Below are 72089 nucleotides of genomic sequence, written 5' to 3' on the forward strand. Positions count from 1 at the left end.
TTGTCACCAAGCATGTAGCTGCATTTAAAAAAAGCTTACAGCACCGGGTATTCCCAGGCGGTCTCCCATCCAAGCACTGACACGGCCCGACCCTGCATTACTATGGGTCTCTGAAACAATCTGACTTTTACCACACTGTGAGCAGGGTTTAATCCGATTTTCAGCACTCTTTCCCCCGCAGAAACTAGTTTAAATCACCGTGGTCACCATGGTGGGGATTTAGGAATGTACCTGTGTGTGGTGCGGAGCTTCCCTGCACTTTAAATCCATTGATTTGCCCTGTTTTTGTTGTATTTTTTACTATTAATGCACTGTGCTCCCTGGGACGACGTGCCCTCCTGTGGGGACACATGAGAACTGCACTCAAATCACTTTGTGCTTTTTAAACAGTTTAACATATTTATTTTCACATTTAAAAACTGCTTTCTGCCCTGGAAATCATTTCTAATCATTATTACCGTTATGGAGGGGCTGCAGGAACACTTTCCCCGCCTTGCAAACATTTATTCCTGGTTAAAATAATCAATTTGTTCCGCCTGCTTTCCGTCAGCACCTCTGCGGCTGTCGGATTAACACAGATGAATGCACTTTTAACACTCACGCAGCCAGAATTCCTGCTCTTTTCCTGGGTTACAAAGTGAGGTGACGCAGCCTGTCCTCTGAGTCTCCCCGCCTCTCAGAGACTTATTTCTGGGTAAAAAAAAAGCCATGTGCTCCACCCCCTGGATCTCTGCATGTGTGTGTGCCTGTGAGTCTGTGGCTACTGTCCACATGCCCGCATTATGAGACACTATTTTCGGATACATTTTCTCATTTTCACCACTTTTCATGTTTTTATTATGTATATTGTTATATTATTATTATTATTGTATATATGTATACTGTGTATACTGTTTTTGTAAAAATCATGTGATTATTAAATAAATAATAAAACATGAATATAACCTTGAAGGTTCCCAGGGGCAAATACAGTGCCAGGTGTCAGACTATTTAAAATATGTTTACCCAGGATTCAGACACCTTCCCTGGCTTGTAAAATGCGGTGATGCGCCCTGGACGTATCAGACTATTTTAAACAACTTTTCCCCGCCTTTCAAACACTTGTTCCTGGGTTATAGCCTGTCATTTTTGCACGATATCATTTAACATTGACCCTCTCCTGAAAATGGACATATTCTGTGCATTTCCAGGAGAGGTTACATGTTAAATTATATCCTGCAAAATGACAGGCTACAACTCTCTTCCATATGTTTAAAAATACTTTCCCGACTATTTTAAACAACTTTTCCCCGCCTTTCAAACACTTGTTTCTGGGTTATAGCCTGTCATTTTGCACAATATCATTTAACATGGAATCTCTCCTGGAAATGGACATATTCTGTGCATTTCCAGGAAATGTTCAATGTTAAATTATATCCAGCAAAATGACAGGCTACAACTCTCTTCCAGACGTTTAAAAACACTTTTCCCGACCATTTAAACATTATTTCTGGCTTGTAAAGTGCGGTGATGAGCCCTGACAGTATCAGACTATTTAAAGGGTTACCAGGAGCATGAGAATATCCTCCACAGAAGGGGTGGTGGTGCCGTGAATAAGGCCGAATATGGATGCCGATGTGTGGACGGTAAAGCACCGCAAAATCCACCCCCTTTAGGGTAACCAGGGGCATGAAGTTCTGTAGGGTGTGAACATCTGGGTTTAGTCCGTGGGGGAGTGCTTAAGTCCGGGAGTCCAGGGACTCACGGTGTGCAAGGTTATGGAGGTGCCCATGTCAGGGACACATGCTGGAGGTCTGTGGTCCGTCCTTTGGGGGTCTTGGAGGGGCCACAGAGAGGAGATTTCCCCGGTCTCTGTCCTGGATGAGTGAAATAAACAGAGTCTCCATTTCAGGGACACATGCTGGAGGTCTCTCTCCCGAGAGTGGACGTCCATTGCCTGTAAATAGGTCTAACATTAGATCTGTCACTTTGGCTAACCGCACCACTGTCGGTCGTCTCCCGAGAGTGGACGTCCATTGCCTGTAAATAGGGCTAACATTAGGTCTGTCACTTTGGCTAACCGCACCACTGTCTGTCGTCTCCCGAGAGTGGACATCCATTGCCCCTAAATAGGGCTAGCCCCAATCTAGCCCCCCTCTCTCGCTGTAGAAATGAATGGGTGCTGTGAAAACTACAATGCGCATGCTCAATCTTTTTCTATTCAATAGCCTCATCCCAATACCCCTCCTCGACTCCTCCTTTCCCTCACTCGCGTCCCTTCCTTGCATCTTAGCTCCGCCTCCGTAAGATGCGAGCGAGAGACACGAGGAGGTGACACGAGGACAGAGGAGTCCTCAGGTATTAATTGGGATGTCCTCGTTCATTCAAACATCACTCTTAGACGACGTCTGTTAATGATGACATGCGAACAGCTGTATCCCCTCTCATCGGGCTTAACTGAATAACCCCTTAGAACCGGCCCATTTCTGGTTAAATTATTATTTAAATGAATGAATCTTTCTCTTGTTAGTCAAGGAATTCAATGTATGATGGCTGGTCCTGCTTTTGTGTTCCGTTTTGGTGTGAAATGTAGCCTACATTTAAATACAAATATAATTATAGTAATATGAAGCCTTTTAGAAATGAATTGCACATAATAATTCCCGCGGAGCTGTGAGCACTTATACATTTATGTGACGCTTTTCCACTCATCTTCCAGTTGTCGGTTTTCCTCTGTTGAAATCGACCAGCTGTGAAGGTTGGGGCGGGGCTTTTATACGCGAGTTTTGAAAACACTTCCGCGTAGTCTGCTCGCGTTTTCGTCTCCTCCCGCACCCCTCCTCCCTCACCCCTCCTCGACTCCTCCGTGTGCATTTCAGCTATTGGGACGTCCTTCAAAATGGCGTGTCTTGATCGATTTCCGGGTCAAGTCCCGGAGGAGGGGAAGAGAGGAGTCAAGGAGGGGTATTGGGATGAGGCTAATTTGTGATTTGGTGAAATGATCACCAGTTGGGCAAAGTGCTGGCAACCCCACCAAAACGTCATCTTATATTTCAGAGCTGATTGGCTGTAATTGATTGTGCCGCAAAAAATTGTCAAATGTTCTGTCCATCATTCGATCTGAATATATGTGGTTGGGGATTGATACAAGTTAAAAGACACCCTCCCCGTGGGCACCACTTAACAGCCAATCAGAATGAGAATATGTTTCACATGCGATTTATTCAAAATGCGAGTGATTGGGTTGTTTAGGGGAAAATGTCGGAGAAGAGAAAGTTTGAGAGTGGCGCTCGGCAGTGGCATTTTTTGTCCTGGAGGCCAAGGGAAGCCAGGCTTCCCCTGTTTCTTCGGATGGTAGTTATAATTTTAATAAATAAATAAAAACACTCGGTTTAGTTTCGGTAATTCTTCTTTGCTGTGTGTTGCTGCCGGCCCGTCTCTCCCCCATTCTCATTAGGCGCATTCACACCGCAGTACTTTTCCCACAAAGATTCATGAGAACTTAGTTCATCAGAACTCTTTAGTTCTGATGAACTAAGTACAGATTGCGTTCACACCGGAATAAGTCCCTGGGGGTGGATTAGGCAAATAAAGCCGCTGACGTCACTTCTTCTTCTTCTGCGTTTGGTTTACTGGCAGGCCGCAAACAACTTCACGGCGTATACTGCCGCCCAAAATCCCCGGCCGGAAGTCCCCGGTTGTTGGGGACTGGCTTCAGTAGAAGCTGCTGGGACTCCCAGCAGCTTCTACTGAAGCCTTCAGAGTAAATCGCCAGAACGCCGACACCTCCTCATCTCCACCGCTCCCATGTTTTATTTTGTGTTGCCATAAGTTAGTCTCTCTGCGTTTCTACACTGGGCTAATGCTAATGCTAATAATGCTAATAAAATGGTGGCTTCACAACACTTTTTGAGTTTTACGCAATAGTATGAAGCTGCAGCGTCGGAGGCGGCAGATACAGACTAGAGAGAGGCGAAGTCCCTCCCCTTCCGGGAGCCTCCATGGGACCCCGGAAGCGGAAAATTATACATTGAAGTCAATGGAGAGAGAAAAGTTATCTTTTGATCCCGTTTGAATTGTGCCACGAATGACACATATGATGTTTGTCAATCTTAAACAATCATTTCCATGCAAAAAAAGTCACAGTTTGTCGTAAAAATGCTGAAATATAAGACTATGAATAATACGCAACTAGAAAGACTACAAATCCCAAATGCATTCTGGGTCGCGTAAGTGATGTCATAGGCGATAATGCTCCAAGACTGGTTGTGACTCGCAAAGCAAAGAGGAAGAAGAAGACTGATTTATTCCCTCCAATAAATATAAGAGATTGCTCCAATAAATTCACTTTTACAAGATGCCTGTGTGCTTTGTACGAGGTTGTAATCACAAAAGAGATCATACCACTTGCTCGTTCTATCGCTTCCCGTCTGATGAAAGGACCAGGAGTCGTTGGACCAAACATATCAGGTAATATACATGTTTTGCATGGAACATAGTCAAGTTAGCTACCTAGCTAGTAGCGAGCATGTTAGTTAGCATTATATTACATTACTTAGCCTTGTCATTTGTATTAGCCTTAACATGAAGTAAACCAAAATGTTAAACAGTAAGAGTAGTCATGATGGTAAGTATTTTGTGAAACATTTGAAGAGTAGCCTATCGCCCCCTCCACCAGGTGCTAAGGGGGCGGGAGGTAGGCTAACGCCACATTAGTATCAGCGATCTTTTCTACTTAATGCTATCTGCACAAATGGTTAACATTGACCATTAAAAGATCAGGCAGTTCAGGGAGAGTCGAAGGAAGGAAGGCAGGCAGCTTTGCATGACATTCTTCTGGACGTGTTTCATTGTGATGATAGTGAGAGTGAGTCAATCTGTTTGTTGGAAAGACAGTAGTTGAGTGATTACTGAGAGAAAATTATTAAAAGAGATAATTATTCAGTGTTGTTACTGACCTTTTTCTCTTTTATTTTCTTTACCTCACCTGTAACTGCTGAGACCCTGAGGAACATGCACACTGGTCTGACCTGCTCTGGTAACCTGATTTCCACTGTACGTAATAGTATTTGGTTATGGTATATTATTTATATACATCAAAGGCACAATGCACCCCTCAGAGACACACATGTATTGAGTGTGATATTTTGCATTGGTCATGTGAAATCATCTTTACACACTAGAAAACTGTAGGAGCGGCAACTTGTTTTGAAATTGAATTTTTAATATCCGATAATAAAGTTGATCTGTTTTCTTTATTCTTCTCTCTTCCCAGCTCCATCCATCACCATTCTCTGTTCCTGCCAGGTCCTGCTTGCTAATCAATGCTCATATTTTTTTTACACAATTACAAATAAAGTCAATGTATTGTATGACATGAAGTTGTGCTTCATTCTGAGTCAATAATAAATTCATTCTGCCTTCAGCTGCAAAATTATTGTGGACTGCACCGACATCCATGTAGCAGCCCCCCCCCCCAGTAAGATGAACCAAGCAAAGCTGACATACTCAACATACAGCTGTGCTCTTAAGTTTACATGAAGAATTTGTGAAATATTGGTAATAACAGGTTTAAATGATTATTAGTAATTAATTATATAATTTTCTCATCGTAGATGAGCAGACAGGGAGCAGATGAGAAAAGCAGAATATGCAGCTGCCATTTTCCACATGGAAAAGAGAAAGGGCCAAGTGTATTTGAGTGGACAAAAGAGAAATCCCAAATACGAAAAATAAAATTATACAATTTAGATATGTATACAAATAAATACATATCCTATATACAGTACACCATCATGTATAATGATGGTGTATGATGTAGAAGGAAGTGTGGTAGATAACAATTAAATATAGAGTTACATACAGATCCATGTTACAGCAAAAGATGGAATAACTAAGAAGCACACAGTATAATAATAATTACACGCAACAATTAAATAACTGCTCAGCATCTCCACCACAATCCCAATCTGCTGTGTCCTGTTTTCCTCCCCTCTGCATAACACCCCATCACACATACGAAACAACGCAGAGTCCGAGGGTGTTAAGAGTATGTTTATTTAAATGTCCTCCTCTCTACTGGCCAACACAGGGAGCATATGCTGGGTGTAGAATTGTTCCAGGAGGAGGAGATTTCCATGCCATGCAGGGTCTTTGGGGATGGGGATGATGATCCCCTCCTTCGTGGTCCACAGTAGCAGAGACTCCGGTCTGTGATTTGCAGCTGTTATATAATATACAATACATTTTTTTGAAAAACATTTGATCAAAAAATAAGGATTTGGTCAGGATCTAGAGTCAGTGTGTAGTTTATTAATTAATCAATGCTCTCTACATTAGGAAAACACATACCAGTGTACCAGAGGGAGTCACACACAGCTGTGCCTAGATAACCAAACAAATTGACAACAGGGATGCAAACTCATCAGGTATGAAAAAGGTGACAAGGATCCGAGCCCCCTGACCCCACAGAATATCGGCTTTAAAATTAGGAATAACAGAGGATTTTAGCAGTCAGAACAACTAAAGCAGCAGTGTTAATATTAACAGAAACGCCATAGAGTCACATCTAATAGAAATATATAAAAAGCATTTATTTTAATTGTGTAGCAGTCAGTTTATAATTTTGGCAGCACTGTTGAGCATTTTGAAAATGTATTTTCAGGCCTCTGTGCAAGGCTTAGTCTTTCTATCTTTATAGCCACTGGTGTAAAGTAACTAAGTTCATAAACTCAACAAGTACTATACTTGGGCACAATTTTGAGATACTTGTACTTTACTTAAGTATTTCAATGTTTTGCTACTTTGTACTTCTACTCCACTACAGTTCAGAGGTAAATGGTGTACTTTTACTCCACTACATGTATGTAATACCTTTAGTTACTTTACAGATGTGGATGAATGATGTGAAATATAATCAAGTGTTAAATCAGACTTTAGTTCGACCTGGAGTAAATCCAAAAGCTACCCTGCAGTATACAAAGTCATTCAGACTAGCTGCACCTTTACCAGCTTTGAGAACACTTTCATGATCAATCATTATAAAACGTATCATATTATTCTGAAATGGACCAATCTGCAAAATGACTACTTTTACTGTCGCTACTTTCACTATATTTTGATAATAATACTTTTCTACTTTTACTTGAGGAACATTTGGAATGCAGGACTTTTACTGTAACAGAGTATTCCTACACTCTGGTACTTCTACTTTTACTCAAGTACAAGAACTGAGTACTTCTAATTTTAATCAATTACAAGATATATACTTATACCACCTCTGTTTATAGCCTATGAAAAAAACGATTAGAAAACGAAGGCTAAAGCTAACGTTAGCAGATAGTGACAATGTATGCTAGTTAGCTAGCTCAACGATAATATTGCGACGGGAAAAAAAAACTTTTCAGTGCACATCACGCTCTGCCGCTCCGACAGGGAGCTCTATTGTGAACACCTGAACGGCCCGTTCTAACAGCTGTTCACCAGCGGTCCAGTCTGTGCCACAGGGACTCCGGACGCACAGTTAATATTAACGAACGCACCGTAGGTAATGTAGCTGCTGAAGCTAGACCATCATCGCCGAGCAGCAGAGGCTTATTATACATCATGAGCAGAGCCGACAGGCAGGAAGACTCGAGCACACAGCTCGCGCTTCATTATAATATATATATAAAAAAAGCTCGCGGCCGCACATAAATCCGGGTCCCAGACCCCCTCCCATACCCAAAAAATATTTTTATTGCAGATCTACAGGAATCACAAAAACGACCTATTTTGGATTCAAAACGGAGAATTTCGCCGAAAGGTGACAAGTTTGCATCCCTGGACAAGATAACCAAAATCCTTGAATCTACACACAGCAAATAAACTCAAATGACACAACGAGATGTAAAAAGGAGATCACACATATAGTCGATATAGAACTGGCCGCTTCAATCTGAAGAGCAACTAAAACAAAACACGGGAGTGTATCTTGTTCTTGTGAACACTAATGTTATCCACAGCATACACAGACACCACAAAGTTCTTAAGGAGAAAACTAGTTTCTAAAACAAAACACGTTAGTGTACCTTGTTAGCTAGCTGACATTAACCTTAAACATTGCACTCATATTACTCACTGAAACCTTGTAAAGCCGGTCCCGCATGCTGGCTCTTACAGAACCGCTCCCTTTCGTGTATGTACAGCTCTCAACATGCCCAGACTTGTAGTGATTTTCACCTCGTTTTATACTTTTTCGCCTCATTCTGAAAGAAACAGGTGAAATTTACTAACGTGACAGCCATCTTTGTGATGGTGACGCGTATTGTGCGAGACCAGAGACCTGTAGTTCACTGAGCGGTTTCACACAAAAAAAATTGTAACTTCACAGTTTTACGACACATTTTTATTTTTTTGACTTGCAAAATGTTCTTTTAATTTGACAAACATCATATGTGTCATTCGTGGCACAATTCAAACGGGATCGAAAGATGACTTTTCTCTCTACATTGACGTCAATGTATAATTTTCCGCTTCCGGGGTCCCATGGGTCGGAAGTAGATGGGCGGGACTTCGCCTCTCTAGTAGATACAGACAAGTAGATATAGACTTCTAGTTGTTTTGCAACATCGCCCCCTAGCGAATTGGATGCACGCAAAAGTACAACAAGCGAGTATTGAGTCTCATGTATTTTGTATGTAAAAAGATAGTCTTTTATATTTGTCTTATCAAATTTGACATACAACACATACATATATATATATATATTGTAGTAATAATGATATCACCTTTACATTTAGATGTATATTTTGTTAAAATAAAACAAAACTGTTAATTTATTTTTTGGGAGAAGGGGTGGGGTTAAATACTTGTAAACTTCTTCCCACGCCTTTTCCGATGTGTAATTAGGTAGATCATTTGTTCATATATAATTTGTAATTCAATAATACTTACTTTATCAATTTGATAATGCTTACGTTTCTACAGGATCATTCTACAGTATCATAATTATTTTGTTTCATTTCATTATTATTTTTTTTTTTTATTGTATTAAATCAAATGTGTCTTTGAAGAGGTGCTAGATTACTGAAAAACAACTGTTAATGTGTTTATGCACCAGGCTGCAAAAGATAAACAAGCAGTTTGACCGAGAGGCAATTCAGTGCAGAATACATTTTTATTTATTTGCACACTGAGGATTCTTCACTGGGGTGAGGCGGAGTCTGTTGTTCCCTCAGCCACCAGAAAACAGCTCCAGCTGCAGTACCCCGGGAAGCCCTTTTCTGAGAAGAAACCCTGAAGCCTTCCTCGCCGTCCACTTCCCCGGTAGCCTGTCCCTACGTCCTTATACAGGCTGTCACACTGGAAGCACCTGGAAATTTGGTACGCCTTCCTGTACTCCTGTTTGTGTCCCTCTGAGAACACATTCCAGTTGACGACACCTGAAGTAGAATGTCATAAGACAATTACAATTCAGACAGAAAAGAACAAAACCTTCCTTAATTTAGCTGACCTGACTCTTAAACAATCAACTTCATAATACTAGGATAGAAGCAGGCAGAAGTAAAAACACTTTATAAACTTACTGTAAAGCCAGTTAAAGTGGGCTTCCTTTTGGAATGACCCCTGGCTCACGATGTAGTTAAACCTCTCGCAGGTAAGGGCTAGCGTGCATATTGCAGGATCACCATCCTCGAGAACGACACGCATAAGGATCCTGCGAATTATGCCTTCAGGCAGCTGTAGATATAAAACACAGCTTAATACGAATACTCTTTTTATCTTCACCAAACCATTTGTTGTTCACCATCTCCGTTAGAATTTCTTCATCAAGCTCAATAGGGGAGGCATAGGATAAACAGTAGGTTATGGATTTTAAATGTGTACATTGATAGGCTTTAATTCCACTCCTCCATGCCAACTCCATGTTCACCTGGCACTCATTGTTTTCACAAGAGACATGCTGATTTTCTCCCCACACTTTATTCTGAACATGCAGAGGAATACTTGTTCCATGGAAGGCTTTGTGGACAGCATAGGCTCCATTTTCAGGATCTATGCATTCACGGTTATGTCCTTTCGTTCGGCTGAGTGCTTTCTTTCCATGTGCCTTTTCACATTTTTTTTATTTATGAGAACATGGCATAAGGGACATTTCTTCTTCAGTACTGGCTCTGCACGGACCCTTTGCATCTTTCCCCCTGGGATGATGGGGATTGCTGGATCTGTGATGATGGGGATTGCTGGATCTGTGATGATGGGGATTGCTTGATCTGTGATGATGGGGGTTATGGCAGAGTGCTTCGCCTTGCACAAAGCCAGGTGTTTTACAATGTTAGCTTTGCGCGCCAGCACTGATTGGCAGTACAAGCAGTGAAAATGATATCCTGGTCTGCAATTTAATCCACATCTGTAAATGGTATACCCTTAAACATAAGAACATAGAATTGTAGTATTATTATTTTGTGATCATATTATTTTAAAGTGTAAATTATGAATACCAAACATCTGAATCAAGTGACTGGTCACCACAAACAAATCATAGAAGGACTTATTTTGATTTATTGCTCAAATGGAACTGATCATAACATTCAAGCTGCTTTTAATGCAGACACATTGCAACTCCATTTGCATTTCACAAGAGAATGTTTGCTAACTTTACCTTCATGGAGAAGTGCTGAACGGTTGAGGTGGCTCTCTAAATGGGTTTGGACCTTGCCCAGTCTGGCTGGACGGAACAAATCTGAGGCACAGAATGGGCAGTGAAAGTCTTCACAACAGGTAATGCACCGTTGAAGGTCCGGCAAGGATCTCCAATCTTGGATTGTAATATGCGTCTTGAAAAGAGAGAGCCTTATTGGTCAAACTGAACATTTTGAAATAATTTCACAGACAGACATAAATTAGGCCTAATTGTTAGATTCTGACACGACAGATTCTAACCTACAGAATAGGCCGACATAATAACTGACTAAAACACCTCATGCAATATTACACAACATGTCAAAATGATGAGACTGTCTGATAAACAGTAAACAAGCAGTCAGCACAGTTAAGACTATTTACAATTAATTCAAATAGTAATACAATGACTATTAAAGAAGCATTTATACTGAAGACAGAACTTAGGCTACTGCTGATTTAATGTAGCGGACGCACAGATCATATTGACATGCTATTGTCATCCTTTGAAGTTTAATTAATTAGCTGACTATAATTAATGATCAGGGTTGGGAAGTTTACTTTTTTTAAATATAGTAGGTTACAGATGACTAATTACCCTGTTAAAATGTAATAAGTAATGTAATTTGACTATGTAACTATTTGGATTGAAATTGTAATGTTAATTATGGTTATTTTATGTTTTTTGTGAGTCACTTTGGATAAAAGCCTATGCCAAATAACATAACCATATGTTATAACCATAACATGGTTTCATTAAACAAATAAACAAAATGGCTAACAGTTGGTTTTGCAGCGAGTCATCATAGGCTAACAGATGACATTTAGCACGTGTTGCTTGTATGGCTGTCTAATTCAATACAACAGAATAGTTGTTAACTTTAATCAAACAACATGATTCACATTACTCACACTCTTACTGTAATTATTTATTAAATCAACAACCAGGATACCTAGTTGGGCTTGCCAAAATCACGCTAGTTTCATTAAACAAATAATCAAATTATATAAATCAAAAGGCTAATGAAGCTAACGGCCCGTCTACACTACAGGCATGAAAAAATCTTGGAGCTGGGCTTGTCTGAAGCTTGGCGATTTTTTGCGAGCAACCAATCACATGAATCTCCCGCCCCCGACATACAAAGCAATAGCAATGTTAAAACAAAGTAAACTGGATATAAACTCTCCAAACAGGCGAAAAAACGACCAGTTTCACCCACTGTCTCTGCCACCTCCCTCCATGCCTGGTTCCTCCGGTTTGTATCCCGGTAAATAGTTCCGGTCGTAAAGAACCGGGTGATTTGCTACCGTCATATCTCGTTTGGAATATGACGAAATGAACTGCGGTCTGGCTCTCCCAGCTTGCACGCGGTTTTATTGGCTGCGCTTGCACTGGCGGGATTTGCATAAACGGGATTTCATTGGCTGATGCCAAGCATCGAGCCTCAAAAGTTGAACATTGTTCAACTGTTGATGCCGATAGATGCTCGTGATGCTTGCAAAGCCATGCCATGCTCCCCACAATGCAGTTCGGCGAAGATTCAAAATCTTCTACGTCACCCCATTCAAGTGAATGGGCGAAGCGTTGAAAGCATTTTTTGATGCCTGTAGTGTAGACGTACCGTAATGCTTTTGCTAATGCTTTTGCCGAAAGCTATAGCTAACAAATAGTTGTTTTTGCAGCCGGTTAGAAGCTATCCTAAGCTAACAGATGTTTGCTTGTATTGCCTTAAGACTATCATAGTTAATGTTAGCTAATCACACTTCATTTCAAGACACCGGAATTGTCATTAATGTTAAACAAATAAAACTTTAAAAACACTTCACATTACTCACACTCTCTGCGTTGTCGTTCATGTGGAAGTGTCACGAAAAACTAGGGCGCTGTATCTACACCTCTGTATCTACCGGTCTGTATCTCCCGTCTCCGACGCTGCAGCTTCATGCTACTCGTTTTACGGGGCGTGGTTTGCAATCCGCTCAGCCAATCAGAAATATAGCTCTTTTCTCACAAGAGAGCCGCATGAGAGTCCCTGCTCTCTAGCAGGGACGGAAAAGGGGTTAAAAATGTTCTCATTAACTAATTTTAGTTCCGGCTCTTTTTGGTGTGAACGCGACATTTCGGAACTATATCGGAACTAAAGTGGGAAAAGTACTCCGGTGTGAACGCGGCTATTGAGTATTTTACAAAGAGTGAAACAGCGCCCCTCTAGATGTTATGGTGAAACAGTAGATTGCACTCACTGTTGCGAGAGAAGGCAAGCATAAATTGGCTTCCCTTGGTGAAAAAAAATTGAGGGATTGACCAATCAGGCAAGGCTCACGTCATGCCCCTGCCAACCTGTGATTAGTCAGGGCCATGCCAAGGGAAGCCAGAGGCGGCTGGCTTCCCTTGCCTCACAATCCAATCAAATAGCATCAATTTAGTGGTGCAGTGACGCGTCCTAAAACCTGGAAGTAAGCTGCGCTCGGGTTCCCTCGACAAAAAAGCAATGGGATTTCTCCATAGGATTTTGGAAAATAGCTGGAAATAAGGTCTGTGGAAAACGACAAACAAGCAAAAAAAAAACAAAAAAAACAAAACAAAAAACAAAGCAGCGGGTGTTGGAAAAGTTCGGAGAAGACATGGAAAAGGACTTTTGGGCGGCACCAAAGTTGTTCTGGAAAACTGTCCGACACCTCAGGAGGGGGAAGCAGGGAACCATCCAAGTTGTGTACAGTAAGGATGGGACGTTGTTGACCTCAACTGATGGAGTGTTAGGGCGTTGGAAGGAACACTTTGAGGAACTCCTGAACCAGACAACTCCGCCCTCTATGTTAGAGGCAGAGCTGGAGTATGACGGGGGATCGACACCAATCTCCCGGGGGGAGGTCACTGAGGTAGTCAAACAACTCCACAGTGGCAAAGCCCTGGGGGTGGATGAGATCCGACCAGAAATGCTGAAGGCTCTGGGTGTTGAGGGACTGTCATGGTTGACACGTCTCATCAACGTTGCACGGAAGTCGGAAACAGTACCGAAGGAGTGGCAGACCGGGGTGGTGGTTCCCCTTTTTGAAAAGGGGGATCAGAGGGTGTGTGCCAATTACAGAGGCATCACACTACTCAGCCTCCCCGGGAAAGTTTACTCTAAGGTACTCGAAAGGAGGTTCAGGCCGATTGTCGAACCTCAGATTGAGGAGGAACAATGCGGATTCCGTCCTGGTCGTGGAACGACGGATCAGCTTTTTACTCTCGCAAGGATCCTGGAGGGGGCCTGGGAGTACGCTCATCCAGTCTACATGTGTTTTGTAGACTTGGAGAAGGCGCATGACCGGGTTCCCAGGGAGTCACTGTGGGAGGTGCTGCGGGATGGGGTGAGGGGGTCTCTACTCAGGACCATCCAATCTCTGTACTCCCAAAGCGAGAGCTGTGTCCGGATCCTCAGCAGTAAGTCGGACCCATTTCAGGTGAGGGTTGGCCTCCGCCAGGGCTGCGCTTTGTCACCAATCTTGTCTGTAATATACATGGATCGGATTTCGAGGCGTAGTCGTGGGGGAGGGGGTCTGCAGTTCGGTGGAATAAGGATTGGCTGGGATGAGGATCAGCACCTCCAAATCTGAGGCCATGGTTCTCAGCAGGAAACCGATGGACTGTCCACTCCAAGTAGGGAATGAGTTTTTACCCCAAGTGAAGGAGTTCAAGTATCTCGGGGTCTTGTTCTCGAGTGAGGGAACAATGGAGCGTGAGATGGGTCGGAGAATCGGAGCAGCGGGAGCGGTACTACAGTCGCTTTACCGCACCGTTATGACGAAAAGGGAGCTGAGCCAGAAGGCAAAGCTCTCTGTCTACCGCGCCATTTTCGTTCCTACCCTCACCTATGGTCATGAAGGATGGGTCATGACAGAAAGAACGAGATCGCGGGTACAAGTGGCCGAGATGGGTTTTCTCCGCAGGGTGGCTGGCGTCTCCCTTAGGGATAAGGTGAGAAGTTCGGTCATCCGGGAGGGACTCGGAGTTGAACCGCTCCTCCTTCGCGTCAAAAGGAGACAGTTGAGGTGGTTCGGGCACCTAGTTAGGATGCCACCTGGGCGCCTCCCTAGGGAGGTGTTCCAGGCACGTCCAGCTGGGAAGAGATCAAGGGGTAGACCTAGGACCAGGTGGAGGGATTATATCTCTTCGCTGGCCTGGGAGCACCTTGGGATCCCCCAGTCAGAGCTGGTTGATGTGGCCAGGGAAAATAAAGTTTGGGGCTTTCTGCTGGAACTGCTACCTCCGCGACCCGACCACGGATAAGCGGGAGAAGATGGATGGATGGAAAACGAACCTGTTAGATAAATGCACGTTTTGTTCAGCCGGATAATATCCACATATCTACCCTACTTTTATGATTTTCTAATCATAAATCTAATCGATAGATAGCGTCACTGCACCACTCTCACCGCCGTTAGAAAGTAGAAAGCCACTGAAGCAAGTACAATTATGGAGGGTGGAGATTTGGAGTATTTAATCAAAAATATTTGTACTAAACTTCCGCTACAGCAGCAACAAAAAATTAAATCTGATGACAGGCCAATGCCCAAACTGGAGCTGTGTACAGAGAAGAAAAAGGAGCGAATCTGACATAAACGTTTGCTCTCCTGATTTAGTTTGTGAATGAATGCTTATTAGAGTTTCGACTGGAGAGTGCGTGCAGACCTGTCAGTTAGATAACAGGCGTGTGTAAGTCCTGCATCTGTATGATACAAATGTGTGTAAAATGATACCGGGCGCTGTAATCACTCATCTGGTTACGTTGTTACATTGACCACCACACACACACCCCCATTGAGGCCATATGTTGCTGTTCATGGTGCTGAATTAGGTGTGTGTGTGTGTGTGTGTGTGTGTGTGTGTGTGTGTGTGTGTGTGTGTGTGTGTGTGTGTGTGTGTGTGTGTGTGTGTGTGTGTGTGTGTGTGTGTGTGTGTGTGTGTGTGTGTGTGTGTGTGTTATTCACAGAGCTTGCAGAGGCTATAAATTACTTTGATTTGTTGTTTAAATAGGGGCCCTACAAAAGCCCCAGGGCCTGATGGCAGGTTAAGGCGGGCCTGCTCACATACCTCATTCACACCAACGGTGTTTAGGGCCGGTTCGGAGCTGGAGCTTGAAAAGCACCGGGTTTTCCTGTTCACACCGCAGCGGGGGCAGCCTCTTAGCTCCGGAATCCGGTTCGTTTCAAGCAGCAAAAAATTGTCCGGCTCGAGCAATCGCACCACATACTAGGGTTGCCAGAAACTGACCATGATCAAAATCGATTATTCGGCAGCCCTGGCGAATAATAATCGATTATTCGACTGACCAACAATAATACTATTACTATTATTAGCATTAGTCTATATTTTGGTTGAAACTAAGCCAGAAAAAAAAAAAAAACATAAATAATAATTAAAATATATATAAATAAAATCGATTTTAAAAAATAATATTCGATTATGGAGACTCTAACGAATATCAAATAATCTAATAATCACTGGCATCCCTACCACATACGTCACACTTACGTCGAGGAGGGGGCAGGGACAGATCAACTCCTGAACAACAACAAAAAGCCTGCGTTTTATCCAGTTTGTACACAACGATGGAGAAACTTAACAAGCAGCAGTGGTCCACTGAAGAGACCAGCTACCTACTGGGAATCTGGTCTTCTGAAGAGGTACAGAGGAAGCTGGAGCACAATCGGCCATTGTTGTCGGTGTCAGCTGTGAGGGGTTTCTGCGCGGTTTGGCTTTATGAAGCAGGCACGCAAGCGGTTACGTCATGACGCAAACGATGACGCAATTACACAGCACCAGTTGGACTCTGGGCAGTGTGAAAAGAGCTGGAGCTAAACCGAAGAACCGGTTCTGAACCTGAAAAGCTCTAGCACGGAGCTTGAACCGGAGTTACGTTGGTGTGAATGAGGTTACAGTGTTGCTCGGTGTTCTTCATTCACGGCTTCTCCGGCAGTATGTCATTTGACACTCTCCCCCCGCCGTGGAGGGAGTTTATAAACCTGGTTAAAAAGTAACCGGCCACCCTTACGGGACGCTCTGATAAGTAAAGCGAACACGCCAGCAAGACGACACTTCGCCTGGCCTCCTATTGGTTGAAGGATTTTGAAATGGTTGTTGCAGAGAAAAAACCCAAGCTCAGAGCATAAATCTGAGAGCAGACATTTGACGAGCGCATTCAGCGCACAGAAGAAGCCTGAGTGCGAGGAGAAGGTTTTAAACTGGAAAACAGGAAATATGTGCAAGCAGCGATATATCTGAGTGCAAGCGTACAGTTTGAGCAGAAGCAGAGCAAATCTAAGCGCAAGGACAGGGTTTGACTGAAAGAAATACAAAATCTGAACGTGAAATCAATAAATGACGCTCTCAAATTGAAAGAACACGCTCTTGAATAAAGATAGGGAATAACCTCCATACCCTTACTACATAATCATGGGTCAGAATAGATTTTTTTGTATGACATACTATGTTGTTTTTTTAGTGCATATAGGAGGATCTTTCTACCTGTGGACGGAGCCAATGTGTCTGTTGGCAGTCCATGCTAAACTACGATAACCAACGTTTATATTATGTAAGATTTTTATAAAATCTCTCCAAAGCACATTTAGAAATTCTGACTTGGAAAAGTTCATAGCAACTTTTGCTCCTGCTGGAACACTGGCGGCGCCAGGGTATGGCTGGGGTAGGCTACAGCGATACCAAGAAATGGCTTAGCCCCACCATAAAAAATTATGTTAAAGTAAGCAAAATAAAGTCTGCCAACTCGCGGAGTAAATTACACAGACAGCAGTTAGTAAGATTGAGTTCAGTAGCCACTTGTCTGGAAATACAGAAGACTACAAACCGTTTTGAAAACCTTTGTCACGTAGTGATCGTCTTCTCAATAGAACATCATTGATAATGTCTTCTGGTCAATCAGAATCACGATAACAGCGTGGTGTTGTTGCAGGAAGTCCCGACGCAGAATACTTTTGCTGTAGTACTTCTCTATACACATCGATACAACATTACGTGTTGATAGAAATCAACACGTAATGAAATAAGACCCCACGGTTTGATGATTCATTGAGTGCGGGCTGTCTTTCATTTTGACACACAGAACAATGGGGGCTATCCACCCTTATCCACAATGTAAAGTAATTCACACAGCGTCTTCCCTCTTCTCTGTCAGGAGCAGCAGGTTCAGCTTTCAGAACAAAGTAACGAAAAACTAAAATGGCATTCATTTTTTTTTTAAATGTGTAGTAATTTATTTATTTATTTTTCTTCTCAAGTGAGTACCAGAATGTGTATTTTATATGTATTTCAAAAAATCTCCTGGTCGCCCTTTTTATTTACTACAAGACAAATGGGCCTTTTTGTTCCATATTGATTGAGACAGGGAAATAATCTAAACCTCACGAGTGGCGTTTCACTGTCAAGGGGGGCGATATAGCGTGTATGTAATTACATTGCAAATACTGACTTGAGCCCCACCATTGTATGGGTCAATCCTACCATAGATTACCCAACAAAAATACTCTGGCGCCGCCACTGCCCTGGAACTTCAAGAAGTATTAAAAGCAGCACAATGCAGAGACAATATTCTTGGTGTTTCTCAATGTGTCCAGGACGCTTCCTTGGTAGGACGAAATGCTTCAGAAGCGACGCAAGAATCCTTCCTAGCCTTGGAAAACGAAGAATTGTGGAACAGGCTAGCAGGTGTGCGTCATATGCGAGGCCCCACCTTAAATGGAGCGCAATTTCAGCCAAAGATTTGGGAAATTGGTCCGTGTGCAAAGCATTGTGGGGATTTTAAGACCGCGGAGGATACACATGTGCAGCCTCGAAATTCCCCGCAACGAAGGTCGCCGGCCTCGGTAGAATTCCAAGGATCCTGGACATTGGAACAGTCCTTCGGCGGGACTCGATGACGTAGCATCCTTGAAATAGTGAAACTTCCTCGACATTGAGCAAAACAGTCTCTTTCAAGGAATCTTTCTAGGGACGGAGGTTTATAGAAGGAACTCACAATAGGAAAAACATTCGCCATTTGTTCAACCAACCCTCCTGTTATCCTTGGGGTCAATTTGACCCCATTCAATGTTTAACGTATCTAAAAAAAATGGTTCACATTATTTGTTTTGATTAGTATTTCATGACTTTTCCTAATTTAGTGAGGACTAATGGGTAAATATAAAATGAACATAAAGATCTTTTTTAAATGTCCTGTACGCACTTTGCACGCATCAGTGTTCCTTGGGATCAATTTGACCCCAGGCTGTTTTAGTAGTATCAAACATATAAAAATGTCAACATTTTACACATATTTGTGTTGATTGTGTAGGATGATATTGAGGTGACTATTACTTAAGCAATAGCTCACGACAGGCCGTAGTATATATCACGGCCTGAAGTGAGCTATTGCTTTTATAAAACGGTTACCAAGTGTGGCAATATGAAAGAAAATACACACTCTAATTTAAATAGTTTTTATTCGTAAATAATGATGTTCAAAATAAAATAGTCCCTCCGTTGCCTTCTGCACAAAACATAGTGCAAGGTGGTTGCTATGCAACAACACTAACAGCAAGCGAACATATTAGACAGAGAGCGTTGATCCATTATTTGGCTGTTTATTTACATTAATGTGTAAGTTGCTGTTTATTGTGCATCCACTGAAAAACTGTCCAGCATCAGGAGCATGGCTTACGTGTTCATTTGTATAGGTTGAGGTTGTTCGAGGCTGTTGCTTGGCGTGGCGAGAATATTGCTCCACTTTCTCCGGTCCCCGAGATTGGGCTTCCAGTAGCTCTGGAGAGAGCTCTCGCACCTGTGGCCACTAACGGTCATAATTTCTCTGCTTTGTTTCAAGACCTGCATCAGAAAGCTTTTGAATGGTGGTACTTTTCCAGTTGTTCTACCTGCTCTTCACGTAGCTCTGCATGTCGTAGTTTAGGTGCTTTTTTTTCTGGAGATATCACTGCTCAATCCACTCCTCATTCCTCAATACTATAGTAAGACCCCCCCGGAGGTCGAAGTTAATCTTAAATGTTTCCATTTTATGCTTTGTAAGTTTGTTTCGTAACGGAAGACATTTAAATATATTTATAAAACTGACAAGTCAAATCAAGTAATCTGATTGCTCGATAGCGTTTTTGCGGACCTCTTTGATTACAGATTTGAAAACATCGTTACTTACTTTAAAAGTAGCACAATTAATTATGTTAAACCTTCAAAAGTATCTAGATATCCCTGCCCTAATGCCAAAGGAACTGCACACTGAATATGTTTTGCCGTTTGATGTCTATGTCTGGAGCGCTGCGTCAAAAAGGAGGGCTTCTGCCCCGTTACTTCTCCGCTGCTTTCTTGTTCCAGTATGAAAAGCAGTTTGCTTTTCAGCTCAACGGTATACTGTTTTTCTCAGACGCGGAGGGATACTGACTTGTTGTGAAAAGTAATTTACAATTCTACCCGTGGTATAGACAAGTTTACGCGCCAAAACACGGGTAGCGCCATGACACTACACAAATGCACTTCATTTCCGCCGGAAGTCTTTTGCACAGCGTCTGTCGGTGTAAACCGATGTAAACAGTCAGACGGGCACTGGTGTAAACACAGCGATTTCGATGCTAACAGTGATGCTAGCTTGGGAACACGATTCTACTTCTTTGACAGGAGATGGCGTTACTCTCCCCCACCCGAATTCAGTGCAAAACTGGGAGGATAACATGACGACGTGGCCCAGCATAAAACCAAAATAAACTGCCTTATTTAGGTCATGCCCACAGGAGCCAACAGTTGTCTGTTGTTTACATAATGCACAATTTACATGATCTCTTTATGCTGTGCAATATATCATATGTGCCTGTACTGTTTGAGTGAAAATAAAGTTTGATGTAATTTAATTTCATTATTGCACTGTTATTGCATTATTGCATTTCATATGTTCCTTAGAGTGCTACAATTTCTTTTAACACAGTTCATCATTCATATTAAGCTCATACTGTACATAAATAACACTGAATTAATTAATTGTTGAGAGGAAACTAAAGAAATGGCTTCAACAAGAAAGATCACATGTTTAATCCTAACAGGTATTACAAATTAAAATATAAAAGCAGCCCACACAATTACATCACCATGAAAATATTCATATATAATATAAAAAAATACAATGCATGCAGTATTTGTTGTGTTTATCTGTATTTAATGAACAACATGGCTGGGTGCTGGGTGCTGGTTTGTGGTCGTAGCACTCTCTATCTAACCACTCGTTCAGGTGCTTTCTCGAGTGATTGCAACCAACTACCGCACACGTAGTTCCCGAACCACTTTTCTTCATGTTGTAATTGTTATATCCTCTTTGTCTCTGCGATATCAGTGCTTTGTCGGCACAACGGAGCTAGCTAGCAAAACAAACCCAGTCCGCCAAAACGGAAGTGCATTGCATCGAAGGGAGGAGTTCAGGATGTAGAGCGGAAACGGCTCAATAACTTGTGTATACGCTCAGTATATCACGGCTAAGAACCAATCAGATTGCTTGATTTGACTTGTCCGTTTTATAAATGCAAATGTATCATTGTAAAAAAAACTACCCTCTGCTTTAGTTATTGGTCCTTTAACAACATAAAAAAGATCTTACTTTCACATTTTATTTCATCAGTGAGATTTTATGGTGATTTATACATTTTTCGATAGTCACATTCTGGATATCTATAAGGGGTCTGTGGGGGGGAAGGTTGGGGTAACATTTTATTTAAATGGTTATTTAGGTTGTCAACTAAGATACTTAAAGCACCAGAGACATACATTTTGGTTAAAATTGGATTATGATAATCATTGTCTTGAGGTTTAAACTAATGGGGTCAAATTGACCCCAGAGGATACAGGGTGTAAAGTAAATCTGGCGATAACAGGAGGGTTACACTTTTCACTTTAAATATTTCAACGTTTCCCTCCTCAGGAGAGGTTTGTGTTGGCCGTGAACCAGACATGACTCACAGATCTGCTTCTAATAAAGGGAAGGAGGGAAGCTAGACAACTGTTTAAATAAGGAAGGCACTATTACAGTGCGTCTTCAGTCAGACTGTCTGTGTTCTGATTTAGATTAGTCATAGAGGTCTTTAGCATGTCCCTCCCTCCGGCTTCAGTAAAAAAAAACAGGCGCTTTGGTAATATTTGGATTTAATTCAGGATGCTTCAACCAAACGACATGTTTCTCGTCTTCTCTCACTTCAGATTTCTACTTTGGGAGATGATTAAATTACGTGTAAGCAAACAATTGATATCCATTTCTGGAGGAAAATAAAATACAACAAAGCAGAGTTTTTCTAACCCTTCAAGGAGTGTTTATCTGAATATGAGGGTATCTGCATGTATTCTGCTGAAACCAAATGAGGATAAAAGTTAGCATCTTGCTACATTTTAATACTGCTGATTTGAAAACTGAGATTATCCAGGAGAACTCGGCAGCCTTCCTGTTGTTAAATACTTGCACTTCTTGGGAAAACCCGAATCCAGTGAATCCATGGACAGTGATTTAAAGCATTTCCTGTTCCTTCCAGACACACTTCCCACATGCTGTGCATCTTAGAACTAGTGAACCTCAGTAGAAGTTAAAACACATTATAGTGGTAATAAACAGAGCGGGGCTGATTCGGAACTGATAAAACCTTTATTTCACTTTAAATTGTCTTTTACATGTTGTCCTGTTTATAACATGTAAGGTGAAACTAGAGCCGTTTTTTTTTTTTTTTAAAAAGACACAAATCTAGTATTACTTCAATAACCGGGGTGGGAGGCGTTGAACAGATTTTTGTGGTGTATTTTTTTTTTTTTGGAGGGTGTCCTTAAGCTAAGTCTAAATGTTCACAACCATGTGCGCGCTAAGCAATAAAACCGTCACAGAAGCAAACTTTTTGTTGTTTTTTTGGGTTATTTTTTTTCTCCTTTTTATTTTAAGCATAATACTGGTCAGTAAAAACAAAATGATTTGAGATACCAGATATACAGACAGGCTCGGTGCCACATTCACTACTGCATGGGATCATTTTTTCCTTAGAAAGCGTAGAATAACTGCCTTTTTGTTCAGCTAACGAGAAAAAGAGCGGCAGGGAGGAATTCTTTTACCTTTTAAACTTCAGTGCATGAAAACATTTGTCCCCAGCAAAAGAAAATAAAACATTGAGACACATGACTTTTCTACACCTAAAGAGTGGAATGTCGAGATGGTTAGTGACAAGGTTATTGTGACACTGAGTGGAGAAAATATAGATTTAAAGAACAAGATGGGCTTTTGCTTTTCCAAAATCCGATGTTTCTCAAAGTTTTAACCGCTTTTGAACACGTGCAGTATTTCGCCATTTAAACAAGAGAAACTTTAACAGTTAAATCAACACAATTGTTTAAGATCAGATCCAGAACATGTACCGTCAACTGCCGATTGAGCACTTTTCAGAGTTTAATCTAAAAAAAAGGCAACATGGACACATACGCATGCTTATGACTTCCCGCCTGAAGAGTTTAACCAATCCGACGACAGGCTCTCTCCACTCACAGATGATTGACTGATCGGCTGCCAGGACATGTGGCTCCTTAACAAACATACCTGCGTGAACTCAAACTGCGGCGAGGGAAACCCACGCTTCCTCATTTATTTAGTTTTTTAAAGAATCACATTGTTGGATTTGGTTACACCTTTGTCTCTTAATCAAACTTCCAACTCCGAGATTACATTTGTTTTGCCTGTTTATTCAAGCTCAAGAAAGCAGCTGTAATAATAAAAATGTATATTTATTTTAGCGCTTTTCCAAATTCTCAAAGTGCTTTACATTACATAATTAGACATGTAATACTGGGGGAATACCCAAAGGAGCAACACGGCCGCATGCTGACTGCAGCAGCGGCCGAGGTGGGGTTAAACTGGTGCTTCCCTGGTCTGATGATCGGCATACTCAACTACCGCGCCACAGCCCTCATTAACGCTAGACTACATTAATGTTTTTAGGCAGTTAGCTGATACTCTGATCTTGATACCTTTAGAAGAACAATCGCTAACTGCTGCTCATATTTAGGATTCTTAACTGTGCTAAGAGAAAACGCTGTTGCCTCATTCATTTTTATCGGAGGAACCGTTGCTCTGGATCGGGTTACAGCTTTCGTAGTTAGTAATCCAAGTAGCATTTAGTCATTCTGCTCCATATATCTGGATCAAATAACCCCAAAACTCACCTCTTTAAAAGCAAGGCTGAATACTTTAATTTTTCACGCAGCCTTTTCATATCCAACAACTATTCATATCTTGAATTGTAACTACATTTTAATAACTTTATTATATTGTTTGAGCTGGTTTTAAAATAGAATTATCTTGCCATTTTAATGATAGTTTTTTTTTAGGCAGTTCTGTAGCACTACATCTGAATGCTTTTAATGGTTTTGCAAAGCAACTTTTATTTGTCAGGCAGTTAGCTGATGCTCTTTATCTTATCCCTTTAGAGGAACAATGCCTAACTGTTATTTCTATTTCGGAAATGAGGAAGCAGGAATTGGTCGATCCACAGGCTGTTACCCTCCCACCCCCTCGATGGTCGCGGAACATTTACACGGTGATAAATGACAGCTTGCATCTCGTCGGCGGGATCAGACCATTCAGCAGCGAGTGGAACTGTGTCAGTAACGGATATAAGAAGAGTTTTGGGGTTGAAAAGGAGACATAAAAGTACCAAATAAAGTTCTGTGGTCAAGTGTCTAAAGCAAGCGGCAGCGGACTGAAGTGGCTTCACGTTAACGGACAACATCGACCAACCGCTCTCCAAAAGACAGATTTACTGTTACACTCGAAAAATGTTTTACAATTTTACAGTTCTCAAAAATCGGAAAAGAAGAGTTTGATTTGTTACACACAGAAAGAGGAAGAAAATAGGCAATCAAAAATTAACTCAGGGATCCACGGGAGCAGGCTTCTCCAACATCCAGGGAATGTTTTTTAATACGTTTTCAGATCAGTTTCCGAACAGAATATAAATGGGGTTAGAAATAATAAAAAATGCTTTACACAGCAGGTTCTGTTTTAGATGCGTCAGTGTCACAATACAGCCTTGTAGGGGGACCCTTCTGTATAAACCTCAGCAGAATGGCACTGCTGCTCAACACCCCCCCCCCCCCCACAGATGTTTTATCCCCAGGATCTGGTGGCAAAGGAGGAAAAACTAAGCATCACAGTGTTTGTTGAAAATAAACAGACAGTTTAATAATTTCTTTGTTTTGTTTAAAGTGGAATAAAACCAGCCATATGCTGGTAACACTAAGAAAAGCCAAAAGAGAAGGGACTACACGAGAGCGTTAACTCACTATAGGAGGGGGAGAAAGAGGGGGTCACTGCGTTAACTCAATAGATTGAGGGGGAAGGGGGGCAGGGTACGACTATATATGTGCATTAACTCACTGGGGGGGGGGGGGGGGGGGGGGGGGGGGGGGGGGGGGTGTATTTGAAATGTTAGAAAGGGGAAGAACGGAGGGAGGAAGATTAAACGAGGGAGGGGAGGAGGTGGGAGTCTAAGAGATTCATTTATTTCATCGTTTTTGGATAATAAAAAAAACATCCGTGCGTGCTATAAGGTTTACCATGAGTGATCGGGGGGGGGGGAGGATGGAGTACTTTGTCTTAGCCCACCACCCCTATTTTTTGGATTTAAATATATATCTGTCTTAAGGTCAGGTGCTATCATGCTGTTGGTTATACAGAAGGAGGTCGGGAGGCCGGGGCTGAAAGAGGGGGGGAATGAACGGGCTGTATGTGTACGAAGAGAGAAGAGAAGAAAGAGGGGGAGAGATAAAAGGAGGAGGAGAGTTGGGGGGGGTAACAGTGAAGTGCGCTCTAGTTCTCTCCATCCCCGGCGTCGGCGTCGTCTCCCTGGTTTTCTGATGTCCACAGCTGCAGGACAGAGGACACATTTGAGCCAATCAGAAAAAGACAGGTCATCATTTACTCAGACAATTAAGTTGTACTTTATCTTATTTTCAAAAAGATAGGACTCTTTATATCCCATGAGAAGACCAAAACCAAGTAGTGTGTGTGTGTCCATCATGTTATTCCTCTGTGCTGAAGACCTCAATTGTTGATCAAAACTTTTAAACCACATCACTGTTTCACCAGGTGACGTGCTCCCTAATACCAATGAACACACACAGGAATGTATTTAGGATTAAGTCAAATACTCACTAAAGCAAGCAATGTGGATTAAACCGCCGCTGAAAATAGTCTCCGACAAAAATGCACTATTTGTGCTGGAGCAGCGTCTGCTTTAAACTTAAGTGTCCAGCTGTTTGAAGAATTACTGAGCCCTTTTTAGGATGTGACTATATCCAGGGCTGCACATAACTGGTGCAAAAAAAGAGCACCGGATCATTTGAAAAAAGGCGCATTTGCGCACCAACATTGAGAGAGCGAGAGAAAAGAGAGAGATATTTAGAACTGGTAAGATAGCAGGGTTTCCCACACAGACTTTACTTGGCGGGCCGCCCAGGTACATTAACGGCTTCCAAAGAATTTGCGAGCCATTTAGGTATAATTGTTTTTAATCCGTCCGCGAGCATGACGGCATCTCTGATCCCTCGCTATCGCGTGAAGGGTCTGCTTTATGCGCTCCGTACAGTAACCCTGCTGCGTTCTCACTAGCGCACCTTCTGGTCTGGTTTATTTCATTTTAAGGATGAGCACCAAGAAACATCTCCAGATGCTCCTTTGAGAACCAGGGCAAAAAGGTTATGTGTACCCCTGACTATATATATCTATTAACATCTTCATTGGGAATCAGTGGACTTGGGGCTGAGTAGGAACATTGTAAAACAGTTTATTTACGTCTTATAAAGCAGGCTGTTCCTGTAATCTGTTCAAGAAACTGTGTTCATTATTAATATACCTATTAATTGCAGAGTCTGCTAAGTATTAGCACCAAAAACTTTACAATAACTGTTTTTAAGCACAAGTATGTTTACATGTACACCTACACTTCAAGAAATGATCAGCTTAAGATTTGTGTATAATTTGTGAATGTGAATTCATTTTAGAGAAACTAAACACTACTAAAAACTAGAGTGTGTATGAAAGAGGGAAAATGTGGGTTGGTATTGTAGAAAATAAAGGTTAGGTATACTCTATATCTGGTTACCGTGTTATATATGTGGATGTCCACATACTGAAACAGTTACAGGCCACACTGGCTCTTTCAACTACAGCTTTACTTTACTGGCTCTTTACTACTACAGCAGATGGTAAGAGGAATAAGCTTTAATGACAAATATGTATGAGTACTCCTCTCATTGTGTGTTTGGTTTGAACATGAGAAAATGCTTAACCGATATGTATTAATGTAATCAATAAATGTTTATAGTATGAGCTTATAGGGTGATTTGATGAAAAACACTGCAGGAAACTGAATCCACCCACAGCTTGATTGAACATTATTTGTACACAACATCCCCTGTATTCTATACTTTAGGATGCAGCCCCGTCTTCACTCAGTTAAACACATGTTGTGGGACTGTATTTTGTGTCAGAGTGTACTCACAGTGAGGTTGTCCCTTAGTAGCTGCATGATCAGCGTGCTGTCTTTGTACGAGTCCTCGTTCAAGGTGTCGAGCTCAGCGATCGCCTCGTCGAAGGCCTGCAGAGGAACAGAGGCGTTAGAAAAACATAATGCTCATTTCTTTATGTAGTCCATATGGCTGGTTTGATGCTAATGTACCTACAGGATTCGAGCCATTTGTTTCTTTATAGCTAGTCACACTTTTGTATGTTCATTAGATCAAAAATGAAGCTTAATGTGATTTAAATCCTCTAAACAAATGTACACAGGTTCAATTAGACAATTAGAGTACTGAGACAACAGAAGATGAGCATCTATCCTGGGAAAAGGTGGCACAGTATATTCACTTATTTTTCTGAAAAATGTGTATCAAAATTACATGATTAGGACTAACAATAGGCGCGTTCAGACCGGATTACTTTTCCTGTTTAGTTCCGTTATTGCCTGGAATGTTGCGTTCATACCAAAAAGAGAACTTAGTTCCGAGAACTTTTACCCCCATTTGTAGTGCCTGCTAGAGAGGTGGGACTATCCTGGGGAGAAAAAAATACCAATTTCGATTGGCTGGGCAAATTGAAACCACGCCCCGTAAAACTCTGAAAAGTTTTGTGAAGCCGCCATTTTATTTGCTGGCATTAGCATTATTAGCATTAGCCCCACGCACCAACGGAGAGAGAATAACTTATGGCAACAAAAAAAAAAAACATGGGAACGGTGGAGTGATGAGGTGTCGGCATTCTGGTGATTTACTCGGAAGGCTTCAGTCGAAGCTGCTGGGAGTCCCACTAAGTGCCGGCACTAAGTACGGCAAAGTACTTGGTGTGAAAGCGGCTAATGTAATCCCTTTATTAAAAAATTTAAAAAACTTTAAAACACAGGTATGTTTACTCCTATTAATGTTAACCAATAAAAGTGAAGTTTATTTTTCTTTACACCTTGTTGCCTTTTAAGATGTTTTTTTAATTACTAGCAATTCTTTGATTAAGTTGGATTTTTGTATACCTTTGACCATTTAGTAAAGTAAAAAGCAAAAAAGCAAAAACGTTGCACTCACTTTTCCATTTATCAGTTTAAGACATCAAATTGAAACAAAGGCACACAGACTCTTATAACTTTTCACATTAGTTACATATAAATAAGTCCTTAGAGTGAGCTCCGCCTGAGCATTTAAAGTAAACCCTTTTTAAATATTCTCTTTTTAGTGTGGGGCTTTTACAGTCTGACATGTCGGACTGCTTTTCTCAGTTGCTGGCGGAACATGGCTCCTCCTTTAATCAGGGTATATGCAGGAATCCTGAAGTCAAATTTAATAACTTTCAAGACCTTTTTTAAGACCCTTTCCATACATTTTAAGACCTCATTGCAACTTTGAGTTCTAACCGGTTACATTGGCGACACACTTTACCTCACATTTACTATATTGATTGTAAGATAGCAAAACTAAACAGAGTGCAGACAGACTACTGAAGCCTCCTCTCCATATGAACTTCAACCTCTCTGTGAAGGTCAGGTTTAATGCAGTATGCTGCTTTTTTTGCTTCTGTACACTGTGCTCTTTCATTCCAGTAAAACTCCTCAGAAACCATTAGAAACCAGTATTTGACCAATAAACAAAACAATGGACAAAACTATGAAATATATTAAACTTTGGTGAGCTTCAGCGGGGTAATGCCATATAGGATCTCCCTCACAAATACCATGGGGTATGCATGGGGCCGCCTTGAGGGGGTTTCCCGACATGTCGTTTCAGTAAATTAAAGGGTGTTTCATGTTGTCGTTGCTGTGGACCTTCTTAAAGTCCTTATCTTACATTAAAAACTTTTTTTGGCAGTTGATTTCTGGGGGGTGTATGCAACAGATAGTCAATGTATGTTTCTTTATTTCATACTGAATAATATGTAAAAAAAGGAAAAATATTAGGTCCAATAAAAAAACTTTGCTTCTGGAAGCAGGCCATTTCGTGACGTTACGTGTGGTTCCCGGCTGCCGCTGTCTGGCTCCCTGCTGCCGTCCGGATCGCACAAATCGCTCCCATTTCTCCCGTAAAACCTTCTCTTTCGGGAACAAATGAACGGTAAAACCATCCCGATTGGTGTTGCTACACCCGCCAACGACACACCTCTTCACCATGATCCGGAAAAAACAAGACAAACTCGGAGATAAACACTGATACACAAAGTTGACATGCGGCTATACCAGCAATGCTACACTGTGTGATGCTGGGACGGGCTGAACTCACCAGGATTCGCGGAACCACACGTGACGTCACGACACAGCACCAAGCAGCGGCAAGTTTGAATCCAGACTTTTCTGGATACCTCTGAATTTGACCCATTTTCCCGATATTAACAAGTGATTTACAGCAAATAGGAAACGATATTCGATCTATATCACGTGTTACTGGAATAAGACCCAACAAGTTAATGCATTTTGAAACAGTTCTATGATCTTTCAGCTACAGTAAATTACGCAAGATAAGGACTTTAATACCTTGGAAAATGCCGTTTAATACTTTTTAATTGCCTTAATTTTCGCTAAATTGATTTATCAACTTGTAATACTTTTTAAGACCCCGCGGACACCCTGTTAATGCTAGCTGTGCAGGAAGGCCCCCCCCACCTTCAGTACCACAAACATTAAACCCAGGGGTCTGAGGAGCACCCACCTGCTTGGCCAGAGCGCAGGCCTGCTCGGGCGAGTTGAGAATTTCGTAGTAGAACACGGAGAAGTTGAGGGCCAGGCCCAGCCGGATGGGGTGTGTGGGCTGCATGTCCTTCTTGCTGATGTCGAAGGCGTTCTGGTAGGCCTCCTGAGAGCTGTCCACCGTGTCTGCACAGAACACCACATCAGCTTCACTCTATGATCTCAAGTCATCACAACTGTCCCTACAAAACACTTTTCTGCAGGAGCATGAATGTAAACAATAGTATAAAAAAAAAGATGTCTTGGTCGATTTGGACAATTTTGGAGTATATTGGGGGTTATTGAGGATGCTGAATCCATTTCTGACCATTCCAGGATCAAAAATGGCAGTATTAACCAGAAAGTGTCCATATATATGTACTCTGTGGGCTGATTTGAACTACAATGAGAATTGTTGCGACCATTGGATATAGAGAGCACAAGATGACATTTATTATCTCTACTGTGGACCATTTTCAAATAAATAGGCAAACTGTCCAATCCAAATGATCCAGTCTCCTAAATCTTCCAAATCGACCCAAAATATATGAAAATCAGCCCACCGAGAGTATAAATATCGGCATTTTCTTTAAAATACCAATATACTACAGAAATAGACATATTATAGTAGCAGAAACATATATACACATAATCTATAGTGGTTTAAAAAAAAAAAAAGGTATCCTAATACCAAGATTACATTATATACTGGGCAACTATAGGAATATGTGCACCATTAGAGATTCTGCAATACTGATTTGAGCAGACATGGAAGAGGACAGAGACATATTAAAATCAGTATAATCTGTCCAGTTATTTGTCAGCTTTTTGAAAATAAAATAGGAGAAAGACCTACAGTAAAAGTACTTTATTTATTTTGTTAGGGTTTAAAATATAAAATAGTATAAATTAAATATTGCACTTCGTGAAGTCAGGTCAGTATTTATTTATATCTGAACCTGGAACAATTACAATTATTGTTCACCGGCACCATAAAGCTGCCATTTAGATTAGAGTATTTTATTAATAAAAATAAAATAAGGAAGGGATGGTTATTTTAAATCGGAATAACATTTTCTGCACCGCGATATACAGCGTAACCTTATATAAAATGACAAGTCCTGTAATTTCAGATTTTGAAGTACTTTAGGAACATGTTCCAAGTGAAGCATGTGGTTTGTATAAATGGAGCTCCTAGCTCTAGCTAATAAAAAAGCCACTTTACGGCGAGCAATAAAACGAGTTACCTTGGTTTGTTTATTAAAAAGGAAATATTTACTTTCAGCAACACAGCAACTGACTTTAGCCATAAAAAAGGACTGGCTTTAAAAAAATCCTCCTTTAACTGGTTTAAACTTTAACTGTAGCTCAAAGGAGTCTCCTAAATGATGATAAGTGCTCCGATAAAACATTGCTATGTTGCTGACAAAACTAAAGTAATAGAACAATGAGAAAGGCTTTTTATTAGTGTCAAACACTCACTCTTCTTTGAGTCCCCAGAGGCCACCTCTGACAGGTATCTGAAGTAGTCTCCTTTCATTTTGAGGTAGAACACCTTGCTCTCCGCCGTAGTTGCATTTGCAATGAGGAATTTTTCGAGCAGATCCTGAAACAGAAGAGAGGAGCAGAAGGGTTTATGAGCAGAAATATAAAGAACAGGGCAGCAGATTCTGTGTTTACACAGCAGAGTCACACAGAGCAGCCTGCCAGTGTACCAGTCAATGGGCAACTGGGTTACAGACGGTGTTACTAATACATGTCAGGCCCTTCCTACAGGTTTAACCATACACTGACACGTGCACTTTGCATCAGCCAATCGCCTCACAGAGAATGGGGGTCAGGTCAGATCCATGGATGTATAAAGAGAACAGAATACAAAGTTGGAGGCGGGACCCCGTTCATCCTTTGAGACGCTTGGTGGCACATGAAGCCAAAATGGCCTGACACGAGCAAAAACACCCTCAGATCACAGTGTGCGAAAAAGTACACGTCCCACCGTCCGGGACGTGTTATTTACAATACTGGACAAGTAGATCTTTCAATTGACTTGTCGGGCGGACAAGTGACGTTTTTCGCCCTGATTTATTGACAAATTATTGATAAATTCAGTTAACAAAAGGCAGAACTCATTCGCAAATTGTACTTGTCCACAATTGTTCGTTTATAAATGTTAGTTTCGGTTCTGCTTGTCGATTCCTAAGGAAATGCATCTCGCCGCTTTCTGTACAGTTAGACGGGGGCGGGGCGGGAAGTGTAGCACAGTGGCAGGGTTGGGAAGCAAAACTTGGTTCCGAGTAGGAACAAATTACAATTGTCCGTTCCCGGGATTGATAAGAGTTGTGAGGACAGGAGGCGAGGCCGAGCCCCGCGGACCGCAGCTCTCTCTCTCTATGCTCCGTATCAGCTGAGTGCTGCAGCTCAGCGTCTCTCTCTCTCTCTTTCTACACACAGCGGATTCACTGCCCGTTTAACAGCCTCATCTTTGTCCAACTTTCTTATGTTCTTTCTCTAACACGTAATGAAGGTTATTAAGCGTTTTAGCTCCTGTGTTGTTAATATTGACCGCCATTTCCTTTATGAAGTGAAGCAGCCTCCCTGTGTCCTCGCGCTGTACTCACATCCCCGGACCCCCATACTCGGAGGAGCACAGGGATGTCAGTGTTGTTTATGAAGCAGGGTATAGAAAGTACATTATTGAAATGAAAATAATATTTATTTACTTTTACAAACAGTGAGCAGCTGGGCAGCTGCAGCATGTGTATTGCAGGACATGTGTAAGCGTGCAAGCGTCTTTGAGTTGTAGAAAAGCGCTAGGCCTATAGGCTATAAATATTATTATTAGGCCTATGTGTTGGACATGTGTGGTTGGACTCTGTCTCATAGGAAGGTTGCAGCATGTGTGTTGCAGGACATGTGTTGGACACACAGACTGTGTGGTTGGACTCTGTCTCACAGGCAGGTTGCAGTGTAACATCAGAGGAGACTGGGCCAATTGTACATTCTCAAACTGCACCACTTAGAACTAACTAAACAATGCAGAGATTATTTTTATATAATTGTATTCAATAACCGTAAGAAATTAAACAGTATGAAGTGATTTGTAAATAGGAATACAGATTTGACTTAATGTTTTCATAAATATATTTTTCTCCCAGTTTGTCATGGGACTTATTTTTACCCTCTCAAAGAACCGGAATCGAGAACCGAAATTAACTGGAATCGAAAAGAAGAACCGGAATCGTTAAAATCCAAACGATACCCAACCCTATGTGTGATGCAGTAAAATCTTACCGCTCACTTACGTTAGCGGTGTCGTAAAAACCGTGGGAAAATGTAAAATACGATGGCAAAGAAGAAGATTCCAGTGGCCCCAATTTGTGTCCATTCCGGACAAGTGAAAAATGTATTCGGACAAGTAAATTGCCAAACTCACTTGTCCACAGACAAGTACTCTCTAAAAACTTTTTCTCACACTGGATCATCCGTGGACTTTGGTCCTATGAGCATGTGACTTGTGTTGTCCTTTAGCCCCACCTCCAACAACTCAAGAAAAATAATTCTGACCAAAAATTATTTAAACCAGGTCTTTTAACCCTCTGAGAACCACATAGGACATTTCCTTTTTTGTATATTTTTGACTTGTAAATTGTCATTTCTTTGCAGTATAATCAAGTTTTACACATCACAGAAATCAGCACAACCTCAGCTAATGATATATGTCACTCATCAGAGACTTATATACAATATAATAGGGGATATTTGCCCATAAAAAATAAAAAATAAAAAAAATGGAGCTTGAATTTTTTACTTATTTCATTCAAAATAACTGTTAACCAAAACATTGAAAGGATTGTTCAATACAGAAAATTGCTCACAATTATTAACTGATTAGAAGATTCTAACTTATTCTGTTCATTAGTTATGCCCATTCTTTTGGGCAGTGTCCGTGGGCGTTTTTTTTGCGAGGAATTGTCATTTTTTGTCCTGCCAATTTTGAAGACTACACATGATATATGTGACCTGCTCCATCGACATCAGTCGCATTGACCCAAAGACACATTTTGAGTTGTATACACTGTTGGAAAGAGGAGATTCCTAGCTTTCTAATGATATCAGGATTGTTTTTTTATTCCAAATATTAAGCGAAATATGTCACATTAAATAATGACTGTTACAGAGTCATCATTTTGAGAATAAGGCCTTCAAAGTTTCCTCTTCTCTGGAATCCATCATTCTGATTGATTATTAGCGGAGCAAATGATCAAAATACTACGCAGGGAAGATATTTTCGTTTGGATTACTGGTCTGGGGGAAGCTCGCGGGTGTGTGTGTGTTTGTGTATTTTAGCATTTGTGTGTATTGTGTTTGTTTCCTGGGGAAAACCCTCACGAGAAACACCGGCTGTTGTTATGCCTGCTGTGACGTTAAATTACTTCTTTCTCCGCTTGTAATTATGCCGTTACAAGCTTCAAAGTTGTATTTATAATCTGAATTTGTCGAAACGAGTTTAATATTCTGAAAGCCAAGACTTTGGTTATTTAAAATCAAACTAAACACCCTAACACCGAAAAACTATTTTTAACGCAAATTAGGGCTGCACGATATTGAAAAAAATCTGACATTGCGATTTTTTCCCCCCTGCGATATATATTGCGTTTTTTTTTTAAACTATATTTAACCGGATGAAGGATTTGTCCTTCTGTGCCTCGCTCATTTTTTTCCGGTGCTTTGATGGTTTGCAAACTAGCGGGGCGGGGCCTGCTGTGATCTGATCAAGAATGATTGTGATTGGTGGTTTGCTGTGCATGCAGAGCCTGCATGTCACTCACTCAAGTACCCCTGACATGAGAGCCGCACAAGTTTTCCCTTTGTAGCAAGCAGCAAAATAATTGTAACATGACATGTTCAAAGTACAACATATAATAAGTACCCTGCATCAAGATTGATGCAAAACAAGTGACATTTGACCTTTTTAGAGAGATTTAGCACAAAAAAAACACTTCTGGGGTCATTCGGGTGGATTTTCCGTATCTCTGGTCCCCCTTGGTCGATTTTGACGAATGAAATCTCTTTATAACCGCTAGAGCCAATGGAATCGAGGGGAAGTTCTACACACACCAACACAGGAAGAAATAAGGAGTGAGAGTGACGCGTAGCCAAAACCGGAAGCTGCATACCATTAGCAGCTAACTTTTTTTGCTCCGATTTTTACATAAAAATTGAATTATGGATTATAAATAATTGTTTCAAAGCCACAGATACATTATTAACCTATGGATTAACCGATTCAGCCGCGTTCCTCGTTTTAAATGCCATTGAACACGTCTTTTGATCAGATTGACAGCTACGGTGAGACGATCTCCCGTAAAAGCTCCGTAAAGGTACGTGTTGTGATGTCGTGTTTGAATCCCCTGTCGCGAGATCCAATCGCTTAGTGATGATACTATACTTAAATAATCTGTGTTGTCTCAGCTTTAATCGGATATATTGTATGTGCAGTTTCGATAAGTAATAAAGGTATCTTTATTTTTAATTCTGTGCTAAAGTGCGTCAGAATGTTTTTTTAATTAATAAAACTGCACGTCCCTGCGGTGTGAATATCGCGCATGCGCATATCGCGGTTATCGCCATGACACGATATATCGTTCAGCCCTAACGCAAATTCATTTTTATTTTTGAAATTAGCCGTTGCGACTTCCGACAGATTTCGATAGAGCGGGTCACATATATCATGGCAGTTCCTGTCCACAATCACAAATGGCATGCTGAACAAATTCGTCTGAATTTTCATCAACATCCTCCCCTTGAAAAATCAGCTCCAAAGCCTCTGCTGTAGTAAATGTCCTTGCCATACCTAAGTTTACTTTCAAAACACTAAAAGAACATATTCCAACTTTTATTTTTGTTTTTGCATGTGGAATTATACCGGCTCTCGTTTCAGTATACATAACAACGGAACTGACAGGCAACCCTCTGAATCCGACTGGCTTTGACTGCATCCACTCAGTGTCCAATTCAGAAACGTGACGCTTACACTCTTTACGTCACAAACAAAGATGGTGGATGAGAATAGATCTATAAAACGATAAGCAATGCGCCATAATCAAGGTGAGACTATCCGCATCCTTTAAAACTCTACGCACATTCGTTTCACCAAAATAAGTAAACGCCTCTCAACCAAAAACTTAAGAGTTGTTTATAGCCGTTTCTGTAGTTTAAGAGGAAAAACACGGCATGTCTCTGGCTGGAACAGCTGAGAAGTTATGACGCTTTGAACACAACGTGATATTTGGGATCGTTTACGGCCACGTGGGTCTCAGAACGCACTGGGTCCTTGGTTAACCTAAAAAAATGTAATTCTATGCTAATTTACAGACGTCTCTTTCCCAATGCAAATCAATGGGAAAATGTTTTTTTTGGTCCCAATGATATCACGGAGTAACATGGAAGTTGTAGTACTACTGTTTGGCCACTACGAACATATGCATCAATGTCCCACTTACTTCCTTGGGGTTTCACCCAACAGAAACACACCCGTTTGCTAATGAGCTCCCCATTGATATCAGGACAGCAGGAAGTCTACACATCTTGCTTTGCAGACCCACCTTTCCCCACTGCATGTTGGCAAAACAAATCTTTAAATAGTTTGGCTTATCATTTTTTTTGTTTATTTATGCTTTAAAACACTAATTGTAAGACGCTTTGTTAAAATTGCAGCTTAATGAAATGTATACAAAATCTTAGTATTTAATAGGCTGAAAACAGCATAACAAGAAAAAAAGCTACTCTACAAATAATTTCTACCCCATTACAAAAGCAGAACTCAAATATATTGGGGGAAGAAATCTCATTTTAGCTTTCGGTCCAATCATCTGGTAATAACAACCTTGATCAAGGTGACTGACATTTTTGTGTGGTGCAGATGAATCGGAGCGTCCTGCTGCTTTAAGGACAGCGTGTCTTCCCTCCCTTCATTCCTTCAGCACCACATCACTGCAGAGGCTTCCAGTTTGACCTTGAAGATATTATTAGAAGTTGGCACAGGCGCAAAAATGTGTCTGTTTTGACCTTGAGCAATTTCTGTGTGAGGGTTGCTGAGGAAGCTTCAATCTTTTTCAAAAGGCATAAACTGGTCAAAAACCACAGAGAACATATGTTTTCTACCAGCATCTTGAGCATAATGAACTATAAAAGCAGCTGAGGAATACCTTTAACACGGTCTAACCTCGCATCTTTCAGATCCTTTTACAGTATGTTAAGGCAACACTGACCATAAACACTAGGTAATTATTGTTTGGAGAAAATTCAGACAAATCATACTTTTGGTTATCATTAAATGTAGAGCTTTTAGTTTACAGAAAACTCTAGTGTTAAACTGGATGCAGGTAGGAGGTAACTGAATTGTTTAAAATCATCTTTTATTTGGACAAATATAGAATATGGAAGGGAACAGGTCTGCCTTGAAGGAAAATAGTTTTGTTCTAAATCTAAAAGAGGCCATCTGCTAGTTTTTTTGTTTCTGCAGAATTATAAATTGCTGGAGTGAATCTTAAAACCTGTTTCAGGGGTAGACATTAAGGGTAAAATGCCACTGGCCCTCCGGGCCGGTGGAATTGTATTATCACTGGCCCCACCATTGTAACCACTGGCCCGGAGCATTCGTCCAAAAAAAATCGACTTATAATTAAGAAAATGAACACATTTGTTGCAATAGTAATTTATGCACTAACTACATTACTAATTGTACTACAACATTTGAATCATCAGTTCTTCCTCATTTTCCTCAATTGTTCATATTTGGTTTATTAAAATAATGATATTGTGGTCATTGTTAAAAAATGTCTGCTATTATGAGTATTATTATTTGTATAATGCGCTTTCTGCCTTCCTGTCATCAGGAGTTAGAAATGTAATAGATTAGAACCTTCATTATCCTAAACTGCTGAGACATTTCCATATAGCCAATACCTTTATATTTTCTACTCTTCACTTACTTGTCAGCATAGGTCGGCATTGATGTACAGAGCCGACAGAAGACCTTAGCCGCGTTCACACCCGAGTACTTTTCCCACTTTAGTTCCGATATAGTTCCGAAATGTCGCGTTCACACCAAAAAGAGCTGAAACTAAAATTAGTTCATGAGAACCTTTTTACCCCCTTTTCCGTCCCTGCTAGAGGGACTCTGATGCGGCTCTCTTGTGAGAAAAGAGCTATATTTCTGATTGGCTGAGCGGATTGCAAACCACGCCCCGTAAAACAAAAAAAAAGTGTTGGGACCCACCATTTTATTATCCTCGCATTAGCATTAGCCCAGCGCAGAAACGCAGAGAGACTAACTTATGGCAACACAAAATAAAACATGGGAGCGGTGGAGATGAGGAGGTGTCGGCGTTCTGGCGATTTACTCGGAAGGCTTCAGTAGAAGCTGCTGGGAATCCCAGCAGCTTCTACTGAAGCCAGTCCCCAACAACCGGGGACTTCCGGCCGGGGATTTTGGGCGGCAGTATACGCCGTGAAGTTGTTTGCGGCCTGCCAGTAAGCGGCTTCATTTGCCTAATCCACCCCCAGGGATTTATTCCGGTGTGAACGCGATCTGTACTTAGTTCATCAGAACTAAAGAGTTCTGATGAACTAAGTTCTCATGAACCTTTGTGGGAAAAGTACTGCGTTGTGAAAGCGCCTCTTGTTTATATTGGCATCATATAGAGTGGTGCAGTGACGCGTCATAAAACCAGGAAGTAAGCTGCTGGTTCCCTCGACAAAAATCGATAGATTATAAAAAGGGTTTTAGGACGTCAACTCCATCGATCAAGCTGGCTGAAACGTTCTCTCCCTCTTCTTCTCATAATCCCTGTCACTCTCCTTTATCTCCTCCGGTGACTTTCTTTTATTTGAAGATTGTTTTTTTGCCCGGCGCTTGGCCGGTTACCGCTGGTATTAAAAACATTTTTGGCGAACGGTTAGCTGGCGCGATAGTCTGTAGTGACGGAGCGCGCTCCGGCTGCGCTCCGCAGCAAACAGCTGTTTGCTTTTCACCCAACAACGACAACCGACTCACAAAATGCTATGTTGTAGCGTTAATAAACGAAACAATTTAACTAAATTGCAAGTCAAAATACCAATGCCACAGAACAATTCTTTTTTTTAAAGCAATATTTTTAGTGGCCAGAGCGGGCAAGTGGAAAGTACGTTATGCTGGCCCAGGGTGTCTAAATAGTGCTTCCGGGCCAGCGGGCCATTTATAATGTCGAGCCCTGTGTTTAAATAAGTCATAATTTGAGCATACAAGGTTTTGGATTTATTTTTTCTCCATTGGATTCTCAAAATAATATCTGTTGCTTAACCTGTTAAGCCCTGAGCCTGTTTTTCAGGTCTCAGGCTCGAAAATGACATTCCCAGAACAAATGACCATCTCTTCCCTTCTAAAAAGGGTTAAATTAATCATCTTTTTTCTCAAAGTAATGCTAAACCTGTGAGTTGGATGTAGAAAAGGCAGAATCCATATATAGATGTTTTTCATATTTTAAAGAAAATTCAGATTGAACATAGTAAAAAACTGTAGATTATAGGTTCCGTCCAAAAATAATTTTTTACTTAGTGAAAACCACCCTTGGATGATGGTAAGGTAGACTAAAATCTTTAGGAATCCAAACTATAACATATAATAAGTGCCCTGTATCAAGATTGATGCAAAACAAGTGACATTTTACCTTTTTAGAGAGATTTAGCACAAAAAAACCCACTTCTGGGGTCCTTTGGGTGGATTTTCCATATCTCTGGCCCCACTTGGTCGATTTTGCTGATTGACATCTCTTTCTAACCGTCAGAGCCAATAGAATCGAGGGAAAGTTCCCCATACACACAGCTTACCAAATAAGGAGTGAGAGAGACGCGTATAAAAACCGGAAGCTGCCATACATTCTGGTGGCTACCAATTAGCAGCTAATTTTTCTTCTCCGATTTATGCATAAAATGGAATTATAGATTATCAATACTTTTTCAAAGTGACAGACACATTGGATTAACCTATGGATTAACCTTCAGCCGCATTTTTTCTCGTTTTAATGCCATTGAACACGACTTTTGATCAGAATAACAGCTAAGGTGAGCATATCTCCGTGTTTTGCTACCTAAAGCTACTCGTGTGTTGTCTGTATTCGTTTCGCTTGTCACGAGTTCTGATCACTCAGTGATGATACTTATATTTCTATAATCTGTGGAATCTCAGGATGTTATCCAAGCTTGTTTCTGCAGATCCAATAAGTATATTGATCAGTGTAGCTAGAGTTCTGTGCTAACGGCCTTAAGATTGTTTCGGTCGTAGCTAATTCAGAGGCTTGGCACTAGGTTTGTGGTTCAAAAAAAAAAAAAAAAAGCTCAGTTCGCCGAGTTTCTTCCCGTTACATGGATACAAAACATTCATAGTATATTGAATATTAAGATGCCCTCAGACGCTATTTCCTGCAGATGACACGTTTTTCCCCCCGGCATCGGGGGTGCTGTGTAGAAGAGGTTAAGAGATTGTTACATTTTGTTTAACGATATCAAAAGCATCAGTACATCCCGACGGGTTAACATCCAGCTGCTAATATAACAAATGATACGCTTTTCAGTGTTTCCCACAGATATGAAATGTACTTGTGGTGGTAGCCGGGCACGAGGGGGGTGGCTTTGTAACATGCAAAAAACAACAAATACGTGTGAACTTTAACAACATTAAAATTAACCTTTCTGTCGGTCGCTTGTTAGCAGACCCTTCACGCAATAGCAGAGCGAACAGGTACAGGAGGCGTAGAGCGAGGGATCATTGTCCACTAGTTAATCGATCGCAGATGGCGTCCTGTTCGCGGACGGATAAAAAACGAAAGTCTATGTGTGGGAAACCCTGCCTTTAGTTTAGCGTTGGTGACTTGGAGTCATGCGTGCGTGAGGTTGTTTGTTCATAGCCTCAAAAATCTAAAAGTGGAGAATATCCTGCTGAACTAAACATTTAAATATAAATATTTGTTGGCCAAAGACCTTATTTTCTGCAATATTGGTAAAATAAAAATTCCCTGTTAGCTTTTTGTTAAAGATTACAGGCAGATGCTAAATTTAAACATATTTCATCCCTCGACAACTTTCCAACAGCTGTTTAGGCCTGAGCTCAGAAAGGTCAGACTCACAGGTTCATTTAAGAAAACGTCTTCAGTCTCATGACAGACACTCACTGTTGGCTGCGCCACTTGTGCTTCCTTACCAGCTAAGCACTCTCCTCCCTCTGCACCAAGTAAAGGCAACAAATATACCCATATTCCACTTCATTTATTTTCCCTCCCCCTCGTTCCCTGCCTCCCCCTCATTCCCTGCCTCCCCCATCCCTCTCCGTACCAGCACGTCGTTGCAGATTTCTTGGAGTTCAGTCTCGATCTTCATACGGTATTCGCGAGCCATCTGCTGTTTCTTATCGTTCCCGTCCGTCTTCTGCTCGATGCTGGAGATGACCCGCCAGGATGAGCGGCGGGCCCCCACCTGATGGCAACAACAACCAAAACAACTTCACTAACGGACGACATCTGAGCTGCAACGATACATATTTAGTAAGAGAGTAACCACGATAATAGGGCACAATTGCTATGTACTTGACAAATAAATAACAGACATTATTTTAATTGTATTAGATATTTGAAAGAAATGTGGCTGTTTCCCTGTTATTGAAATGTATAAAGACTTAAATAAAAATTAATTTAAACATGTAAATTAAGATAATCCAATCTGACTCCATATACAAAGACTATTTTTCTCATTCTAGCATTATTATGTGATCATGATCTTGATGTGAGAGGAGTGTGCCTCATGAACTAAACATACTAACAAAGGGACTTGCACCATGCTCATGGTTACAGCTAGGATGTACATGCAACAAGAAAAAGTACACAGTAGTCCTCAATGCTGGCAAACGGACGGAAAAGATCAAGTAAAGCTCAACGATAAAATGAGCAGCAGTGCTGGAGAACCTGAGGCTCCGGTTACGTAATATCTGCTTTAGAGTTTGGAAAAGAAAAAAAAAAATCATGAAAAACGAAAAAGATAGAAGTGCAGCAAATGTTACACGTTATTTAAATAGAGGCTACATTTGAAGATATTAACTCCCTGTAAATGCTAAAAATACATCAGGGGAAGGAATATGTTTTGTAAGCTATAACGGCCCGTCCACACTACAGCTTCAAAAAAAGCTTGCCGGCGGGCGTGTCTGAAGCTCGACCAACAACCAATCACATGAATCTCCCGCCCCTGACACACAAGCAGCGGTTTGATTGGCTAGAGCTTGTACTGGCATATGATTTGATTGGCTGACGCTTCCACCGAAAGCTTCAGAAGCTTCAAAAGTTGAACATTGTTCAACTTTTGAAGCCTGAAATGCCAGGAAAGCTCCGCTCTGCTACCCACAATTCAGTTCGGCGAAAAGTGAGGCAACGTGACGTCACCCCATTCAAAGTGAATGGGCAGACGCGTTGGAAACCGTTTTTGAAGCTGTCGAAGCTGTAGTGTGGATGGGCCGTAATAGAAATAGGCAAGTCCTGTAGAAAGACTTACTAAACAGTAAGACTTTGCTTTATAAAAATAAATTTAAAAAAAGGCATTTAATCAAGTGATGAGTCAAGAAAAGCCACATCGTACAGTGATTGCCCCAAACCACAGCAGAGTTTTGAGAATGAATCTGCACTTTTTAAGACAGGACAGAGGCCGTGACTTCAGACGCAGCTGTTTCTAGATGCTTTGGGTGTTAAATCAATCTCCTGAAATGCCTCATAGGTGATTATTATTACAATAGAAAAACAATTATACATGTGATGGAGCTAATATAAATGGATTAGTTCTAATTCTTTCAACAAGTCTGCGTGGAGAGCGACTGAGTGAACTGCTGTATCACTTTGACTGCTGTCGGGTTTTCTGTCGGTTTTTTAGGCCACGAGCAGTCAATGGTCAATCTGATCTAATGGTCAATCTCCTCTAAACCCTGTATACTGCTCTGCTCCTGATTTATGCATACCACTTATAATAACAGTTATCTACTTTAACCCTTTAACTGGATACGCATGGTTGTTGGCTATAGGGAATCTGAATTTCTATTTCCATGGACTTAGTTTGCATTCATTTGTCTCAAACTAATTGTGTTTGAAACTCAAACAGCTAGTTTGATGATAACTAATTCAACCATGTGAAATTATTATTTTCCTAAAAGAGGATATTAATATTTGTTATTCTTTAGATTAGATTTAGGGAATAATTAACAGTTAAATAAGTTGATTTATGAAATAATTTCAGAAAATGTTATAAGCCCTGTGTAGCAAAACGCTTTTAGACAACCATTAGCTCAATATTGGGAATTAAACCAATCCATGAGCTGGCTGTTATAGTCTGAGCATGGATATTGGGGTAAAGAAAAAATAATTAGCGCCCTTAGAGGGATGCCATACCACGTTCTTGTAGGCGACAGACAGCAGGTTGCGCTCCTCGTTGCTGAGCTCTGGGACCTGCTCCGTCACCGCCTTCATGGCAGCCGCCATGTCGTCGTAGCGCTCGGCCTGCTCGGCCAGCTTGGCTTTCTGCACCAGGTCGTTCTTATCCATTTTTTAGGCTGCAGGGGGAAAGAGCAAAGGACAGAAAGATAGATTTAGCTTTTGGATTTCAGGCATTAAGGTTCTTATGTTACCAGCGGGAATATGCTAAATAAGGAAGAACGACCAAGAGGCAATGAGCGAAATGCAAGAGAAATACCTGGTGTGCCGTATCTGAGGGAACATCATACAGGTAGAACAAGGTGAAAAGGATTAAAGATTAAGGTTAGGGACACCACAAGTGTGGAATATTGGGCTTGAAGCTGAAAATGGTATGAAGATCCTTAAACATGAGGCAATACTTAGACAAAAGCTAATTACTCATCTACCACTGATACAATCCTAAGATCACTCACTGAATCGGTTACAAATAAAATGTTCCAGTGAAGGTCTAACTGGACTTGATAAAATGTCAAAAACCTTTTCAGTTCCAGCTCCCAGTTGTTTCATCCTCGAGGGCTTTGTGCTTGCCAGATGAATCTGAGGGTCTAAGTAGGCCACAGCCTCCATCTCCTTTTTATCTACGCATCTCACAATGAATCCTCCACTATGGGCTTTTAGCCTCCGCATTTGCATATCTCATTTATTGGAAGAACGTGTAAATCCCTTATTTCTACACTTACAACTGCTTGAGTACAAACTCAAATATGACGAGGTTAACATGTTAACACACCCACAGCTGATTCAGGATTTACCTTCACATCTGGACACGTTCCAGTTTTTAGACGCTTTGCGTAGTAACCACCCCTCCACTAGAGTGAAATTAACTCACCGCCCTATTGTGTTTAAGTATCTTTCGAGCTTAACTGACCTCTAACCCCCAAGGCAGGTGTTGAGTATTTTGCCTTCCTACACAGGGTAGGAAAGGTTTATTCTATGATAAATACAACAATAAAATATATTGTTTACAATTTGTTTAGTTTTTGGTATCTATTACATCTTAGTATCAAAGCTCTTCAAGTATTTGCATTTTTTTAGAGTAGGTTTTACTGGCAAACACAAAATCTTGTATTTCTTTCTTTTTTTTTACAGCATGGTTTTCAGTTTTGGAGTAATCTTAAACTGCCACGGATACCAAGTCCTAATTTTATGCAATATAATCCTCTGAAAGTGAAAAGAAAACCCAGGGAAATAAAAGCATTATTTTCAAGTAATATGAAAAAGAATGAGTAGCCTGTTGTCTGACTTCTTTGTTAAAATGTACAATCATGTGTGGGGAAACTGCAAAAGAGCATAAGATACAATGTTAACATAATTATCCATCATCAAATCCTTTTGTACAAGAATGAATGATTGATGCTAATTTTGTGACTACTAAATCTTAATTTGGGTAAAACAATTGTAAAAGGTATTCAACCCCTTTGAGTTATCATTAAGCAAAAGTATCATCTTCAAATTGTGTTAGGGTTGGGTGCTATAGAGGAAATGAAATATCAGCACATTGATTCAAGAATGCACTGTTGGGCAAAATGACTAAGTGGGAAGAGGCAAAAAAATAGAAGAGTGAAGTTCAGAAAATCATATTTGTTTACGGCAATGCTGCTTTTAAAACCAAGAAATGAAACTCCTAAAATATTATATTACGATTGAGGATTTCTAAAAGTTAAGAATATATCTAGTTTCATACTAGGATAGTGATATATTGCAAAGCCCTAGATTCTGTAATTGGAGATGTCCATAACATCTTTTCAAATGGGAACACTGCTATTTTCCTGCATATTGTTCTTTGCAAGAGGGCTGAATCTATTTTGTTTCAAGGGGACTGTGGGAACCAGACACTTTTAAGTCCTGCCACAAATTCTTGATTGGACCGAGGTATAATATAACCACTACAGGACATTTTTAGTTTTAAGGCTTTCCTTTATGGATTTGTGCTGTAAAAATAAATCACCTAAGTCACAGTTCTCTAAAAAGACAGTAGGGACCTTTACTATTGGAAATGGGTTTTATTGCATTCATATCAAGGTGTCTGCCTTCACACACAGCTTCCCCACAGCCTGGCAGGCCACCAGCAGGTGCCATACTGATGTGCAGGGCACGACCCAAGCACAATGCTCAAAAAGCTAAACTTTTCATGATCACTTTATAGATCCTTTGAAAAATTCGGAAGATCGACCACCATTTCTTGCAGACACCAAGTATAACAAAGATATTGTAAAAAATGTTTTTGCCAGAAGTAGCTTTTTCTTTAAACTATTAAAGCACCCATCAATATTGCACTCGTCTAAACCTGTCTCTAAGAACCGAGTTAGCGTCTTCTGCTAGTCCTCTCCTAACACGAAAAAAGTATTTTGTGGGAATATTCACAGCTGTGCCGTATACATTTCCATTTCTTACTGATCCTAAAAGAAAAAGGCTATTTGGGGATTTTTTTATAAATCACTTGATATTGTTTATTTGATATTTTTAGTAATATTTATGTTTTGGATAACAGTGATTATATTAGGCCTGTCAAGTGTACATTGTCAGGTTTACGTCAAAGGAACTAGATGGCACAGAGGCTTCCGTGGCGATTATTACGCTTTCCAAATAAAAATAGTTGTACTCATACAGCTTCTATTAGTTATCTTATGTTTAATTAATGGTGTTAAATAAGTGTGCATATTTTGTTCACTCCATGTCAAAATATTGCTCAGTCATTCTTTTTGCTCAAGCTTGTCAGCTACTTGTAATTATCAATAAATCACTCATTGGCCCCGAGCTATTTAAAAATCACTTGCCACTCTAAGGTTGAACAATATTTACTATTGCTCAATATTGTCAATCAGCACAGACTTAGTCATACTATTTATACAGTGGCATTCCTTTAATATGTCTGGTTGTAGCCAATGGGACATTTTGTAAACCAAGCAGGAATTATTTACTGACTATTTTTGTATAAACATTTCATCAATGTAATTATTTTTGGTATTCAATTTGTTTGATTAACTAAATAGATACATTCAACAAGAGTGCAGACTTTGCTACTGATTGAACCAGCAAGTAGGAAATGTTAAAAAAGAACAAAAAAGTGTTCACAAATTTGAACGTGCTGCCACTCTATTGCACTTCCTGTGGTGTGCAGGGTCATTATTAGACTCTCAGCTGGGAGCGTGCCAGTGGCACAGTGCTGATTCAAGGGGTGAATCGTAAAATCAATTTTCTGCTGATATTGAGCAGTCCCAGTTGTTCACCAAAAAACAAAATGGTGAGACCATAAGTGTATGGGACCATTATAAATTCAGATACCCATTTCCTCCAAGGAGGGACACTGATTAGGAAGAAACACCTAGATTGCTCTAAATCAAGGTTTTTTGTGTGGACATAAGGAGAATCGGATTTTGTATCTGCCAAATCCCCAGCCTAATCTTGACTAGGTGGTCTGGATCTGATAGTTTTATGAATTTTAATATAGCGGCTTTACGTTACTTTCGAGGGAATGAAAAATCTATTTGTTTGTCATTAAAATCACCCAGATAAAGCAATAGACAACACAGCATTTTTTAAAGCTCCACACCAGTTGAAATCATGGTTCAGTGGAAACATGTTTACAACAAATGTTTAAAATAAACTGTGCTAAATGGCTATGTTTTCTATAAATATTAATATACCAATCATTAAGACCTATTTAAGCTAAAATGCTAAACACTTGATAATTTGCTCACTTATCATGACAGAAATAATAATAATAAACCAAATGCATGGATATTAACTTTAGCTGAGAAAGGTGAGGCAAATTCAGCCTATGAGGTATTGGTGCAAAATGGTTCACTTGCTGCAGCAAAAATCAAACCAACATGTTAAGTATGTCGTTAAAAGTTACAACATGATATTCAAACAACCAGACAACATGGCGTTTTATTCTGTATGGAGTCATGGTCATGAAAACACTAATAATAATGGAAAGCATGTAGGATGCTTTAAAGATTAACAGGGCACAATTTGAATCACTTGACCTGTTCATGTTCTCTCTGGTCTTTTGGCAGTCTCAGGTTAACTTACTTAATTCCTATTAAAAAAAACGTCAGTGTACATGATTCCATATGTTGTCATTGATTTAATAAAAGTCTCCCAATAGTATAATGAAAGTGACAGAAATAAGCAAAGTGTTAATACCAGGGAAACAGAGGTTATTCAACAGTGTTGAATAGGAAGTGAAGCTTCAGGATGCTTCAGGCTGCATCCACCGTGATTTACTACACATCATGGTACTATAATAGTAAAACACTTAATAACATTTATCATATACAATCATAACTCAACAAAGTCTGTTAATGTGACATTGACTATATATATATATATATTCATTCATTAATAGAGTACCATTAATAATATTATACGTTATCCTGTTGTACACTGTATACATACACTACTGCTGCTATACATCACATCACCGTCGTTTGATCATGTTATACGTCCAACAATTCATTTTTTAGCTTCCAACTTTTATTTTATTCCTAATTTAGTATTATTTCCCTAATATGTTATATTTCTGCTATAGCCCATGTTGTAATTATGTCTATTGAATTGCCTTTACACCCGTATTTCCCCGCTGTGGATCAATACAGGTCCAGCCTTTAGTATGCGTTAGAGGCTAATCCGTTACATTTTAGCATCCTGAAGTTAGCATTTAGCATCGTGTATAATGCCGCGTATTGCAGTCAGAAGTAATGAAGGGTTAGTTGACAGACGCATCAATCCGCACAACTGTTAGAATGAATCCAAATTGGTCTCTTCGGTGAGCTAAAATCATCTGGCACGACACCAACATTATTCTCTGAATTACCACTGATGTTATACAGCCATCTAACGTGAGCTAACGGCTAAGGTTAACAGGCTTATGCGCAACGAAAAAAATAGGGTTCACCATCTTTAATAGACCCGAGATACACTGAACAGCCTAAAAACCAACCCCCCAGTTAACATTTTCCCAATAAGCATTTAAAGCCCTCAAGGGGGTGGATATTCTGGTTTGTAATAGCGTTTAGTCGGCCTGCCAACAGCTACGCCCTCCTTGTCGCATTCCCCTGCGGAATTTTAAGATGGAGAGATAGATTACCGCTAGCTGGCAACTAGCATGCTAACGGAACGTCACAGTACTGCCGCTGGCTTGAATCGTTAGCTTAGCTGACCCCGTTACATTATATGCCGACGCCAAGATATTAGCTTAAATAGCTGGATAGTTAAATACGTTATGTTCTACGTCGTCACCGCTTTAATCTGTCGACAAAATGATATCGAGTGAATTTAAAATGGTAGCCGCATTTGAGGGGGAAACTCCCGGGAAATAGGGAGGGTGTGTTAGCTTCACTACGCCATAACGGACCCGAGCTAGAGCCATCGTTATTAAATCACGCTGCTGTTCGAATAACGGGACCCGATGCGTCGATTCCCCGGGGTATAGACACATTACACTACAATACTCTTGTTAAACATCGTGTTCTGAACTCGCTGTACTTTAGCATTTGAAGCTAAAAATGCTTCTTTGACGACGGCCTGGACACGGCCGCCTCTAAGCTGTCAAAATGGCCAAACTTGGGTGCCGCTCGCTTCTCCCTCCCTACACGGTCACCGCGCACCATCATGCATGGCATCGACCGGAGTCTGGGCCTTTACAACTCTACAATTCCCATCACATTATGCAACACAAAGAGCTCTGGCAGCACAACACCAGGTGTTCTGTGTGTTATTTCTCGCTATTTTATCCAGTGGTCTCGGCCTAAATCCTCGCACCCAGCCCCTAACCACAATAGGCACCTTCCGCCGCAGGGGAATGGGGCCACCGCTGGGTCTGCTGCTCCCCTCTAAAAGAGTATCGTTACCCTGTACACAAAACAATAATCGAGTGATATGCAAGTGAACTCACATTTAGAGCGTGCAAGGAATCCCGATTTTATTTTCTAAACGATGGGAGTTTATCAAGCCGTCCTCCGCTCGCTGCTCAGGGTATTCAGGGCAGTACCACTTCCGCCTGCTCTGACACTTCCGCTTCCTCTAAACTCCACCCCTCCCCCCGCCAGTATCCATGGCAACCGAGCCAGGGGGTTTCCTGAGCATCTTTCAAGGGGCTTTGACGTCAGGAGGACCATGGCAACAGCTACAGGATGACGTGCGCCCCGGTCTCCGTGGCAACTGTCTCCATGAGGCCCGCTGCTGTACGTATCTGAGTTCACCATCGAGTCAGCTGACACAGCCTTGTGTGGGTTACACTGATTTCATTTTTCTTCATATATTCCAACAAGCAGTTATTTTTCTCCCACTGCACCACCTACTCAACCACTGCAAACCCTGCAATCAACCATTCATCTTTACATTTCTCTTTGTGATTTATACATGGTTGTAAGGTTCATTTATTCATCCTTTACAATAATGGTTGCACAATTATACGTAATTGGTTGCCCCTTCAAGCTACAAGCCTGTAAAACATATAGCCTATACAAATATTACAATTTTAATAGCCATCATGCTATAACTTTGCTTTAAGTCATTATTCTGAACTACACATTGATTGCACAATTTATGGCTGTGTTATATTGACACCATAATTGTTTAGATTGAGCCCACATCAGCCTTGCTTTCATTCTTGCATTGCTGCAACCGTGAATGATTCCCCAGGAAAATGAAGGCTCTATTTAATAATTCAATTACTATTTCTTCATTCGGAAAAATGTGTGAATTTTACAAGGTTCATTCATCTATCAAGGATTCAAGGAGTCAAGGCTTGCCTTGTATTGTCATGTGCACAGTGTAGATATGGCAATTAAAAACTTAAAGGTGGGGTATGTAATTTATTTCAGAAACACTTTTTGTTATATTCCATGGAATGCTCTTAACATCCCGATAGCAATGAATATACTAAATGCTTTGACAATAAATACATAAAACATTTCATCTGTGGAAGCCGTGGTACTGTAAAAAGCATGACCAATCATCTGAGCCGGCCCGGCTAAAATAACTGGATGGCCTACCTGCCTGTCAGCCTTCCATCTGTGCACAAACTTATCTCGTGCCCTCATTGGTCATGTGCGCGTTCGTGTGTGTTGGAGGAGGGGCTCTGTAAGGAAGTGGCAGATTTTTTCCCGTTGTGTATTTTCAAATTCTAGCGCACTCGAGCTGGTTTCTCCAAAATTACCTACCCCACCTTGAAGTCCCACACTCCTCCAACAGTGCAACAACATGAATCATTTTACAACTCAGGTTTGCACAATGAAATGTAATGGGTAGCCTATTCATGCTTCATGTATATCAAACATATAGTCTATTCAAATATTTAAATGATCATACCCATATCATAATTAAAAGCAATACAAATATAAAAAGACAGCACAATGTACATCCTTTCACACTACCCCATCATAAAACATATAGCCTGTACAAATATAGCCATATCATAATTAATGATGTCACAAATCATGTGTTGGGTAGACATTATATAAATACTTTTTGTTTAGGGTCTCGTCCTTTATTCTACAGCATTGGATAGCTTTTTTGGATTTGGATTTGATCAATTCTGTCTTATGACTGTAGTTGTATGATGCTGATTTCACCATGTAGGGGTGATCAAATAATCACATCATTATTGTTTATTGTTATTGGCATTCTAGTGGTTCAATGTCTCTCTGCCGTGGTTTGTTGTTTCTTTTTATACACGTTGTACCCACACTCATAAAAACGATTCAAGCCCTTCTTAGACTTGACACAATATACAAATGTTCGCTTTATTAAATATTTTTAATTAAGAAATAAACCTAAGTATAGTTCATTAGTGTAACACAAATTAGTTTAATCAATTCACTTATTAAATGTATTTAGGACAGATCAACTCAAAATGAATTGTTTTCATCTGGGGACCGCCCCTTTGCACATCCCCTTTGCGCATGCGCACATCCGTTCTGTCTTTTGCCTCCTTTTCTCTGACACTGACTGTGGAAACTGACTGGGGAAAGTCTATTCTTTGGTAAGTATTTTAGTAGTTTTTTAGTAGTCTCTAGTAGTTTAGAACGTACCCTGTTTCCAAGTAATGCCTTTTCATACAGTAATATCGACAAGAATATTTGAAACCACCGTGTTATATTTTTGCTCCGTTTTTAGTTGTAAACGGCAAGCTAGCTATGGCTAGCCAGATAACTGGTAGCTAGAAGCTAGCTTGCTACATGTGGGTAGCATTGAATACCTGCTGGATAATGGAGATCAGTGGATTGTATTATATTATATTTAATGTTATTTTCATTGAACACAGTACACCAAAATTGAGTTTATATCCAACCAAAAAAATGCAAAGAGTAATTAAAGTGCATGAGGTAAGCGCCGCCATTTTCTATCATAATGCTCAGGTCTGTTCATCTCTTCTGGCCTTAGTGCAGGCAGGCAGAGGAGGACTGTAGGAGTTGAGTTGAGTTTAGGCACTGGTCTTTTTTTTACTGCCAAATATTTAATCTAAATAATGAGATAATATAATGTGCTGAGTCTTTTATGGGTAACCTCACTCACAAGCAGGCACCCACAATTGTGCAGAAACGTAGGCCTAAGTTACTTATTTGATTCCATTTGACTTCTCAGAGTAGTTTTAATGCTGCATACTTTTTGCTCGTACTTGAGGTAAACCTTTAGAAAAAGAGTCATCACTTTGAATTTGTTAGATTTGGGTTATTCTCCCGCAGTCCCCTTATATCGTCTCCACACTCAACACAATAGCTAATGCTAAAGCTAACGCAGAACTCCCGTCAACTTGTAATAAAGCTAAAGAGACAGGAGCTAATTTATACAGAAGTATTTACAGCGTTGGCCTACAGTGCAGCGGGCTCCAGTAAGTGTGTCTCCTGTTCTGTGAAAAATGTTAATAACGGTCGCACACTGTTTAACGTGCTGCGGCAGAGCCCCCCCCCCCAATTTTTTTTCCGTCAGATACCATGTCCTGCTTAGGGACATTTCGACTGATTTGACCTTTCTGGTCAAACCGCTCTGTTGCACCCACATTAACTAAATTCTGTCCTGATTTGTCGACCCTGCTTCTGCTTTAGTGTGACAACATCAACACCAGGAGGGAGTGCATCCTGAGAAGCCTTGTAATATACCTAACTGAAGATCCAGACTCGTTCTTCAAGGAGTATCTGGTAAGTTTATACAATATTTTTCCCATGTAGCGTTGAACAGTGTTACCCTAATTTATTAATACCATGGCATGTATTTATAATGAGAACATCCGATGGCACACCACCATTCATACCCAAGGCTAGATGTCTATAATGTCAACTTCTCGCTTGTGTGTATTACTTAGGTATCTAACCTGTGTATCCTTGTGACTATTATTATTTTGTTGTTTTGTTTCCCATTGTAAAGGTCCTTGGGTCTCTTGAAAGGCGCTATACAAATTAAAATTATTATTATTATTATTATAAATAAATAAATGAAAAAATAAATACAGGAATAAATAAGGAAATAAATAAATACATATGGATATTAATGAAAAAATAAATGTATACATTAATTCAGGGATAAATAATAAATAAATGCTGAAATAAATACATTTAAGAATAAATAAATCTAGAAATAAGTAGGTAAATGCATAAATAAATAAATATGGCAATAAATAAACGTATCAATTAATACAGAAATGAATAAATACATGCTGAAATAAATAAATTCTCGAATAAATAAATATTGAAATACATATAGAAATAAGTAGGTGAATGGATTAATAAATACAGAAATACATGTTTAAATTATTACAGGAGTAAATAAATAAAATAATAAATAGATGCTGAAATAAATACATGAATAAAATAATAAATATAGAAATAAATAGGTAAATGTATGAATAAATAAGTAAAGGTTGATAAGCAAACAGGACATACATGGATAACTATCTTTATTAGATTTAATTTATTTCTATATTTTTGTACAACTATTTATTTCTGTATTTCAGGCTCTGTATGTTGATAAGGTTGGAGGTCCTTATCTCAGTTTAAAGCAGTATTGGTCAATTAGGCGAGCCAGACAGAAGCAAATCTGCTTCTCTAAACTGCAGTTGATGGTTTAAGAATGCTTATTTATATTTCATACACCGTTTTCTGTTTGTGGGGTTCAGCTTTTTACTTAACATACGTGTTTGTGTTGTTTTCAGGCCTCCGCCGCTGACGATGCAGAGAGGGACATTTCCAACACAGTCATGGGGATTTACACGATCCGAAGAAACGGGGATGGGGGGCCAGAGGACGTGAGAATTGTTATCGAAGGCATTAAAGTCATGGAAAACGTAGGGAGCGTCATTGTGGGACTCATCATGCTCTTGGGGATCATTTATGCCCTTGATCTCAGCTTCCCGGACAACCTGAAGTACACCTTTTAGTTTCTACAGAAGATCGTAATGAACTCGTATGGGCACAAGCTGAATGCAAAAATACAGCAGCTGAAAATCAAGCTGTTTGCATAAGAGGTGAACAAGTTTATTGTCAAGTTTCCTTAACAAATATTTAGCTTTTTTGTAATTGTAGGTTCAAAGCAAATGGCTACACTACACTTATTGAATTACCAAATATACTGTAGGGTTTGTGCAGTGCGCTCTTTTATATATCAAAACCACCCAATGATATTCCCTGTTTGGAGAGCAGTGCAAAGCATCCACCTTTTTATAGTTTTTTTTGTTGTTTGTGGCACTTGGAGATAGCTGGGTGTTCATTTTTCACCATTTTCGGCACTGTTACGGGAATGCTATTTGCACCACTTTAAAAATGTTCTTTAAAAAAAATATTTTTACATCTTGCTCTGTGTTTTCAAGTAGAGCTAATATTGAGATGTGTATATAAATATTGATGTTGAATTGAGGATTACTGTCACCTTCCTCATCCATGATTGGCATTATTATTATTTTTCTGAGTTGCTTTTTTCTCCTGCTCAGTCTGTTTATTGATATGTTTTATAAAAAAAGAAATGCAGACAGACAAATAAATCTGACAGAGAACTTTGACACTGTTTACACAAGTAAAGTGAGGATTGGCTATCCACCTCAAGGTGTAATTGTTATCTGAGAATTTTCAATAAAAATATCTCAACTAGGTTTTGTCTCATGAGTGTCTTAATGGGGGAGAAAGTGAAAAATAATTATATTTTTACATTATTTATTTACCAATTAATTATATTAGTTTGAGTTGGACAAATGTAAATTCATTTAATTTACTTAACGTAATAATTTTATTTCAGCTTTATTTGATAAAAATGAGTTGGACTAACTCAATTCAATTTTATTAAATGGATGTTTTTAGTTTCAGTTGGGGCTACGAATATTTATTGGATGGAAATCCTGCCCACAATTGAATCGAGTTCATCCAATGAGTTATTTTTTTGAATGCAGGGGGCAAACCCCAATTTTTTGGGAAATCAGACATGGAATGTTGTAAAAGGTTGTCCACCAGAAATGATATCTAGGACCTTCAAGGATCACAACCTGGGTGGACAACCCGGTCAACTAACTACTGGAAAGCTAGAGTGAGGATCCAAACAATGCAACCCCTATATGAAAAAAGTCAACAATTCTGGCTCGATCAGATGCCATCATTCCCTTTCTGATTGAATATCTCTGTGACAGTTCATGGTAAAGACAAACTGAGCCAACCTATTGAAAGAGCGGAACATAAGCTTTCAGATGATGCCTTGGTTAAGCATTTTATCAATAAGGCCACTAGATGAAACTGTGCCTTTTTTGTCTCTCCAAAGCGAAATCCATTTCAAGCAATGCACTTGTGGTCCTCTGGATTGTTTGCTGTGTTCAAAATGGGTAATAATTATAATAATAATAATAATAATACATTTGATTTATATAGCGCTTTTCCTGGTGCTCAAAGCGCTTAACAAGCAAGTAAAGAAGAAAAATAACAACAAAAGTAAAAAGTGCTAAGCTAGGTGGAATAAGGGTGAGGGGTTAGTGGATTAGGAGTTGAAGGCAAGAGTGAAAAGGTGAGTTTTGAGGGATTGTTTGAATGATGTGAGAGTTTTGGCAGATTGGAGTAAATATACTTAAAAGATTATTTCTATATAACATATTGAAGGGTTTACATTAATATACAGGAGGTTTACTGCCGATGCTAATTTGAATTGATTCAATGTTTACAGATTTGCCAGCAAGTGAGAGGATTTTAAGCTAGCTAGCTAGCTAGCTTAAAATAGCACTGTTACTGTAAACTACAATTCTTTAATAATTTGTAAATCAGTTTTACAGTGTTAACATTTAACAACCTATTAACCTGTTAAACCCCAAGCCTGTTTTTCAGGTCTCAGGCTCGAAAATGACATTCCCAGAACAAATGACCATATCTTCCCTTCTAAAAGGGGAAAATTAATTTAAAAAAATCTCAAAGTAATGATAAACCTGTGAGTTGGATGTAGAAAAGTCAAAATCAATATATATTTCTTTTATTTAAAAAAGAAAAATTCAGATTGAACATAGTAAAAAACTGTAAATTATAGTGTCCGTCCAAATATTATTTTTTACTTATATTGAAAACCAACCTTGAATGATGGGATGGTAGACTAAAAGGGTTAGGAATCCAGCAAAACAAGTGACATTTGACCTTTTTAGAGAGGTTTAGCAACAAAAAAAACTCCACCTCCGCTGTTTCTCTGGAACCTTCTTTGGTGAGAAGGCTGACTACTACCAAACCATGCATGCTCCCAGGATCCTCAGTGAGGCCATGTGGCGCTTGTACTGACAAGCATTTGAGGCATTTGCAGCAGACAGAGAAACACAACACTGGCAGTCATAAGTAGAACATGTTGTGAAGATGTTGTTTGAGAAAGACACCACTGCTAACAGATGTTAATCTCTGAATGAGCACCCAACTGCAGTTTTCTGGTCAATCTTTCTGGAGATTTCAGACATTTTCCACAGGTTCATCTACTACCAGCGGGAAGGTTACCGGGCAGGGATCTTGGTGAATCAGCATGGATGCTACCTTACCTCACTGCAGCAGGACACTATATGGGCAGTAGTCTTTGCCTCTGTATTTGGCTGAGATGAAGAAACTGCCAGAGACAGCCACAGAGGCACATGAAGCACTGATGGCAGGTGCATTTGTTGGAAGGAGAGCAGATGGAAACCACAATGGTGTCTCTCCTGACATGCTTCTGGAGCAGACATATAATGCAGATGCCAAGGAGGCAAGTGGTCTGGATGGCATTACACTCAATCGTGCTGCCAGGATGAAGTGGGTCTACACAAAACCACTCACTGCAGCTATCTCTGCAAAGCTCAAGTCTATGCTGCACCTCCATTCCTCCAGCCCTCACCAAGTCACTGCCCTTCTGCGCATGACCCAGATCATTGCCAGTGGTGAGAGAACTCAACATTGTTGACTTCATAGGCAACCACGAGTGCAGTGACCTTCCCCCATCCCTCTTCCAGGAAGATGGCAGAATGAGTACAGGGACCAAGGCGAGCCTTGTGAAAATCTTGAAAGAGAAAACCAAAGTAAGCAGCATCCATGATTTGCCCAAAGACTGCCTCAAGACAGCAGTGGTCGTAGATGCCATGTCCGCGATACGACACTGGTCTTTCCACACAGGTGAAGGATTTTGAGTGATCGCTGAGCGATACAGGCACCTGCTGCTGAATGATGTGCCTCCTGGCACTGAAATCATACACTTCTGTTGTGACAGATACATTACAACCAGCCTCAAGTCAGCTGAGCAGGAGCAGAGATATGCCAGATCCAAACCAGCGAAAGTGTATGAAGTCAGTGAGCAGTACACAGCTCTGGATCCAAAGGAGTCTTTTGCAGTGTCCGCTAACAAAGCAAACCTGCTGAGCTTCCTTTTTGAGAAGTGGTATGCGGATTAACAACTGGAACCTGGTCTTGGCCCAACTCCTCTCTACCTGGGTGGTGGATTCAAAGAAGAGACGAAGAGTGTGGTGCTCACAGCAGGGTCTGTTATGGATGTTCCTGCTCTTGAATCAACACAGCAGGAGGCTGACACTAGGATCTTCCTCCACACTCTCTACAGTGTCCAGAATGAGGAAGTTGACAGAGTTGTCATACATGCCAATGACACCAAAATCATTACCACATGCCTGTACTATGGTGCAACGCACCTCAGCGATCTAACAGAGCTGTGGGTGAGAACAGGCCAGAATGCATACCTGCCTAAACATAACATGGTTGTGGTGCTGGGACCTTCTCAGTGTTGTGCCATCCCCTTCATCCACAGTCTGAGTGGTAGAGTTACCACTAGTTATCCATATTTCACTGGCAAGAACGCATAGTTCAAGAGCAGCATGAATCTGGACATATTTGCTTGAGTTTGGTGAGAACCCTGCCGATGCCATAACAGATGACCTCCTCAACCAGGCACGAGACCTCACCATCACTGTGTATACATCCAAAGCTGATCACTTTGAGGGTTCTGATCTGGGCAAACTGAGAGCATACAAGTTCCTGAACAACAAATCAACGCTCCTAAAGCTACTACCCCCAACAGAGAATGCACTTCTGCTGCACCTGAAAATAGCTGCTCTGGCAACCATCATTGACAAGAACGCACACATCGCCAAGACAGAAATCCCCCCATGCACAGAATTTGGATGGTCTCTGGACAATGGACATGTAGTTCCGGTACCATCTACAAAGCCAGCTTGGCCTGTTTCAATGAACAAGACAATCTCATGTGGATGTCTCAAGGGCTGTCAGAAGAACTGTTCCTGTGCAAAGAATGCAGTTCCATGCTACATAGGGCAACTGGCAACCAAATGCAGAAGGATACACACTGCCACACTTAAGAGCAGTGACAGCAGCTGTAACTCAGAAAATGAATAGAAAGCAAAAAGCTTTCTGGGACACTACCATGAATACCACCATGTGTACATTGAAAATATTTGTACTGTATATTCAGTGTAGGTTACTTTTTCCCCCTTTCTTCTTAAAACATTCACATTTTTCTAGTTCTGGGCCATGTGAATGATTATTTTGTGTTCAACTTCTGATTATTGTGTCATATCTGTTGATTTGTAGTTAATAACTAAGAAAAGAGTATGTCACCAGGAATTTTGTTTATTTCATGATCAAATTAGGATATTTTTCACAAAAACAAAGACATTGATTTGACTTTAAGTTGAACTTAATGTCAACTTCCAGATAAGTTGAACTCAGTTTTCCCTGTCCTATAACACAGAAAACCTTCAATTAAAGGGTTTTGCAAAGAAAGTGCCAGCCATTTTGAATTTCGATGCCTGTAGCTTTCCAGTCTGTAAACTGAAAAATCTGTAAACATTTAATCAATTCAACTTAGCATCGGCAGCAAACCTTGTGTATACTAATGTAAACCCTTCAATATAAATAGTCTTTTATGTATATTTACCCATTTTGAACACAGCAAACAATCCAGAGGACCACAAGTGTATTGCTTGAAATTGATTTAGCTTTGGAGAGACAAAAAGGCACAGTTTCACCTAGTGGCTTTATTGATAACATGCTTAACCAAGGCATCATCTGAAAGCTTTTGTTCTGCTCTTTCAATAGGTTGGCTCAGTTTCTCTTTACCATGAACTGTCACGGAGATATTCAATCAGAAAGAGAATGATGGCATCTGATCCATACAGAATTTCTGACTTTTTTTCATATAGGGGTTGCATTGTTTGGACCCTCACTGTAGCTTTCCAGTAGCTAGTTGACCGGGTTGTCCACCCAGGTTGTGATCCTTGAAGGTCCTAGATATCATTTCTGGTGGACAATCTTTTACAACATTCCATGTCTGTAAAATGACTTTGCACCCTGGGTATTGTATGTCTCAATGAGTTTTGTGTGTCTTTGTAGTCTTTTTGTTAGTTTTTTTTTATAGTTTTTCCGTATTTTTGGTCATTTGGTGTGTCCTATTAGTATTTATTATATTAGGATATATTCATTTAAGAAGGGACAATGCACATACATAATAATGAAGACATCCCATTATGTCACAGTGCCAGATTTAACCATAAAGACTCATTTCCATCTGCAGTCCTTGGCAGGATTTTGTCATCAAAAGAAAACATATAGAGAAGAATTGGGAGTAATGAAACCCCTCTTTTAATGGTCACACATGCAGAGCACACATCACACACAGAGAAATGTGGCCTCTGCATTTAACCCATCCTAGTACCAGGAGTCTAGTACTAGGAGCAGTGGGCAGCTATTGTACAGAATAGCTCCCTGAGCAATGGGAGGGAGGGGGGAAGGAGGGTGTCCGGTGCCTTGCTCAAGGGCACCACGGCAGGGCAGGAGGTGAACTAGGACCTCTCCAAGTAGCAGTCCACACTCCATATCTTTTAGGTCTGGTCGGGGACTTGAACCGGCGCCCCTACAGCTCCCAGTCCAAGCTCCTACTGACTGAGCCACTGCCGGACAGTACATATGTAAGCACAATTAAAACACATAAGCACATGTGAAACACAATTGCAGCACCTATTATACTGTTTTTCATCAATATATTATAGGTCTCAGATATATACAAAACATGTCTCTGAAGTGTTTGGCTCCAAATACCAAACAGATCATTGCCGCATCCCATAATCCCCTCTGTTTCAGCCCTGTTTCCAAAGTGCTGATTCTCTGTCTGTTACTTTAGAGAAGTGTTTCTCAAACTATTTCATACCAAGGACCACTTAACCAATAAAAAAACACTCGCGGACCAACTAACTCAACAAATATAAAAAAACACATCGTCCAAAAATGGTACAAACAAGTGGCAACATGTGTGATGAAGGTGTTGCTCTGGGCTATATCATGCAATTGAAAGTGAAAATTAACCTCGCTCCATTGCGGAGATATTCCTGCGAGAGTGTGGAAAACTGAAATGTATTTATTTTAAATGTGAAATTTTACCAATATACTCACGGACCACTAGGGGGCGCTCACGGACCACCAGTGGTCCGCGGACTACACTTTGAGAAGCCAATTTTAGAGGAAAATAAGGAGCCACTCCCCATGCCCCTCTGAGAGATATTGCTGATTGGCTAATAGTTACACAAGCCAAAATATCGTTATGACATCATAAAGTGGCCAAAATCTGATCAGCTCATTTTCAGACAGGTTTTTATATAAATGGATCAGGACATAAAGAGAGAACCTTTTTTTTCCTGAAACTTTCAGAATGTCTGCACATGTTTATGTATAAAAGACATGAATAAGTGGATTTTGCATAATAAGGGACCTTTAAAGCACATATGCACAATTAAAAGCATATCAATACATTCATAAATACATAAAAGCAAGTACAGCTCTGGAAAATATTAAGACTAAGAGACCACTCCAAATTTAGCTTGAATCTCAAATTCTACATGTATGGCAGCCATTCCATTCCAGTGTCTGACTAATTCAACACATACAAATGTTGTCAGTAGTTTATAGAATACAATTCAAAAAATTAAATTTTACTCAAACACACATACCTATAAGAACCAGAGATCCTGATAATGCTGCAGTGGTCTCTTCATTTTTTCTAGAGCTTTATACATAAGCACAGATACAAGCATATTGTGTGTTTTTGCTGTCATTTTAGCATCTTTTTGTGGTCATTTTAAGTATCCTTGTAGCTGTTTAGTGTCTCTATGTTGTCGTATATAATTACATATAGTAAATAAGTTGCGAGACCAAGGTCTTTGTGAAGTATACATGTTGGTACGGAAGGCAATCATTTTCAGCTCAAATGGTCTACCTGCTGGTGCTGCCAGATGTGAAGTCTTAAGGATTCATTGGAGATCATCAGTGTATGCACACTTCCATATACCATAACATGTATCCGTGTGATTATGTAATGCCTGAAATTGGGTGACTTTAAAAAATAGAATAAGAAAGATCCAATTATAACAATAATCAAAGAGGTTAAACTGAAGAAGTTAGACAATTAGAATTATTTTTGGAAATTTGTAAAATAAGAAATGAGTGTTTTTTGTGTTTCTATTCTCATGGATGGATTACTAAAATGGCCTATAACAGGGAAAGACTAGAAGCCTCTGTTTGAGTAAGACCACTACAAGGCCATGTGAAACGATGATGAAAACATGGTCAAACTACTACAGAGACACACAAAAGACTACAAAAAGATCAAAGGTAACTTCAAATAAGTGCAACATGACAACCAAGACAAAAGAAAAGTGACTTAAAGACTGCAGAGAGAACTAAAATAAAGACAAATTGATGCAAAATAACTACAAAGAAACACAGAAATGAATTTAAATCATGCAAATAACTACAAAGAGAGCATCGTGACTACAGACCCCAGACAAGATCAAACACAACTAAAAAGAGGCGTAAAAAAGACTCAAAGGAGACAGTGACATTTAGACGCAAAAAGATGATGATTAGACTCAAAAGGACTAAACAGACACACAACAAGACTGAACAGCCAACCAAAATGACTACAAAAAAGGCAAAAGATATGCATAGTAGCCAGCGGATATTCCAATTATTGGTGTGGGTGACAACATACAGTTCTCCCACAGTTCACGTATTTGTTTTACCTCCTTTGTAACACTTCTCACAATAAAGAGGTACCATTTTGGAATAACACTTCTATAAATCCTAGGTTTCATTTTTAGAAGGTGGCAGTTAAAATATGTGTTGCTTTGTTCACCCTGCTCTTGTTCAATCATGGTATTACATTACATTGCATTTAGCTGACGCTTTTATCCAAAGCGACTTACAATAAGTGCATTCGACCAACAAGATACAAACTTGAAGAAAACAGAATCATATAAGTACATCAGGTTTCATAGAGCCAAACATTTCAAGTGCTACTCAACTGGCTTTAGTCCAGTCCTTTATTAGTATATAAGTGCTTTGTTAATAATTCTATCGCTCGAAGTGGAGTCGAAAGAGATGAGTTTTCAGTCTGCGCCGGAAGATGTGTAGGCTTTCTGCTGTCCTGATGTCAATGGGGAGCTCATTCCACCATTTTGGAGCCAGGATAGCAAACATGGTATGTATGTTAATTTGTTAAAGATTGTTTTTTTACTTTATGTGTAAAAATGTGTCACAGGTCACTGCCTCCTATGACCCTGAACATCATGAGGAAAATATACATTTAAACATTCAAAGGCTTTATTGTCACTAAGCACAATGGCTCAGTGTAGCTGTTGGCAATTACATTCACAAGGGTCCTCTGACAATGCAACTTTCAATATTCTCAAGACATTAAAAAAAGGGACATCAAATAAGATAGGATTAGATCAACCTTTACTGATCTCCGTCGGGAAATACAGCAGCAACAGGAAGACGATTGAAACACAGGATAGGAGCCAAAGTAAGAATTAAAAAAAAGAATGTAAATAACAGTTTATAATAAAATATCAACAATGGAAGGTGTTCACATCGATCAAAATATGAAAGAACCTGAATGTTACAATATATATATATATATATATATATATATATATAAATGTCTGTGTGCAAGTGCAAGTCAAGAACATAGAACAAAAACATGCATACAGTAGGGTGCAAATAATAATCCCTACAGTTCAGGTTTGCACATATTAAATATTGAAGTCTCCCCTCCACCACCTCCTCTAGGTTCTGTAGCTATGAAATAGTCCCATAAGAAAAGGGTGCATCTAAAATGCAGCAATACATAAAATGTAAAATATGATCAAATAAAATACTGTGAAGTGGAATAATATGCTGCTTATAGTAATACACATATAAACATGCTGACTGAAACAGATGTTTTTGCTATAAAGTGAAATTGAATTAAGAGAAAGTCACAAATAATCAAAATAAGCAAAAACAAGACGAAGTCAAATAGATATTTGACAAAAAACTGTTAAACGTTTTTTAAGTCTGAAAGCTGTGCCTCCCGGCAGCGGCCGCTAGATGGCAGTAACGGCTAGCGCTAGTTTACATGAGATTTAGCTTATTATAGTGAGTCAATTTACATGAGCCATCTATCTTTAGTATAATATTTTTAAACTCAGTCCAGGCTTTATTATTCAGATTTATATATATATATTTTAATTGTGTTTTTGATCCATTGACAAAATAATGATATGATAAATGTACTGCATTTTATGTTAATAGGATAAAAGTTGCCCTTTATAAACAGGGAAAACACATTAAAAGAAAGAAAAACAAAATTATTTTGATTATTTTTAATACAATTTTGCCATATTTCCATGTCAAAATCTGGAATATATTATATATTTTTTAGACATTACTTTTTTTCAAGTATTACACGTGCATCTTCCCCCTTTAATATGTGGTTTATATGCACTCATATAAAAAAAAATACAGCTCCATGGTAGGTGGTTGATCAAAATACATTTGTAACCACAGATCTTTAAGAGGAATCAGAGACTGTAAACAACACAAACACGTGATCCTGGAGGGTTTCTCTGGATGTGTGACCTCCAGGTGAGGGGCTGAGATGTGAGGGTCCACTCCGTGCAGTCTTCAATCAATCTGAAGGACTTTTAATCAATAATTTATGAAGTCCTATAACTCAAGTCTAGCAGTCCGGTTCCAAGAAGGAGAAAGATATACTAAAAAAATCAATGCAGCCACAGTTCCCCTACACAGGTGACAGCTTTGGAAAACCTCAAGAATAGAGAACTACTTACACATTCTGCAAATATAACAAAAAAACATGTAGTGGCTATATCATGGTCTTCAGAGGTGGGAAGAAACTAAGAACATTATTCAAGTACTGTACTTAATTACAATTTTGAGGTTCCTACTCCACTATATTCCATTACATTTATTGAACAGCTTTAGCTACTTTTAACAAAATGCAACAGTAAAATTCTACTTGATGCAACAGTATTATCTAGTAATGTCACATATTAAAATATAATTATTAACACACAAAGGCAATGTTTCTGCACAATGATAACTTTTATTGTTATACTTTAAAGGTAGGGTAGGTAAGAATGGAGAAACCAGCTACGCTAGAATTTGAAAGAACAAAACCGAAAAATTAACCGACTTAATCCAATCCAATCCACTTTATTTCTATAGCACATATTAAAAACAGGGTTTAAGTGCTTCACAGCAAACATAACATTATAATAAAATATAATATTACAATAATAGATAAAAGGCACACATAAGAATTAATACACAGTATACACAAAGGCTATGGACAGACAATAAAAGCATACAAATAGGTAGAGCATAGCTCAAACTGACTCGAAAGCGAGGGAGAAGAGGTGGATCTTTAGGCGGGACTTAAAAGTTTGGAGGCTGGGCGACAATTTGACATGCAGGATCCATCCTAATCTCTTATCTACAGCATTTATCATAACATTTTAAAACAAATAGTCAATAAAGACAAACACATTTCTTTGAACAACATTCATGTATTTCTCTCAAAAAAGAAAACAATATTAACAACCACCACACATCCAGGTGAGCTTTTGGTTTTTCCATCACGCAGCCCCAGGAGAATTAAAAAATACATTGAAAATAAAGAAATAGAAGAAATAGAAAATGTTTGTGATGCATGTGCATATACATTATTGTGTTAGAACGCAGCAAGGAAGCTTAAAGGAAACTATTCTCCCGACTAAAATAAAGGTTTATTGGGCCAAATGGCAAAGAAAGGCTTATTTTTGTAACTCATTCATAGTAAACAATTAACAGAAAATGTCAACGCCTAGCCGAAAAAAGGAAATGTTCTTGCAAATCCATTATTTAAATAGTAACCTGCTAATATGAAAGGGCACTTTAATGCAAAAAAGCAATGGCATTGCTTTGGAAAAATACATGAAAGTATAATAATGGCCTGGTTTCTCACCACATATGCACTAAAGAAAGTATTACAAATAAAAACAAGAACTGACATTTTGAAGTAGCGCAATTATATTCTGAAACACAGGACAAGTGGTACATTCTGAAAACACATGACCCCAGGTAAAAAACCACATTTCTGAAACAAATTTTGCTCAAGCAAAAAGCATGAGCAAAGGAAGGGCAAGACAGTTGTATCGATGAAAGTCCAGTATGAATGCTGTAAAAGTGCACAATGGTCCATGGCAACAGCTCACTCAAATAGTTTGTTTTTAAATGCTTGGGCTTTCTTGGAGAGCATGTTGCCGTCTAGCTCCATTAACATTTGCTGGAGCACTTCGAACGTGCACTTCAGTTTAGGGGGGTACAGTAGTTCAGGTTCATTGCATACATTAGTCCAAACAGCATGGTAGCAGCTAATGTGTTGTCCACATCAGTTAGTACCTGTTGGCCTTCTAGGACAATCTGTCCTCTGGTCTCATCTGTCCTCTGGTCTCATGGTGGAATTGTGTTTGACAACATAAAGTCCCACTGTAATCCCCTGAATGGACCGCAGAATGGCGTCTTCATCTTCTGCCTGCAGAGCGCACAGTCACAAAAGGAACAGAGTGAGATCTAACAAATCAATACATATATATAACCATTACTAAGTCCCTGTGTTTAACAAGTACATTTTGTCAGATTGCTGTACTTTTAAGCAGTGGCGTAGCCACCATAGGGCTCAGTGTGTCATTTAAAAAAATATATATATATTATTTTATTATTATTATAAAAAAATGTATTCACCCATTGAGAATATCCAAGAATTCAAAGTGAAATTCAAGTGAACAAATGTCGAGTTTAATTGATGTTGTAGGCCTATGTGTTTTATCCTCTGAACCAAACTCATTTACGGTAAAACTGATTGTGGGTTCCGGTGCGCGCCATAATAACGTGAGAGAGGCAGAGAACTGCCCTCAAAATAAATGATGACTCAAAGTTCACTAATGAACTTTGGTTTTAAAAAAAAAAGCCAGACTCCAAGAAGAGCCTCCACTGCCCTAATCTAGCAGCGATTTATACGATCATTTTCTGATAACGATGAAATAGCCCCGCCTCCCTCTCCCCACGTCTCCCTCTCCCCACCTCTCCTGCTGCTGGGCTGTCAGAAGAAAAATAATGTTAACTGAAACTCTGCCGCACGGTTCCCTCGTCCCTTGGAAGAGGCGGCGAGGTGGGTGTTTTTCATCTGCTGGTGGACAGTCCGGAGAGATATACACAGGGTTGGGTCGTAATGGAATACATGAAACGGCGTTACGTAATCAGAATGCAAAAATCAAGTGTATTCAGCTGGCGTTACATTTGAAAAACGAGTAATCTGATTACAGTTACTTTCGTAAACCTGAAGTGAATACATTTTGGAATACTTATTGGAATTATTGGTGGAAAGGTTTCCTCACAAAATGTAATATTCATTACCGGCAGAACTGTGTGCACACTCAGGGGCGTAGGAAGCATCCTCAATGTGGATGGGACAATTTGACGTGGGGTGTGGGCAGGTGGTGGACCTCAGATCTTTTTTTTAAATGTTGAAGTTAAATGCATCAATCTGCTGCACTTTGAGAGCAAAGTTAGGGACTAAATCTGGATAAATCTCTCAACACCCATATGAAACAGAACTGTGAACAGATTGACTTTTTCTGTATGCATATTTTACAAATCACTCCCCTTTTAAACTCTATTTTTGTGTTACTGTCCTATCAGAATCAGAATCAGAATCAGAATACCTTTATTAGTCCCTCAGAGGGGAAATTTGCAGCGTTACAGCAGGAAAGAGCCACAGACAGCTTAGTGTTGCATATCTGAAATGCGTTAAAAAAGTATTAAGTTATAATATAATAAACAAACAACACAACAATATGCTAAAAAAGTACTAAGTTATAATATAATAACCAATATGCTAAAAAAATATAAAAACTAAAAAAGTTACATAATTTTCAAAAATACAGATCAAAAACAAATCAAATCCTGTAGCAGTTCTTAGGATTTAGCAGCCCGGTATATATTACAGTTATTAAAGATGGCATATGTATATAAATTATATATTGCACATAAAGCACATATTGCACATAGTTTGACGGTATTTAACAGCAGCAAGTTACACAATCTACAAAATACAAGACAGATACCTTGTAACAGTAACAAGGGTTTAGCAGCCAGGTATAAATTACACAGTTATTAATGGCATATATATATTGATTGATTTAGTGGCCAGGTATAAATTACACAGTTATTAACGGCATATATATATTGCACATATAGCACATATTGCACAAAGTTGGTTTGTATTTAGCAGCAAGGGGTGTTATAGTCTGTGTTGTGGTGTGTGTAGGAGAGTCTACTAGGGGCAGTGCTGGTTGTAAAGTCTGACCGCTGCAGGAAGGAAGGACCTGCGGTATCTCTCCGTGTGACAGGTGGGGTGCAGCAGCCTGTCGCTGCACAGTGAGGACAGGGTGTCCTGGAGGGGGGTGGGACATATTGTCCAGCAGGGAGGACAGCTTGGCTGCCATTCTCCTGTCTCCCACCACCTGCACAGTGTCCAGAGGACTCCCCAGGACAGAGCTGGCCTTCTTAACCAGTCTGTTCAGTCTCTTCCTGTCAGCAGCCGAGATGCTGCTGCCCCAGCAGGTCACACCATAGAAAATGGCTGATGCCACAACAGAGTCAAAGAAGGTCTGAAGGAGTGCCCCCTGCACCCCGAAAGACCTCAGTCTCCTCAGCAAAAAGAGTCTGCTCTGTCCCTTCTTGTACAGAGCAGCAGAATTATCAGTCCAGTCCAGTTTATTGTTCAGATGAACACCCAGGTATTTGTAAGATTTCAAAATCTCAATGTCTGCTCCCTGGATGTTCACTGGTGTCGGGGGGGAGTGTTGGCGCCGTCTGAAATCCACCACCAGCTCCTTGGTCTTCGCTGCGTTCAGCTGAAGGTGGTTCCTCTGGCACCAGAGGGTGAAGTCCTGCGTCAGCTCCCTGTACTCCCTGTACTCCCTGTCGTCCTCGTTGGTGATGAGGCCAACGATGGCGGAGTCGTCAGAGAACTTCTGCAGGTGACAGGTTGCAGTGTTGTGGGTGAAGTCTGCGGTGTAGAGGGTGAAGAGAAATGGTGCCAGCACCGTCCCCTGGGGGGGCCCCGTACTGCTGATGATGGTGTCTGATTGACACTCCCTGGTCTTCACGTACTGTGGGCGGTTGGTGAGGTAGTCCAGGATCCACGAGGTGAGGTGGTGATCCACCCTTGAGAGCTGCAGCTTGTCCCCCAGGAGCGGGGGCTGGATGGTGTTGAAGGCACTGGAGAAATCAAAAAACATGATCCTCACAGTTCCCCCCGGCTTCTCCAGGTGGGAGAGGGACCTCTGCAGCAGGTAGATGACGTAGGGCTGTAGCGATACACTAATCTCACGATACGATACACGATATTGAGCTCACGATACGATATATATCACGATATTCAGCCAACGATACGATTCGATACGATTCGATATAATTCGATACACTTACATCATTTTCTGAAAGATTTTAAAGGGACAGTGTGATTTTGGTGACATCTTGTGAGTGTTCCATTGACTTGGATTGAATTAATTCAACTGAAAACTGAAAGCATCAATTATACAATATATGGCTCTGACTAGACAGAGAGTCTACAGCTTGAAAATGCTGGACAAAATGACTCAAAAGATGTGGTGAGAAAAAACCTTTCATTTATTGAAACAGTGCCAACTGTAGCTTACAAGCCTTTGAAACGTAAGTACATAAAGTGCAGTATCACAATGGACAATGGATAATTAAAAGGTGCAGCAGGTGGCCTGTTCTGAACAGATTCTTTTACAGCATTTTTAGCTTAACACAGAATATGAGGTAGCCAATAATTCAAGTCACTAAGAACAACATTTAATTTAAATTGCACCTGCCAATAATTCAAGTCCAAAGGAGTAACATTTAAGCCAAAAACACTAAACAGAAAGGCTCCTCTCTACATAACTGCATCTACATTCTCTTCAGATTTTTGTTCAGGAATATAATCTGATCAACATGGTCTGGGAGAAGTGCACTTCTCTGAGCAGTGACGATGGCCCATTCCCAAACCGCCCCCTACACCCTACCCCTCCGTTTGCGCGTTCACGCGGAGGGTCCGCCTACGAGTGTGGAGCGGTGTGGAGGGGGAGTGGGCTATCAAGCCCTCAAACAGCGAGTCTGCAGCGGTGCTGACTTGAGACCGGTCTCTACCTGACCGGAGTCACGCTGTGTGTGTCTGCTGCTGTCAAGCTGTTAACAAGTAGTTCCAGCAAACATCCACTGATAAACTGCGATGTTAACAACCTCATGATAACCTCATATGTTTTAACTTAGGATCATACCTGTTAGGCTTGGGCGGTATGACGGTATTACGGTGTACCAGGGTATTTCGAAATCCCGTCGGTATGATTTTCAATACCGTGACGTCACAGACTGTGCGCCAAATCACAGATGCGTTTCATTCTATTACACTGACATGGAGTTTTGACAGGGACGACATTGGTTGTAATGCACAGCATGCGCCAGCAGAGGGCAGGGGAGGGCAGTACGTCTTTCCCGCTCTCAGAGCTCAGCACAGAGCTGAGCTGAGTAAGATGGCGGCAGCATTTGCCGGCCCCGAACTCGGACAACTAGTAAAAAAGAAAAATGCCCTCTGCGCCTGTTTGGGACTATTTTGGGTTTACTCGTCGCCAGTGACTTCATCCAGCACAACGAGAGACAGAGGCACTTCTTTGGGAATGTTTAAGACGGGGTGAGTGAGTGTTGACATTTTCTAATCCTATGCAACTGGTTGATGGTTTTGTAGTCGAGGTCGGACGGTTTTAAAAACGAAAGCATTTACGTGCTAAACATTCACGCGGATAATCCAATGAATCAAATGGAAATAAGGTTTTTAACACATGCACGGAATAATATTGCCAAACTAGTTAGTGAATATAGCAAACTTTATTCAATAAGTCAAGTATTTACTCCCGGAATTTTTTTATGTATGATAATATATTGTTAACTTAGCTCACAATGGAAACAACGTCGGACATCTACAAACGCGTCCTGTATCCGATCTCAAAATGTGCCATTTGCACAATGTGTCATGTATGCAGCCCTTGTTTTGCACTTGCGCGCACGTCGCGGCACTTTGCGAGCATCTACCGGCTCGGGCTGCATTTTACACCGAACATATAATATACCGTTCGAAACATCTATTTGCCACCGAACGCCACCTCGCTCAAGTCGACCCAAGTCATACCGTCATATACCGTATACCACGGTATGATGTCAGCAAGGTATGACGGTATGAAAAAAATTATACCGCCCAAGCCTAATACCTGTGTTTAGTCTAGAAAAAGGTAAATGTGTGCATTTTATTATAAAGTTGTGTATATTTACAGACCGTTGCAAAAAATAAGAAGCTTATAAACATCAGGTTTAAAACTAAAAGAGCTTTGAAACACAATGAAAGATGTTAGGAGTTTTATTTGAGTTATTAATTTAAACTTTTTGTCTAAGAGATGCTGATTTGAAACCGTTGTTCCATACAGTTACGGCATTTCCTGTTTCTGCCGGAGAGAGGGGAGGCCGTCCCAAAGCTTGCAGCTGTATTTATTCCCTCCATCTGACAGGAGGGAGGAGCCTCGTTGAGCTGCGAGTGTGGCTACAGACGGAGTTCACTCCGTCGAGGGAGTGGTTTGGAATTGGGCCGATATCTCCGGCGGTAGAGAAGACCCTCTCCAGTGTGGTTAATGTTTGCCGCCATTCTCCTGAACCGCTTCGCACTCACTGCGAGAAGAAGACACCAGCGTCTGTGTATCTATAAATGCTCTACAGCGACACTAGTGGCTTGGCTGGCTGACGTAATCGCTCTTCATGCAAAGCGAACGGGGGGGAATGGGCAGCGAGCAGAGTGCCAGGCGGAACACGGGGGATTTGAATGGGAGTTAATGTATCGATACCCGCGGCTGAAATATCGATACTTTCTCGGGAAACAAAATATCGATATATATCGCAGGATCGATTAAATTGCACAGCCCTAAGATGACGGCGTCATCCACCCCGATGGCAGGCTGGTAGGCGAACTGCAGCAGGTCCATTGATGGTCTCACAAGGGGCCGGAGGTGTCCAAGGACCAGCCTCTCCAGGGTCTTCATCAGCTGTGATGTCAGCGCCACCGGCTGGTAGCTGTTGAATTCCCTTGGGGTGAGGGGTCTTTGGCACAGGTACCACACAGGACGTCTTCCACAGTTGTGGTAACCTCCCTTGCTTCAGGCTCAGGTTGAACAGAAGCTCCACAATAATATGAGTTGGAATTATTTCATACTTGTTATTCTCTTTTTATAACTATAATGATCATATAAAGGTGTGCCTTGGAAATACTTATTTACATGAATGATTACCAAACCGTTTGAGACCCACTACTTAGACTAAAGTTAACTATCCAGGGCCGCCCCTCCCTACAGGCCAATCACGCAGGCTGCATGGGGCCCCGCCTTGCGCAGGGGGCCCCGCCCAGAGGGCCTCAGCTGCTGTGCGCAGTTCTCGGCTCAGTTCTTCGCGCACCCCCCGCGAGAGTGAGAGGTGACAAGGGGAGCACGTCTGTAACCCGACACGTTACAATTAATTGACATCTGAACAATCACGGCTTTGATACGGCCACTAGTGCAGGTGAAGAGATGTCGGTGAAAAGACAGTTTTAGTCCGGCGCAAAAACAAAACATGAAGAAACTAGAGCATCACTCGAAGGTGGGTTATTGTATGAGTCAAATGTACTACTTGCGAATGTTGTATAAGTCAAATTGCCAATTGCCATATTAAAACATCAGCT

At 40.4% G+C, this 72089-nt stretch overlaps 1 protein-coding gene and 2 long non-coding RNA genes across 3 annotated transcripts; 1 reads left to right on the top strand and 2 right to left on the bottom strand.

Annotated features, from left to right (window-relative positions):
* Positions 1-8506: 8506 nt before the first annotated feature.
* LOC307041145 lies at positions 8507-12291 on the bottom strand. Its single transcript, XR_013808707.1, has 3 exons — positions 10622-12291; positions 10027-10385; positions 8507-9401 (listed from the first exon to the last, which is right to left on the bottom strand). It is a non-coding gene; the product is annotated as an uncharacterized lncRNA (long non-coding RNA).
* Positions 12292-24584: 12293 nt separating this feature from the next.
* Positions 24585-49503, bottom strand: ywhaba (tyrosine 3-monooxygenase/tryptophan 5-monooxygenase activation protein, beta polypeptide a). Its single transcript, XM_079682918.1, has 7 exons — positions 49345-49503; positions 43359-43519; positions 41269-41409; positions 31381-31504; positions 29882-30045; positions 27199-27294; positions 24585-25562 (listed from the first exon to the last, which is right to left on the bottom strand). The coding sequence occupies exons 2-7, from the start codon at positions 43509-43511 to the stop codon at positions 25506-25508; spliced, it is 735 nt and encodes a 244-aa protein (XP_079539044.1). The 5' UTR covers positions 43512-43519; positions 49345-49503; the 3' UTR covers positions 24585-25505.
* Positions 49504-51144: 1641 nt separating this feature from the next.
* Positions 51145-54534, top strand: LOC307040251. Its single transcript, XR_013808462.1, has 3 exons — positions 51145-51435; positions 52499-52591; positions 53602-54534. It is a non-coding gene; the product is annotated as an uncharacterized lncRNA (long non-coding RNA).
* Positions 54535-72089: the final 17555 nt, after the last annotated feature.

This window comes from Notothenia rossii (genome assembly GCF_949606895.1).
Source record: "Notothenia rossii genome assembly, chromosome: 5".
NCBI classification, from domain to species: domain Eukaryota; kingdom Metazoa; phylum Chordata; class Actinopteri; order Perciformes; family Nototheniidae; genus Notothenia; species Notothenia rossii.

What these genes read in the sequence shown, in the direction of transcription:
- ywhaba (XM_079682918.1), bottom strand. Translation starts at nt 43,511, where the DNA reads ATGGATAAGAACGACCTGGTGCAGAAAGCCAAGCTGGCCGAGCAGGCC. An exon ending in AAATCTGCAACGACGTGCTG is followed by an intron (nt 31,505 to 41,268) that starts GTACGGAGAGGG and finishes CTTCTGTTTCAG; the next exon opens with GATCTGCTCGAAAAATTCCT. An exon ending in CTCTGGGGACTCAAAGAAGA is followed by an intron (nt 30,046 to 31,380) that starts GTGAGTGTTTGA and finishes TGTTCTGTGCAG; the next exon opens with ACACGGTGGACAGCTCTCAG.